Source organism: Pantherophis guttatus, chromosome 2, assembly GCF_059756535.1.
Source record: "Pantherophis guttatus breed Tessera chromosome 2, ASM5975653v1, whole genome shotgun sequence".
NCBI classification, from domain to species: Eukaryota; Metazoa; Chordata; class Lepidosauria; order Squamata; family Colubridae; genus Pantherophis; species Pantherophis guttatus.
Genome location: NC_142064.1, coordinates 176,424,125 through 176,487,161, shown reverse-complemented (window position 1 = coordinate 176,487,161; position 63,037 = coordinate 176,424,125). Strand labels below are relative to the sequence as shown.

General features: G+C 38.5%; 1 protein-coding gene across 1 annotated transcript; it reads right to left on the bottom strand.

Annotated features, from left to right (window-relative positions):
* Nucleotides 1-2,427: 2,427 nt before the first annotated feature.
* LOC148115444 (uncharacterized) lies at nt 2,428-53,131 on the bottom strand. The gene is made up of 3 exons (XM_087885164.1): nt 52,963-53,131; nt 4,942-4,987; nt 2,428-3,226 (listed from the first exon to the last, which is right to left on the bottom strand). Exons 1-3 carry the CDS (start codon nt 53,129-53,131, stop codon nt 2,428-2,430), a joined length of 1,014 nt encoding a protein of 337 aa, XP_087741290.1.
* Nucleotides 53,132-63,037: the final 9,906 nt, after the last annotated feature.

The following is a 63,037-nucleotide window of genomic DNA, read 5'->3' as shown; positions in this document are numbered from 1 at the left end:
TTATACTTTCATTTTTACTGCCAAATAATTCTAACACAAAATAAAAGAAGTGCATCTAAAGAAAAATAGGACAATAACATGTAAATCACTTGTATACATTCATTTCAGTTCACCTTATTTGCCTTGGGCATAATCTCATCAAAATTATGAATGTATGTATTCATGCATGCTAAAATTCAAAAATACAAAACATATACAAATGTATGCTGTATTTACTCATGTTAAACAAATGGTATTATAATTGTTTAATGTTGTTTGGAATCTTTTCTGAATATTCATGATTCACCATAAGAGTCAAATGCCATATTATATACAGGGTGTAAATACAGCCAGATATTGTAGAAACCACTGTTCAGAAAAAGTTTTAAAACAGGTTGAAATCCAATTTCTAGGGCTCCTGTTAGTTAAAAAAGGAATGCAACAAAGCCAGTTGCCTGCTCAAGAGGCAAAGCTAAAATTGTCTGTTTGCATGAAGGTATGGGTTATTTTGTTTAAGTTGGAGGAGTTTGCCCTTACAGTGGTCTTTTGCAAAACCCCATAAAGCCTATGCGACCAACCCTTGTCAGATACAAAGATTCAGGACCACCAATTAGCCAATTGCAGCATAGAAGTTTTATTCAAGGAGTGGTGTGGTGGCCTAGAGGTGGAGCTCTCGCCTCACAATCAGGAGGCTGTGAGCTTAATCCTAGGTAGAGGTAGATATTTCTCTCTCTGGGCACACTGAGAATATATCTGCTGAATAAAACTCTGCATTGGCAACAGGAAGGGCATCTGGCCAGTAAACACTCAGCTCCATTCAGTTGCCCAGACTCCATCCTGAAAGAGATTATGGGGTCATTAAAAGATGATGATGATGATGATGATGATGATGATGATAGAAGTTTTATTCAAACTTATACCCAAGAATCTGCTCAACTAAAATTTAACATTAAATTGGTGTCACCAAAGGAATTCAGGAAGTGTTGGGCTTGGATCCCAATGACTCTAAGTTGATAATGTATTTAACCCCACCCACCCCCAGCTCTGCCTACTCTTCTCCTATATCCTGTTATTTAGGAAGACTGGGTCACCTTAATTCAGTATAGCTCCCAGCATGAATAATCTAAAATTATTCATTGAAACGGGGATGGGTCTTTCCATTTCTTCAAAATGAAATAGAGTATGGAATCCAGTTGAATCCCCAATGCATTTTGTGCATTAGGTCTGCAAAGTTTTTGAAGCAGCCTTTAATTTCATAAACTCATGGAACAGAATAACTGAACTGGAAGGAATTCAAAGGCTCCATAGTTCACTTCTCCAATCCAGGAAGCAGGCTGTTCCATCACCCATGAAATACTTTTAATAAATGAGAATTTAGGACTTTCAGAAGCAGCCAGTTCAGCCGGGAAATAACCCATTCTGTTAAGAAGAGCTTTTTGTTGGCCTAAAAATCTCCTGTGTTGTAATATAAACTTTTTGGTGCACGTCCCACAAACTTGCTTTACTGCTTAAGTTATCATACTTCAACTACTTGAAAATGGCTATAATTGCAAGTCTTAAACATTTTCTCTTAGGGCTAAACATACTTTCTATGTATCCTCGTATGACTTGACACCTACAGTTTTTTATTATTTTTACATCTTTCCTCTGGATATGTTGTACCTTGTCAATATTCTTAAATAATAGATAAGTTATGATAGAGAACCTCTGACCAGAACAAAGTGTTACAATTAATCCTTATACCTGTGTATTAAAATTCTACTGACACAGCACCAACAGTACTGACTGATGTTTAGCTTGCAGTACACTAAAGCCCTTGGATTGTTTTTATATCTGTTGGAAATCATTTTGTTAGTTCAAAGGCAGTTCTAAGTCACGTCAAGATCTTCTTGAATACCATTTTTGTCTTTTAAGGTATTTGCTGTCCCTCCTCATTCCTGAAAGAGATTCATTTTCATTTTTTAAAAAATCAGGCTATTTGAAGTTTGTAGCTACTTCTACGTCTGTCCTCTTTGAAAGTTGATCAAACAAATCTTAGCACCTATACTTTGGGTGGTTTATCAGGTTATAGCAAACTCTCACACTATTTCATCCTTTCTCCTTGCCTTTCAAAATTCTCTTAATGATTGAATTTTCATGCTTAGTTAGATGCATTTCCATATAAAATTCATTTGCACAGGATGCTATTTATGCTTTATTTCTATTTGGACTTTCCTCCCCTCTTTTCCATAGGGTTTATTTCTAAGGCAAATTTTTTACAGTCATGAATCTTTGTCCATCAAGTTTCATTAGCACTTATTTATTTATTTTACTTTATTAGTTTGTCAACATGTACAAGATAGCAGGTATAAATATGATGATGGACATGAAGGAAGGAAATGAATACAAATAAATGAGGACAATAGGACAGGGTTGGTAGGCACGCTGGTGCGCTTATGCACGCTCCCTTTACAGACCTCTTAGGAATGGGGTGAGGTCCACGGTAGACAGTTTAAGGTTAAAGCTGCGAGGGTTTGAGGATGAAACAATGGAGTCGGGTAGAGCATTCCAGGTGTTGACCATTTTGTTGCTGAAGCAGTTTACCTTGAGTTTGTATCGATTGTTTGCCTGTGTATTATTGAGGTTGAAGCTGAAGAAGTCATTGACAGGTAAGACATTGTAGCAGACAATTTTGTGTACTATGCTTAGATCAGACTGCAGGCGGCGCAGTTCCAGATTGTCCAAGCCCAAAATTTCAAGTCTGTTGGCATAAGGGATTCTATTGTGAGTAGAGGAGTGGAGTACTCTTCTTGTGAAATATCTCTGGACCCGCTCAATCGTATTAATGTCCGATATACAGTGTGGATTCCAGGCAGACAAGCTGTATTCGAGAATTGGTCTGACAAAGATTTTGTATGCCCTAGTTAGCAATACAGTGTTACCGGAGAAGAAGTTTTGCAAAATTAGGTTAATAATTCTTAATGCCTTTTTGGCAATGCTGTTACATTGAGCTCTGGGGCTTAGATCATTTGAGATGAGTACTCCTAGGTCCTTGATAGAGTGAGGGTCATCTATGAGGTTGTTTCCACCCAACTTGTATTTGGTGTTCTGATTTTTATTGCCAATGTGTAGGACAGAGCATTTATTAGTTGAGATTTGGAGTTGCCAAATGCACAACCATTCTGATACATGGTCAAGGTTGCTTTGAAGGGCAGTAGCATTTTTAGCGGTGTTAAATAATTTTACATCATCAGCGAAGAGGATGCAGCTGCTTTTAATATGATCGCATAGGTCATTGATGTAAAGCAGAAAGAGTGTTGGTCCTAGAACACTGCCTTGGGGGGATATCGCTGTTAACTGGTGCCGGATTTGAAAGGGCCCTCCCTATTTTGACTACTTGTTGCCTGTTTGACAGGAATGCAGCTATCCATTTGTTGAATACTTAGCTAAATCCCACTGTTCATTTTATATATAGAAACATTAAGAGATGGATGATATTTTGAATATCATCTGCTACAATCGCCCACTCAATACAGGGATCTAATGATATAGCATGCATATAAAGAACAATCCACCTAGCGGAAATGGCAAAAATTTCAGCGTACTTGAAGGATCATTCAAATGAAAGATATTTAAGAGACTGGAGAAGATGGATAGATTATATTCAAAATAAATACCGGAATAAGAAATTGCAGATAGGTTATGAATGATTATATAGATATTTGGTGTGTCTTTAAGTAATAAAGCTAGGCGGGTAATTAGGGAATTGAAGGAACAAGAGATGTGGAATGTCATAATTATTTAGACTAGGATTGATTATGATTGTTGAAGGTTATACCCTGTAATTTGTTCTGGGAAGAGGAGGGGGGAGGGGGGAGGTTGAGGTAGGGAAGGGGGGGGGAAATATGTAAACTTTTTGTAAAACTTTTCAATAAAATAAAAAAAAAAGAACAATCCAGCTTCTGCTTCATCACTTCCAGAGAAGAATAGGCCAACATCATGCAAGGTGGTTTGATCCACTATTGAGCAACTCTTACAATGAAAGAATTTTCCTGATATCCAATCTAAATTTGCTTCCTTGTAATTTAAATCTACTCTTTCTTTTCCTGCATCCTGAAACAACCCAACAGTTGCATATTGTCTGGATTTGGGATATTTTTTATTGTTTGTATGCTATCCAGATTTTGAGTGATTTATAATAAGGACACCCATATGACCTTTATACATATAAATAAGCAATTCTGCCCCTTATTCTAAATGACAGCTTTTAGATACTTGAATAGTTTTTCTTCATAGCTTTTTCTTCTCCAGAAAAATACCTCAAATCAGTATTGCCTGAACACTATGGGGTGGGAGAAGGTTTGTTCAAGGGCGATGAGGGTGAGCAAGCAGCACTGCAACCCCATCCTTTTTCTAGAGTGCTGTGGCATCATATGCATGATCCAAAGGGGTGACGTTTATGGTGCAATGCTGTCATGATGCTATTATCATTCAGTGAAAGCAGCAGCAACCTGTGGATGCTGCTGACTGCAACTATTCCTTATCTGTTTTTCCTTTCAGGCCTCTTATTATCTTGGATGCTTTCCCCCGAACATGCTCTGTGTGTCAATGTGTTTTCTAAAATGTGATGCTCAGACCTGGATGCATTATTTTAAAGGTAGTCTGACAATGACTCACATTAACAAGGAATGATTACTTCTGTGAATATTGATGGTTGATCCATCCTAGATTGCTTCTGCTTTTTTTGCTGTGTCACACTACTGAATTATTATAAGTTTATGATTTTTTTCAAAAGACCCATATGCTTTTTTCCAATATTGCTGACCATTATGGTCCTCTCTATTCTGTGTCTACTGTACACCTTTGATTTTGCCTATCCAAAAGACAGAATCTGTTTGAAATTGAGCTGGCTGTTTTCTGCCCATTGCTCTCCTGACTCTTAATGCAGCCATCTAAGGCAATAAAGCTGTCAAAAAGCCATACCTGCTTTTTGTGTCATCTGCAAATATAATTATTGCATTTTTGAAACCTGCAACCAAGTTATTTATAAAGATATTGAACAGCACAGGGCCTGGAGTGGAACTCTTTAGTATATCACTTGACACTTTGCTCCAACATGATGCGAAGGCATTGATGACTACTTTTTGGATATTGTTATTCACCCAGCTCTATATAAACTTGATGCTACCATAGATGGGTAAGATAGCCCAGTCCACATTATCTATTTTCTTCACTAGTCTCTCAGAAGAGACTTCATCTAATGCTTTGGCATGATTTATTCTTGATAACCCTATGCTAGCATCTGCCAAGCAATGAATTCTTTGTTTACAACCAGCTGCTCAATAATCTGTTTAATTTTCCTGGTGAAAATGTCATGCTGACCTATGTATAGTTGCCTTGGATCTCTCTCTCTCTCTCTCTCTCTCTCTCTCTCTCTTTCTCTCTCTCTCTCTCTCTCTCTCTCTCTCTCTCTCTCTCTCTCTTTCTCCAGTAAATCTCTTGTCCTGCATGATTTCTCGAAGTTCATGAAAGGAGCTCTGAGATTAACCCTGGCTAGGTGGCTCAGTGGCTAAGACATTGAAGCTTGTCGATCAGAAAGGTCGGCGGTTTGAATCCCTAGTATAGGTCTCCTGTGTGAGCAAGGGGTTGAACTAGATGACCTCCAAGATCCCTTCCAACTCTGTTACTGTTAAATGATATCCACAAGTTTCTTCCAGATTCCTGGATGCAACTGAGTTGGTCTTGGAAAGCTAAACCGATTCATTATAGCCAGGTGCTCCTTAACCAGGAGTGAAATCCAGCAGGTTCTGACAGGTTCTGGAGTACCGGTAGTGGAAACTTTGAGCAGTTCAGAGAACCGGTAGCAGAAATTTTGAGTAGTTCAGAGAACCGGCAAATACCACCTCTGGCTGGCCCCAGAGTGGGATGGGAATGGAGATTTTGCAATATCCTTTCCCCAGGACTGTGAAGGGAATGGGAATTTTGCAGTAGCCTTCCCCTGCCACACCCACCAAGCCACGCCCACCAAGCCACACCGCACCCACCAAGCCACGCCCACAGAACCGGTAGTAAAAAAAATGGATTTCACTACTGTCCTTAACTATGCTTTTACATACAGATAATCTGATTACCAGGCATTGGTCCATTGTTCTGCTTATGTTTTTTTTTTTATGCAGTTTTCTTTTTGAAGAATAGGTCTTGAGGAATTCTATGTTCTCCCTTTCATATCTTGCCTAATGGTCAGGCACTCCCTTTCTGTTCTTCTCTTATTGCTTACATAGTGAGAAAAACACTTCTCATTGCTCTTATTTTCCTTGTGAACCTAAGTTGTTATTATTATTATTATTCTCAATCTTTCTGGCTTTCTTTCTAGAAATAATAGTGACATGCTGGTATATCTCCTTGTTGAATTCAACAAGACTTATTTTCTTGTGTATCTGTGAGCTGTGTTTCCTTTGAATCAACCTGTAACTGCTCTGGATGAAAATTGTATGTGCATGGAAGTCTCATGCTTTTTCACTCCTGCTGTTCTTTTAGATCTTCTTTCAAATCTTGCCATGCTTTGTAAGTTTACTCCCTGTCTGACTCTCAGTTCAGTTAAATGAAGCTTGGCTTGGCTGTTAAGCTTTTGTGAGTTCACTTTAATGCTAATATATTTCTTCTTTCTCTCTAATGGTGTCTGTGTCCCTAATTTATTTTTAGAATAACTGTTCCTATCTTTATAGTTTGGAGAAATACGTATCTGTTTTAACATTTTTAAAGCGTGAGATTCTATGCTTGGAAGTCTATCATTAAGAAAGCTTTTGAGGCTCTGTTTAATTCAGAGGCTAGCCATTCAAAGTTAGTCATTAGTTTATATTCTGCAAAATATATATATATATACTAATTAACTAGCTTTGTTAAGATAATAAAATTAGTCTTTTTTTCCCTTTTTTTAAAAATTTGATTTATATGCCGCCCTTCTCTGGAGACTCAGGGCGGCTTACAGTGCGTTAAGCAATAGCCTTCATACTTTTGTATATTTTATACAAAGTCAGCTTATTGCCCCCACAAACTGGGTCCTCAATTTACCTACCTTAGAAAGGATGGAAGGCTGAGTCAACCTTGAGCCTGGCAAGATTCAAACTTACTTTAATTGCAGACAGCTGGTGTTAAATTACAGTGCCTTGTCTGCAGAGCTATCCAGGCTCCTTGCAAGTTTTAAATTATTTATGAAAACCGTTTGCAATCCAGCAGGACTATGTTGTTTTTGCTACCATCCACAAATCTTCATTTGTAATTAAAAAATAGATAAGTGAAAAAGACAAGGCTTTTGCTATCTGGATTTTTAAAGCATTTCTAGATACGTATAACACCTGAAATCTAAAGCTTTTAAAGATTGTTGAGATGTCCAATCAAATTTTGTTTCATTGTAAATTAAATCCATTGGTTTAATTAAATCCATGGAAGAAGATTACCTAGATGATAGGCCTTCAGATACTTGAAAATAGCTCACATTTTTCTCTGCAGTCTTCTCTAAGTTAAACAAACCCAATACCTTTAACTTTTAGAGTTTTCTTCATAAATTGTTGTTCCCCTTCAGGCTCATTATCAGGTTAATTGCTCTAGATTGACAATGTCCTTCCTAAAATATCATACTGAGAACTGAAGGCAATATTGAAATGCAGAATAGTGAGGAAAGATAATGTATTTCCATAATGAAATTTGCTTAGTGATTGCTTATTATCTTTTATGAATGACGGCTATTAAGTTATGTTTAATGGTAGGTTTTTGATGGCCAAGGGCTAGATTTATCCAGTCTTGGATATGAAGGCTGTAGTGAGTGGTGCAACTATGCAATGCATGTTAAGGGTTTTCTTTTCTTTTCTTTTCTTTTGGCATTTTCTTGTAATGCTATATCATTTTATTAGTACTTTGTTCATTTTTTGCAACTGTTATTTTCCACATGAGCTGCCTAATGAGCTTTTATTTGATATCTTGTTCATCAAGCAATCCAAGTTATTCTGCTGAAGCCCATCTAATGAATGGGGCTTATCCTAGTGCTTTGAAGTACAGACCCCAGTGTATTTTGGTTCATCACAATAACTGAAGGGTAATCTTGATTGTTATGGAAAATAAAATTCCAGCTTCTGCTAGGTTTCCTCACTTTGGAGGGAACTGGAGGGAACTGCAGTGACTTGAAACAGAGCCAGTAGCAACAGGACAAGGATCACCAATAAGGGCGGAAGTTGGTGGAAAACACTTAAGCTCAGTAACGGTAAAAGATCTATAGCTTAAGGCATGCTTTTCAATTATGAATAGTGCAAACCTGCAGACCCCCACCGCCCCAGCGTCCAAGAAAAAAAAATCAGATTCTGCCTTAATGTACTCAGAAATATATTGATTCTAATCTAAAAAAAATTCACTTGCAGAAATGCTTGAATCACTGTTCTTTCCTCTTAATGAATCTTGCTAAAGACTCTGTAGGAATCATGCTGGAGAAAACTCATTTTCAGTTTAGGCAGCTATGAAAAGCTTGATAACAGTTCTGCTTGGATGTGTATTCAAGTAAGATATGAATAAATGACTAGTGAAGAAATCCAGCATAGAACCTGTTGGCAGAGACTCTGTACACAGCATGAGCCTCATGTTTTTAAATGACTAAAGTGCTTATATGACCATTATTATAAGTTATGACTTGGTTGCATATAAGGGACAGCAATGAATTGTACATACTGTGTCAAGCCATTTTGTAGGTCTTTAATTTGTGGCTCAGCTTAGCCAGTAATGGCTTATTGAACATGACTTCCTCCTAAATATGAAATCCCTTTTCATGATAGACAAAGCCCTAACCTATGTGTAGGAGATAACCAGGCTGAGCCTGAGGAAGGAGTCAAACGTGAGTCCCTTCATACCCACAAGAGATCTAAGTCCAGGCCAGGTAGAATTCCTTCTACCCTTATCTACCGCCAATTTCTCTTGGCCATTAGTAGTTCAGATTCTTGTAGAGAGCTTAAGCTTGCAATAAATCTTTATACCAGTGGTGGAATTCAAATTTTTTTTACTACCGGTTCTGTGGACGTGACTTGGTGCACATGGCAGGGGCAGGATACTGCAAAATCTCCATTCCTTCCCCACTCCTGGGGGAAGGATATTACAAAATCTCCATTCCCACCCCACTCTGGGGCCAGCCAGAGGTCGTATATACCGGTTCTCCGAACTACTCAAAATTTCTGCTACTGGTTCTCCAGAACCTGTCAGAATTTGCTATATACCCATTTGAAATGGGTATAAAGCAGAACCTGCTTTATACCCATTTGAAATGCCTGGATCTCCTGATTTCTCTGGAGCTTGATGCCATGTTCACAAACATCTGGGAAAGCAAAGGAAAGTCACAGGGATTTGGGATCTAATCTGTTGATGGCCACAGAGCAATCTGGTGCCTGTGCCAATCCACTGCAATCCAGAGTAGAATTTCTAAAGCTGCTTTAAAAAAAAAGATGGAATCATTTGAGAAGTTTAGGCTGCAATTTAGATTTGTCCTAGGGATAAGCAAGCCTTTTTGAGAAGAATGTTGTATGGCTTGTACATTAACATTAGTAGAAACCTATCTGGCAGTAATCTAAATCTTTCTGATACCTAACCTAATATTCCTGATGAGTGGCAAAGTAGGGAATCTATGGAACAATCTGATCTCACCTTTCATAACACAGGTGAATTATATTTCCAGATTAGGAAAGTATTAAAGGGGGTGCTAACTTGGGCTGCACATGCTGCATCTTGAGAACTACAGAGCATAGGAAATCCAAGCTTGGATCACACTCTATGCAATAGGTACAAATATTTTTTTACTACAAGGGATGGATATATTATTCCTTTTTTAAACCTAGAAGTTTAATTTAGTCTCTTTCCATAATATTTTTTAAAAAATCTATGGAAATAGACACATTTTTTGTTTTTATTTATCTCAGTATTTATAGGCAAGATTCCTACCGTAGAAAGAGCGCAGGTTTTTTTTAAAGCTGTGTCTTAGAAATAGATGTGCTTCCATAATATATAAATCTTATGTATTCCAGAGATTGCACCATATTATAGTATGGACTTGTATAATATGTATTGAACATGGATCAGGAGCAGTGGTGGGTTTCAAAAATTTTAATACCGGTTCTGTGGGCGTGGCTTGGTGGGCATGGCATGTCTTGATTGGTGTGGCTTGGCAGGGGAAGGATACTGTAAAATCTCCATTCCCTCCCAATCAGCTGGGACTTGGGAAGCAGAGAATAGATGGTGGAGGTGCCAGTCAGAATTTTTACTACCGGTTCTCCAAACTAGTCAAAATTTCCATTACCGGTTCTCTAGAACTGGTCAGAACCTGCTGAAACCCACCTCTGATCAGGAGTGAAATCTACTTACCTTCCCTACCGGTTCGGAAGTGCATGCGCCGCGAACCTCTGCGCATGCGCAGAGGGTAAAAAACAGGTTACAACGATGTAACGATGACTGGGCAGGTGGGCGGAGCATCGTGCTACTGTCGCTACCAGTTCTTCGAACCTCCCATTGCCATCAATACTGATTTGGCCAAACCAGTCCAAACCAGTAGCATTTCACCCCTGTCCTGGATGGTGCAACAGATGCCAAAACAGTAAACCACACTTTACATTCAAGTAGATTTAAAAAAAAAAAAAAACCCTCTTAAACAGTATGTATTTTGCATTTTTTGGGCATAGGAATATACAGTTTTGAAACCAGCAGCCTCATTAACCACAAAGAAGCTGCATTCTGTGGTGAATCCTTTGGCAGTCAAAAATTTAATCACAGTGAATTGCCTAAAGTGCACCACAGGCTTTCATTTGATGAACAATAATGACACAACCTTTTCTCAAAGCAAATTGCCATCAACTGAAGTGAAAGAAGAGATGCCAAAGAATACATCAGAGCTTTTATCATGTCAATATTGTCATCTGTTGGAGACTTATAATGTGGTAGGCACTGCTTTTGATTCAACCCTTGCAGTAAAAAACAAAAAGGCTTCAAGATAGTGGATCATGGAAGAAATTAGTCAGTATATCTTGCTTTAAGAGTATATTTTGATCTTTGCTTTGGTTGTTACTCCTGGTCTGCAGGAAATAATTTTTGGCTAGAGCATTCCATCTAATAGTGAAATCGATCAGAATTCATCATGCATGTACGTACCTTAAACTTTTATTAAAGTTTAATATTTATTAAAGTTTCACTGCATCTTGGAATCTATAATGTTTAAGTGGTGTATGTATGTGTTTATAAAAGGAAATCCACATATTAATGATGAAGTTATGTAGTGTTCATGTGGAAGATTGTCGAGTGGTATAACCAACTTTTCTCTGGTATTTTGTCATATATCACCTAATATTGCATTATTTGCTTGATCTTGTACTCCATATTACTTCTATATAGTTTCTAATACCTTATCTTGTACTGACATTGATGCATGTGCAAACGTCTTCCTAAACCAATGTTATTTATCTCAAACTTATATATAAGTTATATAACCACATTGCAGTGTTCACTGCAATGAACCACTTGTCACGAACACTTCTGACCATGATCAAATTGGGTTCCGACCAAAAAATTCATATTCCCCCCACTCTCTCATGGCCGATTTCCTGTATACAGTACTCCTTTTTGAGCAACCATCTTGGTTAGTAACTATTTGCAAATACAACCATAACAAAAATAATTTTACAGCCAACATGTGCATTTATGACCACATTTTGCAAGTCTAACAATAATGCACACCAAGAGAAAGTAATGTTGGTATAGCTGTACCAAAGAATTTTATCTGAAAGAGACAGCAGTAACCATTGTTCTTCATAGCATATCTCTCTCTCTCTCTCTCTCTCTCTCTCTCTCTCTCTCTCTCTCTCTCTCTCTCTCTCTCTCTCCCTCCCTCCCTCCCTCTCTCCCTCCCCCTCTCTTTTCACTTAATGACCTTATTGTTGGAATGGAACGTGGTCACTAAATCAGAACGGGTGTATAACTCTTCAAAAGAGCATATGACTTGATAGCTGTTAAGAAAAGATGGCTTTGCCAGAAAGTTCTGAGCAATACCTCCAGGTGCCACTTTAGATCACCCTTCCTCACCTATGAAAAAAACTATTTAGCCAAGAGAAGGTTGTGTGAGATTAGTAACTTCAATGTAGACCATATCAAGAATCTGCCATTTTGCAGTTGTCACAAGGAAGAGGTCCATTTGGAGTCTCTCTTGAAGTTTCTATCTGCATAAAGGATATTTAGATATACATTATCTTGTTATTATTTTAATAAACTTTTGAGCTTAGCATGTTTATTGTCAGGAACCCTAAAAGAACCTCCTGGTACCCAATAGGCCATTTAGGGGGTGGTAGTACAATTTACAAAGAAATGATATGAACAAGGTTTTAAAAAACAATAAATTACAAAACAGATACTTCTGAACTGAAAGAAAAAAACAGCTCACTGAAACAAAATGCAGAGATTGTTTGATAAAAGTATTTCAGATTTCGATACTTTGCACTGACAAAGCATTTTCAGAATTAGAGAAGAATCAATGTTTGTTCTAAGAGCTGGTGAAGGTTACATCTTCTACAGCATCTTTGTCACTGATTATTTCTATCTAATACACAGTGTAAAATCTTTGCCATAGTAATTATGGATGGGGTTTTTGCTACCTCTTTGCATTCTCCAACTTTTTTTTTTTAACTTGTCATTGAGGACACGAGGAGAAAGCAAAGGAATGAGGTAAATAAAATTCTGCAGTTACCTGAAGTGACACATGCTTGCAAGGTAAATGTTTCTGTTTCAAAGTTGTTCTGACCCATCTTGAAATTCTAGATTAATTTGAATTGGAAAGAGTTATTTAGTCCATTGAATCCAACCCTTATTAAATTCAGACATCCATATTAAACATAGTGGGGTCCTTGGTGTTCCCTGAATTTGGTTGTTTTCTTGCAGATGTTTCATTACCAAACTAGATTACATCATCAGTCAATTAAACTTTTTCACTGATGGGAGCCCACCACTTCTCTGGTATTTGGTTTCATTATTTAAACCTCTTAGGTTAAAAAAAAACAACAACTATCAGTCAGGATTTGTTTTTCTGTAATTTAAAACCATTGTTCTCTGTTATGCACTCAAATAAAAAGGAGGCCTTCATCTCCTTCAACACAATTTCCTTTTAGATATTGGAATATTGTTATCATATCACCCTGAATAATCATTTTTCAAAATGGCCAGGTCCTTCAATCTCTGTTCAGAAGGACTTTGTGCCTGGTTCCCTGATCATTTTCCCCCTTCTGCCATTATATGAACATATTCCAAATTTGGAGTGTGACTAAAGCAGAGAGGAATGGTTGCTTCTTGTGAAATTATGGAAATTATGCTATGTTGATGCACCCTATAATTCCATTTGCATACTTTGCAACCATATCGTATCTGATTCATATTCAGTTTGTAATCAGCTATTCAGTTTGGAATCAACTACTATTCCAAGATACTTTTCATGATACTATTTTATCAAACCAAGTGTTTTGTTTGTTTGCAATTTTATGCCATCTACTCAATTAATGCTACAAAATCCTAGACACTGTAAGAGAAAAGCCATTATTTGTCATGTGGCAAAAAAATTAGGAATCCAGTAGCAGATTTTCCAACTAACAAATGTTATTGAAAACCATACAGTAGCCCCCTGTATCTGTATATTCTTAAAAAGGAATATAAGACAGCCTGCTTCTAGAAAGTGACTCACTGAGAGATCCAACATAGAACACTAACAGGAGTTGGCTGGGGCAATTTAAGGAGAATTTCTAAATAATTTTTCTCTTTAGTTAAAGGTTTATCGTTGGTTAATACAACCACTGAAGAAAAGAACAACAAGAAGGGGAGGAAAAACATTTTCTAGAGAAAACTCTACTCCACAAAGAAATGAGATTAATGGACAAGTGTCTGCAACTGTGACCTACAATGTTTATGGTATATTTGTCTGCCTGCTGAAAAACAACCTGGGATATAAAGCTCATAATAGTTCTAAAAGGAAAAGATAAAGGGATGAGCACACTAAGTGGCCACACTTTAGCTGTTCAGAAAGGATGTGAATTTATCAGTTCCAAGAAAACTGTTCAACAGAAATAAACAGGCCCCATTTAAAAAAAAATAACTAACTTTTCTTAAATGATGGCCAGTTTAGTGAAAAAAGTAGCAGGCAAGAGTTCTAGTCCTACCTTAAACTTGAAGCCAAGTGGATGACTTTGGGCCAGTCCCTCTCTTTAAGCCCTAAGAAGTGGACAATGGCAAATCATTTCCAAAATCTTGCCAAGAATACTGCAAGGACTTGTCCAGACAGTTGCCAGAAGTCAACACTAACTCAAAAGGTATCCCAACAAAACACTTTCCTTAATAGATTTTAGAAATGTGGTAGACATAATAAATGGTAACCTCAAAAAATTATTCCCAAATATCTTAAGACATACTATCAAGCTACTTAAGTGTAGCACAATAATTTATGGATGACTACCTCAAAACTGTACTCAACAAGTGTTCATGAATGCAATCTAGCAAACTGGGGAGAGTTATCTAGCAGAGTATTGTAAGATTTATCAATGTCATTAATGATTTGGATAAAAAAAATTGGGAATGCAGATTTCAGCAAGACATATAGGCAAGATACAGAGTGAAGATAGAAATTCAGATGATGATAGTTCTTCATAGAGAAATGAGCCAAAAGTAATAGAATGAAATTTAACAAGAGACAAATGCAAAGTCTTTACCTAGGAAACAAAAATAAAATATGTATAAAATGGATCTATATAGCTTGATTCCAGAACTTGGGAGGAGGAGGAGGAGGAGGAGGAAGAGGAGAAAAAGGGTAGGGGGGGAGAGAAGAACTTGCAACTTCAGTGTACCAGCAGAAGCTGCAATAGCACTTGGGCCATCACTGACAATGATGACTCTGAGAATATCCCAAAATTGCATTCATCAAATCCAAGATGATAAAAGTCTGGAGGCTAAATCATACGATGAATGGCTAAGGGAACTAGGTATTCCCTTAGGGCCTTCTCTGTGGGGGCACCTACCCTCTGGAATCAATTGCCTCCAGAGATAAGGAGAATCCAAGACCTCAGTGCCTTCCGCCGTGCCCTTAAAACCTTCCTTTTCCAGCAAGCCGGGCTGGCCTAATTTTTTAAGTGTTTTTAAGTGTTTTGTTTATTGTTTTTAATTAATGGGGCCAAATTTATATATGTATATTTTAACTGTATTTTAATATTTGTACTTGATGTTTTTACTTGGCTGTTCACCGCCCTGAGTCCTCAGGGAGAAGGGCGTTATACAAATTCAAAATAAAAAAAAAAGGTATGTTTAACCTAACAAAGAGAAAGCTTAGGGGGGACACAATACAAGTTTTCCAATACTTAAAGGGCTGTCAAAGGGAAGAGTGTGTCAATTTATTCTCTATAGCACTTGAGGGCACGATAAGAAGCAATGGGTGGAAAATCATCAAAGGGAGATCCAACCTTGAAATGAGAAGGAATTTCCTGACAGGGAGACTGATTAATCAATGGAACCGATTGCCTCCCAGAGTTGTAGGCACACCATTGCTGGAAGTTTTAAAGAAAAGATTGGATAACCATTTGTTTGGGGTGATATAAGGACTCCTGCTTTAGGAAGGGGATTGACCTAGAAGACCTTCAAGGTCCCCTCCAGCCCTATGGTTCTCTGATTCTTCCTAAGGAAATGCTACCTCCTTTAAAACACCTAAGCTCTCCAGGTCCTGAACCCAAGAATCACCCACCCTCAGTCCCACCACCTTGTCATGATTCCATTTCTGTTTATGCATGCAGCACTGCAATACGATTTCAGAGCATTCACACACTCTCCTGATCCGGTAACTGTAGTGAAATAAATCTGAGTGTCATTGATGAAGCTTTTCTTCAAATCCCTCGATTATCGCCTCCACCAGTTTCCTATAGATGTTGAATAGAATAGACAAGTTCTAGGAGCAATAGATAATTCTCACCATAACTGTCCAGTCAGTGCACAGGCATGAGAAAACCAAAAGGCAAGATCACTGAAATCTTCCAAGAAGCTCTGCAGTAGCACAACCACTACACTTTCAAGCACTATGTCCAGAGTGAGTATTTATATCTGAACAATAATTAACAATATCCTGGATCTAAGGAGAATTTCTTCAGAAATGAAGACATGATCCATTGCCTCTTTCAATGCTACTAGCATGAATACTTTCCTCAAAGTTATATTTATTATGCCTTGAATCTTAGCTCTTTCACTTTCATATTGAGTGATAGTCCAGTTATTTCGGTAGGAACGTTATCAACAATTCTAAACTTCCACAAAATCCCCTGAAATAGAAGTTGATTGAATACATTTGGATAATTCCTATATATCGCTCTAAAGATTACATAGCTTTTTTGTTATTCTTTTGGAAATAAATATAGCCTTTTTTCAGGCTATATTTGGAAATGTTCTCAATAGCATTAGTCAGACAGTATCCAAACTCCCCTTTTAAGAAACAGAATTGGATGCTCACTTTTTGACAGTTCATTAACTTAAAATGTGAAACTACAAAAAAAAAATACTCATCAGGGACTTGTTTCAAAGTCATCGATTGAAATGCCAAACATTGGTTGGTTAAAAAAAAAGCAACCCAACAAATTGCAGGACAATTAGAGCTTTTTAAAAAAGTAGTATCAAGTTTGACAAGTACAGGAAGCAACAGAAAGGACGATTTTATAAACACTTGCTGCTCATGTATTATAAAACATCTGCATTATCATCTCTTATCAGATTTTTTTATATCGTCATGAAAGATATAAATGTGACTTCAAAACTAATCTGGGAAACAGAATTTCAAAGTAAGTGAGTATATTTGAATATCATTCTCATCTTCTGGTGTTTGAAGTTCACACGTTTAGGAGGAGGGCAAGTTAGAACAAGATGATCTAATCCTATCTAATGCTTTCAGTTTCAGAACATTATTCAGGTAATCTCTACATACTAGCCATGATATAAAACACTGGACACCTGCTTCCCATATTGAAATGCTTGATTAAAACAATTTTGATGATGGATGAGGAAATGCAACCTCTGATAAGGGAAGTTGGACTGACTTAATTTCATACAGTAGTCGGAGAAGAGCAAGTGTTTCCACTTACCTGACTGAGTTACTCAGATGGTAAAGGTATATAAGTGACATTAATTTATTTGATCTTTTACTGGAGCTCTAGGGAAGGCAAAACAGATGGTTTCTAGTAGATTGGAAAGTAAAGTCAGAACTTCTGTAAAATAGAGCACCAAATAGAATGAATAGAGATGAAATACTATTTCCACACATTGTTTTCCTATAAAAAGTAAATGGTCAGGATTCAGGCTCTCTCTCTTAAATTTTCTTCTTTTCTAGTATGTGCACTAATATCTGACTAACATTTCTTTTTCATTTGAAAATAATTGTATATATTTGCATAAATTACTCTTGCTGATCTCCTTATAGCACAACAGAAAAATATGAGGATACTTGTGCTAATTTCTGATTAAACCATAATGTGATCTTTGTAGGTATTTAGAATTATATATACTTATAGTGGATTCAGTGAAAGTGTTGGATTTTGGTAGGTCTTACCTAAATAAGTTTATAGCTGGATAAAAGCTCTAGAATTTTCTATTCATATCTGCTCTATTAAGTGGCCCCTTCCAAGTCATAATTCATGATTATATTTTAGCTAATTTTATTGTCAAACATGTCCTTCACACATAGGCTTAAAAATATCCAAGATATGTGTGCATGTTGTTGTCATGTAAATAAGTATATAGTACACCAGAAGAAGATAAACTCTTGCTTTTTTCCTGGTGATCACAAAGGTGATTTCTAAATCACTCTCATATTATGAGAGACAATATGAAATATTGAAATGCAACTTTGATTCTCTCCACTACAAAAAACCACAAGAACATATTTTGTTTATTTGGAAATATGTTAATCTTTTAGGTGTTTTGATAACCTAACCATTTTAAGCTATCCATGACTAGCTATTAAAATATTGGGATTCCGTTACTTTGCTTTGCTTTAATATTTTGGTACTAAGATGAGAAAAAAGGTGATTCACAATGAAGCTGAATTGAAGTCTTCCAGGAAAGCCTTGTTTGCCATTTATCCAGTCTGATCCATAAAAAGTTTGTGCTACAAGTATATAATGCTTTTCAAAGTATTCACACTGACGTCTGATCAGGGCTAAAAAGCCTGATTCATTGTGAAAAGAAACAAATCTTCAGCAGAAGCTACAAAAGAATGGAGGGAGGAAGATTGTTTATTTTCCCATCTTTATGCTCTGGGGTATAATTATGGAGGCAGAGAATACTTGCAGGGCTGTATAATTCTGCTATTCCTTGGTAATTGGCATTCAATACATGCATCCACAGGTAGCAGAATATCATAGAAAGAGTAACTACTGATGGCTCAATTCTCTACAAATGTGTTCTTTTAGAATCGTCTGAACTAGTGACCATTACTACATCTGATGACATTAAATTCTTGCCTGAGTTGTTATGACTGTCACATCTGAGCAGCAAAAAGCTTGTTGACTGCTAAATCTATCTATTAGATTATTAGACTACTACCATCTAGAGACCATCCAGGATTTTGCATTCCTGATCCAGTTCCTCAATAGCTCTGCATTGAAATATTATATGAACGTTTATCTATTTCATAAGAACATAAGCAGTGCCCTTCTGGATTGGACCCCAGGTCCATTCAGTCCAACAATCTCTTCTTCCAAGGGCCAACCAACTATACCAGGAAGTTCACTAATCTCCCTACACATGCCATCGCATTGCCATCAAGGCTAATAGGCATTAATCCCCACACTTCTCAATAAAACAGCAACTTGTAATAGGTAGTAGTTACTACCATTTTCATAGTATTTCTCTAAATATTTGCTACTGTCTGGCTGAATCAATATCCCTGTCTTTTTCTGTGGAAAATTTTGTTCTTACTCTGTTTGCAAGTCATCCAAAAATGGAAAAAGATGTTAGAATGTTAATGCAATTGTATTTGCCAACTTTCCTAGAACAAAACTAGTCATTTGGTGGTGGATTAATTTGTCAAGTTGTCTGAAGAAGCCAAGATGCTACTATAACAGTGTAATTATGATCTGGGATAGCCATAACAACAAGTCAGCCAATGGGAACTGCTTGGTGACTGAAAGCCATGTCAGACGTTTGGAGCCTGGGCATGGCTTAGCTTGACTGATATGTGTGTGTGTGTGTGTGTGTGTGTGTGTGTGTGTGTGTGTGTGTGTGTGTGAATATCAGTGGTGAAATCTAAAATTTGTTACTACTGGTTCTGTGGGCGTCGCTTGGTGGGGGGGTATTGTGACTGGGTGGGCGTGGCCAATTTTTTAAAACTTTTAAAACCATTTTTTCTACAACCTCTTCCGTGAAGAGGTTGTTTAAAAATGCTTTCAAAAGGCTCTGACGATCCCAGCTGAGTTGCCTGATCGGCAGAGACTTTTTAAAAGCCTCTGCCGATCAGGCAACTCAGCTTGGATCGTCAGAGGCATTTAAAAGAAAAAAACCCTTTTTTTCTTTTAAATGCCTCTGACGATCCAAGCTGAGTTTTTTTAAAAGCCTCTGCCGATCAGGCAACTCAGCTTAGATCGTCAGAGGCATTTAAAAGAATATATATGCCCATTGGGAGACTAAGGAGCAGCAGGGAGCTTGCTGGCTGCTGGAAAAAAAGCCTAGAAACTAGTGGATTGGGATTTCACTGAACTAGGGCTGCATAAAAATCTTGGTTTACGTAGGAAGAACCTGGCTAAAGAGAAATACACATAAAGGCCTATGAAAAGAAAAGAAAACATATATAAAGTTATATATATACAGTATATAAAGTGCTTCTGTGATTACAGTATATTGATTCTGTACATATGTGATTCTTTGCTTCTGGGTTTCTGAGTTCTGGTTCTGGCTTCTTTTGCATGGGCATTGTATACATGCATCATGCTTTATATTGCTGTATATAAAGAAGTTTCTTTTATACATGAATCCTGCTGAATTATTAACTACAATATGAATATATCATGTTTTATCAACTATAATTTTGGAAAACCCAAATAGCAAGGTCAAATAATTCTGAAAACATTTTGAAATTTCTCATCTAATACAAATATAGACTCCAAAGTATTGGAGAGATTCAAGAATGCATTTTCTTGGCAGAAAACGCAGAATGCTCATAGCTTCCACATTGATTGAAGGAAGTAATGCCACATCCTCTTAATGCCACATTCAATTTCATTCATTTATTAAAATGAAGAGAAATGCCACTCTATACACATATCCAACTACTAAGAAATTTCATTTGAAGTATGAACTATAACAATCAATGTGGCTCTTATGTAGTATACTTTTTAATATGTTTTTACAAAATTGTTTATAAACTATTTTCTGGTTTATCTTTTCCTTTCTTTGTTAGGAAAACAATGATTTTTTTGTCTGTATAACAACATAAAAATGATTTACTAGTTACACAAAACAATGTCCTGAAGCACCTTTTAGGAAATTTGACCAAACTGAAACATCCAACTTTCCCATCAATTGTGTATAAAACATTTCAACAAAAAGGAAGAAAGGAAGCTGTTACTTTCCAGAGATAACAATAACCTTTTAAAAGAAATTTCATTTTGAAGAGAATAACACCTGCTATTTTTTTTTAACTCAATAGGATAGCCAACTTAAAAGACTGTAGTGGCTATTAGGTACTAAAACTTAGAGAGAAACAGGATATGACATTGTTATCTTGCCTTGCTTATAAAGTTCCAGAATTAGCTAGTCATCTCTGAAAATGTAGCACTAAATTGGTTTAGGAGGGCTTGAGAATGCCTACTCTGAATAATAGAGATAAAATTGAGGCTTAAAGCAATCTATCCTAGAAATAAAGCTGACTTATACCCCATAATATTAATTTATCTACCTTTGTAACAGCATGTTAAGATGCAAGACCAAAATCTTTCCTAGCATTGTGGTCTTACATTCTTCTACTTTCCAGATGATGATGATGATGATGATGATGATGATGATGATGATGATGATGATGATGATGCCTTGACATGGACTTGTTATGTGCAAGGCAAGCTCTCTATAGCTGATACTATAAACTAACCTTTGGGATTTCTGTTTTGGCTTGCATATTATGGTCCAAATAATAGAATGTAAAATGTTTCCTATGCCATAAGGATTTAATTTGCAAGCATGATCTGCTTTGCAATTAGTCGTTTTTGTATTATACAATAGCTGACCTTAACAGGGATGTTACAAGAAAATTTTTCACAGAATATATCAACATGTCACTAAAACCATATGCAGAACATTTCAAGCAATAGAAAAAGGAGTGCAATAAATAAATTGTCTTTGATATATAATAAGGCTAGTTTATTCCATGCCGTATTAGTGGATAAAATTGAGGCAAGTGATAGATGGATTGATTTTTTCTTTCTGAGCAGGTTCCAACTTTTCTGACGCTAAAATAAGAGTTAGCTCCATTCCCAATGGTTGTTGCCATGGCGATGCTCAGCTCCGGTTTTAAAAAAGAGAGAGAGAGAGAGAGAGAAACCACCAGGCTTTACTTTATAAAGATGGGGGTAAAGGTGATGAACAGAGGAGAAGGTTTGGATTTTAAAGCAATAAAAAAATCACTATACGTTATTTATCTGAAAACAAGGATTGTTTAGAACAAGGTCACCCTTACAGTACAAAAACTTGATGAATAATTCCAGCAGAAAATAATGACATGTTGGATCATTTTTTCCATAGTGCTTGAGATGTTTATTCAAAGAACAGTGAAATGTATAAGGTGACCTTTGATTCAAAATCATTTTTAAAATGTCTGTCAGGGTTCCAAGTAACACCCCCCATGAAAGAAGACTCCGAGGCTTGAAGTTCCTCAAAGTTCCATTTTATTAGAGATGTCATATTGGCACATCTGGGAAAACCCGAATCTGAAAGCTTCCAGGTTTTCTCCATCCAAAAGAAAGTCCAAATCCCTTCCCCTGCACCCACATGTCCATCACATGGTCCACTCAAAGCACTGTCCCAACTGGAGTTGCCTCCCAGTCACACCCCTCCAGGTGCAGGGCAAGATGTCCTTGACTCTTTGAGAAAGGAATGTTATTATGATTATATATCACCCCTGCTCCATACAATTCCCCCTCCCAATTTCCCACAGCAGTAAATATGGCAGGCCTGAAGGCCCAATGCAAAAGATGGCTTCCAGTCCTGACAATGTCAAGAGTTGGTTTTGGTTTTGTTAATATTTTAGAATATCAGCATAAATGGAATGAAGTGGAAAATTTTCCTGCAGAAGACCAATGTAACTGAATATAAACGTGGAAAGAAGATTCCTAGTCAGGCCCAATTATGAATTCAGGAATTTTTCATGGCTGCGAACTTGGGAAAACTTCTGTATGAAATTCTACAATCTCCCTAAAAGTGAGGTTGGTCCTTATTCTGATTCCAGAACACATTATAGTCAAACACTAAAATAAAGTTTTATTTCCAACTTCAGATGGATAGCAGAAATTAAATAATAATGGTACTTCTCACTGAATTCCAAGTAATTGGATGACATCATTCACTATGGGAATTAACTCTGATTTCAATAACTTTATCTGTAAAAAAAAACTTGTTGGATATGGAAAGACCTATGGCTGAAGAGTCATTATTTGCATTATATGTAGGAGGAATTAAATTCTTAAAACAAGAGACTCACATTCAAATTTGTTTCCCCATCCATTTTCCCAATGCTCAACAAACACACAGAGACACTATGATGCATTATACTATGATGTGTATGTACACACACACACAAACACACCAATGGTGGGTTGCCCCCGGTTAGCACCAGTAGTAAAACCAGCGAGAGGCCCCGCCCACCAATCCCAACATCCTCAAATCGCTTCTGTGCATGCGCGCGAGCGGAGCAAGCGCACGCACACGTCCCTATTGCAAACCGGTAGTAAAGGTAAATAGAACCCACCCCTGAAACACCCACAAACACACACATCCTCAAATATTGGTTGCTCAAAATAGACAGCAATGCAAAGACAATTTTTCTCTTCAGTAAAATCTATTTCAAGTTAATAAATGAATACATGATTCTGAATCTACATAAATATCAGAAATCCTATCTGCTACTTTTTGAATAGCAATTCTGATTCTACAGGAATTGCTTCAGCATGACTCTGTGTTGAGAATTCAAATCTGAATTTATGTGAATAAGAATGGCCCATTGTCCCAGGACAAAGTTGTCTCTGAATTCATTCCTTCAAACCCAAGTCTTGCTTTGCTTTGTTTAATCATAGCTTCAGGCCTTAATTATCTATGTCTTTTTTCAGCTCTTCTGAAGCAAATAAGCTTTGATGATATATAGCCCTTAATAATAAGATATAGTGAAAAAGTAATGTATGTTCTTCAGCAAGAATATCTTTCTCTTAAATTCTCCCACACAATCCCTCAGACCCAAAACTCATATGCACCAATATTTCAATGATACAAACTGCACTCCACTCCCTCTCTGCATTCCATTTATAGTGTTAATTTATTTTTAATTGAAAATGTTTTATTATGTTACAGTGTAAATGAATGGAGAGTCCCTGGTTTATTTGTCATCAGCATGGAAACACCATGAAAATTGCTGGTGTCCTCACTCTGCTATCGATCCATTGGGTATGGCAGCATTAAAACATGTCCCTGAGCCAGGCAGCAGTAATCTGGATAATTTAGTGACATTGCTTGAGAAAAGGAAGAGGATGACTTGAAGTTCTCCAAGGAGTGAACTATGCTTTGAAACATGCAGCATTTTACCTTAATTTGTATTCTGTGACCTTGTTACTCTCTCTACTCTCAGTTTAATATTTCTAGATAATCTTGTAAACCAAATGCTTTGTTGACTCTTTGCTAATGAAATGTTTCATATATTTCCGTCATTTTTACCTTTGCAGAATTCTCTTACATTGATACAAATGCATTTTTTAAATCCTTCATATCCTTTACTGATCATAATATGGTTTTGTTAAGATTTTAGAATATCAGCATAAATGGAACAAAGTGGAAAATTTTCCTGCAGAAGACCAATGTAACTGAATATAAACGAGGAAAGAAGATTCCTACTCAGGTCCAATGATGAATTCAGGAATTTTTCATGGCTGTGAACTTGGGAAAACTTCTATATGAAATTCTACAACCTCCCCAAAAGTGACACTGGTCATTTTTTCCTTTGGTTAATCCTCCCTCTGCACATTGGCAGCATCATGGTTCTTTGAAACTAAGCAAATCGATGTGTTTCCTAGGGATTTTAATAGCCAACATGGAGCACGCAAAACATAAAAAAATGCAACAAGCTGAATTAGATACAGATTAACATGTATGTTTAACAGAGTTGGAAGGGACATAGGTCATCTAGTCCAACCCCCTGCCCAAGCAGGAAACCCTACAACATTTTTGACAGATGGCAGTCCAGTCTCTTCTTGAAAACTTCCAGAAATTTCTGAAGGCAAGTTGTTCCATTGGTTGATTACTCTCACTGTCAGAAAATTTATCCTTATTTCCAGGTTGAATCTCTCCTTGTTCAGTTCCCATCCATTATTCCTTGTCTGGCCTTCAGGTGCTTTTCAACCATAAGAGTGGGATAAACATATTTCAACTAAGGTAGGTAGGTAGGTAATGATAGATAAATAAATAGATGATAGATAGATGATAGATACAGATAGAAAGATGATAGAGAGAGTGAAAGAGAAGATTTAAGGTAGCATTCTCTTTATAAAATAAGCCAATGATAAGCTACCTCAACCAATTATAGATATTTAGGATTCATCAACCCAAATGGGCTTTTCTGCTCCCTTGAAAGGGGGAAATAGCATGCCCATAGAAAAAAGGCTGCCCCCATACCAGGCTCTGCCAACACCCACAGGAAGTACCATAACTTACTTTCAGAAGTGTGATTGAGTTTCCTCTTGAACTGATATTCACTATCATAAGGCCCTAGCCCAGTGATGGCGAACCTTTTTTCCCCCGCACTTGTGTGCACAACCCCTCACACTCCCCCCACATATGCTCATGCTACCCTCCTGTGCTACCTCCACGCATGTGTGAGCGACCCCTGTTTTGGTGCTAGCAGGCCTCCCTGAAGCCTCCTGGGACAAGAAATGGAGCATGGGGGGGTTGCCGCACTCCCCACCCACCTCCGTGCATGCATGCGCACCTCCCGGCAGAGACCCGAAAATCAGCTGGCCAGTGGGAGGTGCGTGTACATGTGCGGTGGAGTTGACCTGGGCATCGGTTCGCATGCCCGCAGAGATGTGTGCCATAGGTTCGTCATCACGGCTCTAGCCTTTCTTTTTTTCCAGAGCTGGAATTCATATCATTATTACCTTAAGGGTTCTAGGAATGAAAATGGGAACAGCCTTGCATTCTTCTGGCTGTCAACAGTGTAGAATGTATTTTTTTAAAAAAAAATTACGAAGTTGATATTCTCATGTCCAAGCAACCACAATGACAAATAGGAAGACACAGACTATGCCAGTGAGATAGCAATTGGTCTTTGAGTTGTGGCTCTTTGAGTTGTGAGACTATTCTGGATGGCAGAATCTATAATGCAGTCCTTTTTCTATCAAGGCATCCCTTGTCTACCATAATTGTCACTGTGTAAACCTACATTAATGAATGCTACTTACTGTACTTCACTTTTTAATGTTATTGTGTACAACTCATGTATAAATAGTTTTGCAAAAGTGATTTGTATCTGGAAAGGAGGCCATTTCTTGATTTTTATCCCCTGTTCTTAAAACAAAATAAACCCATAGGTAAATATTTGTTTGCATAGACAGATACTTAACTTTAATGAATTCAGTGGAGTAAGGTATACAATTTGCAAATAAAGCATGGACATTTTTCTGCATTTGCTTTCCACTCTTCGAGCCTCCTTTCATACCTGCTTTTCTTCAGTTCTCTGTTGAGTTTTGGGAGCAATGGAAATAAAATTTTGGCTATAAATCTTTAGAAGATTTCCAACACTGGTAAGGAGTAGTAGGTGTTTTTCCTTATGTTGCTTCATCCGTCTGGAGGGACCTGTACATCAATGTGACAGACAAGACAAATTTTAATTGATTTAATTTCATTGATTTAATTTATAATTTAATCTTTAAAGGAATCCCTTGGCTTTAAAAAAAAACAACTCATTCACATTTTTTTAATCCAAGAGTAAATTGCAGCCAGATATTGAGACTTTTTTGTTCTTCAAGAAGCAAGGTCAACTCCTTAGTTTCCTTCCTTGGCAGGAACTGGGCTGGACTGAGCTCGTGCCCCATGCCCATTTCAGGTGCTGTAGCAATGATGCTATTTTTACCCCAAATTTTCCTGTTATATTCCTGGGACAAGAATAGAAAATCAGTCTGAACTGGCAGGTTTTGACTAACCAAGAAAGTGGAAAAGTTAGAATAAGTTGACATTGCCAACAATTACCATTATAGAGCTCAGAGAATCTAGAAATGCTTCAAAAGGAAAGATATACAATAATTCAGCATTTAACAGAAGTGCAAAAATCCTTGTAAGACAATGTTAAGATCTTTCTGACAAATAACTGGTTATGGAATTTGGTTTTTATGGCAACTGGGGAGAAAATATCAAAGTGTCTTGATCTGAACAAAGTTGTATATAAACGTTCCTCTCATACAACAGACAAATTTTTCTTAGCAGATAAGGAAAATAAAACAATAGCACCTTACAGCTGCACATTTAATTAGTTAGATGAATCAAATCAAATACTAATTCTCAGATAAATGCTCCCCATCTTAACTTCTCTTTAGCAAACAGTTGCAATAGCAATAGCACTTAGACTTGTATATGACTTCATAGTGCTTTATAGCAGGGGTCCCCAACCTGTGGTGCACAGACCACTGGGGGCCATGAGAGGATTGAAACTGGGCCATGGAAAAGGCCAGTGAGCACACGGACACTCATCCTCACTTGCACAAGCAGAGAGTGAGCTCATGCATGCCCCATTTGCATGAGCGGCAGGTGCATGTGCATGCCACTCACGCAAATGGAGCCGTGTGCATGCACATGTGTTTGCTGGTTGCTCATGCAGAACCATCCCATGTTCTGCCCCCTAGTCCGCAAAGCCATAAATGTTGGGGAACTCTGCTTTGTAGCATTCTCTAGGTGGTTTACAGAGACAGCATATTGCACCCAACAATCTGGGTCCTCATTTTACCAACCTTGGAAGGATGGAAGGCTGAGTCAATCTTGAGCCAATGACGATTGAACCCCTGGCAGTGAGCTGAACTAGACTGCAATACTGCATTCTAACCATCAGGCTACCACAGCTCCTGAAAGTCATTCATTGCTCAGCCAAAGATATTCCAGTAATCTCTTTGATCTCATCCATCTACCTTATCTGTTATCATCTTCTTCTCTTTTCTTTAGCCTTGCCACATAATCATCATCCACTCCCAACACCTACTCCAAAAAATGCCTTAAAAATTATTGCTCACCTAATCATGTTCCAGTGCTTAGTGATCCAAAATTAATTAATTGTTGCCACCATTTCCCTCTTCTTTCAGAGTCTTTCTTTCCCTCTACTCTCTAATTCCCTCTTGGATCAAAAGACTTTCAACATTGCTTTAGCATCAGATTTATGCACAGTTTTAGGATTGTATGAATATAAAATGCTCTCTTGTTTAATTCAATCTGAAATGCTGCCAGATTACATTGGATCAGAGGTGAAATCTAATTTTTTTCCCTACCGGTTCGGTGGGGGTGGCAGGGGAAGGATACTGGAAAATCCCCATTCCCTCCCCACTTCTGGAGGAAGGATATTGCAAAATCTCCATTCCCACCCCACTCTGTGGCCAGCCAGAGGTGATATTTGCCGGTTCTCCGAACTACTCAAAATTTCTGCTACCGGTTCTGCAGAACCTGTCAGAACCTGCTGGATTTCACCCCTGCATTGAATATATTTATTTTATTTTGGTTCTGTTAAGGAAGAACAAAAATAATATGAAATGAAAAAAGAACAGCAACTATATGTATTCAAAATATGTATTTATTTGGAAATGCGGTTTAACCCTTCATTTTTTTTAATATCATTAATTTCACTGGCAGTACATCAGTTGTGCAGAATTGTCCATCTATATATTTGTGTGCATCTAACCTTATCGGCTCTAGGGCATGAAAGAAATGAATTTGCAAAATAAAGCTTGCAATCATTATTTCTGCTTGGCTCTTTCCCTAGTTTGTTTGCCAAAGAGAACATAACCTTTATGTGCAACAGGCGTAACATAACTTCACATTTTCCAATCAGTCAAGAAAAGCCTATTAGCCCTTTCTTTTTTGACAGCAACAAACATCCTTCCTTCTTCAGATGAACATGATTCTGCACTGTTTCACTGGTAGAATTTTTAAGCCAAGAAATGTCACTCCAGCAACGCCCTTAAACAAGACATTAAGGATAACAAAATACCGATTCTCCCCACGTCTACAGTGTAACATCATTCTTCCATTAAGCAGGCTGAGTGTTACATTTTTTTTTCTGTAGGAAAATTTAGACTGGAGGTATAACCTAATATACAAAAAAAGATGTTGACTCTAGAAAGAGTGAAGAGAAGAGCAAGAAAGATGATTAGGGGCCTGGAGGCTAAAACATAAGATGAACAGTTGCAGGAATTGGGTATGTCTAATCTAATGAAGAGAAGAGTAGGGGGTGACATGATAGTAGTCTTCCAATATTTAGAGGCTGTCATAAAGAAGAGGGGGATAACTTATCCCTCAAAGCACCCGACGGCATGGCAAGCAGTAATGAATGGAAATTTATCAAGGAGAGATCCAACATAAAAATAAAGAGAAATTTCCTGACAGCCAGAACAATTAACCAATGGAATGGCTTGTCTCCAGAAATTGTGGGTGCTCCATCATTGGGCATTTTAAAGAAGAGATTGGACAGCCATATGTCCACAATTGTATAGGATCTTTTGCTCGAGTAGGGTTTGGATTAGAAGACCTCCAAGGTCCCTTCTAATTCTGTTATTCAGTATTCTGTTTATATTCCTCAGATATTTACAGTTATAAATTCCTGTACTGAATGTTATAGATACATTAACCTAGCAATTAATAGTTCATTATGAATATGTATTTTATTCTTGTTTGCATTCTGTTCTCTTTCTTTGACTCAGCTTGGATATCTCTTGCTTGATTAATTTTCTCTCCCCCTTCTAGTACACTGCTTGGCATGTACTTTAAATCTTTTAAATAATTCTCTGCATCTTCAATTACTTTGAGCTTGGGCATGGATGCCTATTTTCTCTACAACTCTAATGTCATTTTCATGGTTTAATCTAAGCATGCAAACACATTATCTTTGAATATCTGCAAGCCCAAGCATATACATAAATAATCATGTTAACATTATATATATATATATATATATATATATATATATATATATATATATGTATGTATGTATGTATGTATGTATGTATGTATGTATGTATGTCTTTGGTTATTCGGGTCTTCTCCCACGTAAAATTGGAAGTGTCTTGGCGACGTTTCGACGAAGTCTCATTCGTCATCTTCAGGCTGGTGTTCTCGGCTTCGTGCTTCCAGGAGCAATGTGAGATCGCAGCTGTCTCTTCCTTTTAACTGCTAATGGGGGTGTGAGCTGATTGGGTGGGAACTTGGCTGTGTTCTGATTGGGTGGAGGTGTGTTCTGATTGGTTAGGGGCTTGGCTGTGCTCTGATTGGATGGGGGGGTTGGTTGTGCTCTGATTGGCTGGGGGGGTGTTCTGTTTGGGTGGGGGCTTGGTTGTGCTCAGCTTAGTCTGAGTTGCAGGGGGATTTGAGCTGGTGAGCTGTGTTGCTGTTGTTTGGCTTCATGTTTGTGGCCGTGCTACCTCTTCATGGTGGGTGTCAGTCTGCTTCATGTATGAATTGGAGGGGTTTAAAGTGGCTAATGATGCAGCTGTGGTCTGGCTTCTGGTCCGGGGTCATGACTCATCATCAGTGTGGATTTGAGTCTGCTTTCTGCATGGATGTGTGCTGGTTACATCCTGTGTGGCTCTTGTGAGTATGGGTCTGGTGTCATTCTTTATGCTAGGGACTCGTTTGTCAATAAGGGCGGGTTTCCAAATGGCTGGTAGGCGGGAGGTATCATCTCGTTTATTCATGCTGTGTGGACGTTTTTCTATCTCGATGGCTTCTCTGATTATTCTGTTGTTAAAGTGTTCAGTTTTGGCGATAGTTCTGGTCTTTTTAAAGTCAATATCATGTCCTGTGGCTTTGAGGTGTTGGACCAGGGAAGAAGTTGGTTCCTCTTCTCTGATTGAGTTCTTGTGTTCTTCAATGCGTGCACTTATTCTTCTGTTGGTTTGTCCGATGTATGTGGTTGGGCAGGCGGTGCATGGGATTTCATATACTCCTTGATTTTCTAACTCAATTTTGTCTTAGGATGGTGGATATTTTTCGGTTTGTGCAGAATGCTGTCTTGATGTTGTGTTTGTGGAGGATCTTGCTGATTTTGTCTGTGGTGCCTTTTATGTATGGGAGGAGAGCTTTGCCGTTTTCTTGTTCTCTGTCTTGGATTTTAGTGGGGGTTTCTTTTTTGATTAGGTTGGTAATCTTATTTCTTTGGAATCCACTGGATGTTAGTACGTTAGTGAGAGTGTGTAGTTCGGTTTTTAGGTGTTGTTCGTCAGCTAAGCGTTTTGTTCTGGAGATGAGTGTCTTGGCTACGGAGTTGATCTGTGCTGGGTGGTGGTGTGAGAGTGCATGCAGATAGCAGTTTGTGTGTGTTTTCTTCTGGTAGATGGTGTGTCCTAGGGAGCCATTGGATTTTTTGTAGACTAAGACATCCAGGAAGGGAAGTTGGTTGTTCACTTCTGTTTCCATGGTGAAATATATTTTGGGGTGTAGGCTGTTGAGGTGTGTGAGGAAGTTGTCCAGTTTTTCTTTCCCATGTGGCCAGATTATGAAGGTGTTGTCTACGTATCTGAGCCAGAGTTTGGGTTTGTGATCAGATTTTTCTAGAGCTTGGGTTTCAAAGTGTTCCATGTAGAGGTTAGCAATGACAGGTGAGAGGGGTGATCCCATGGGTGCTCCTTCTATTTGTTTGTATTTTTGTCCATTATAGATGAAGTATGTGTTGGATAGGCAGTGGTTGGTCAGATCTAGGATGTGCTTGGGGGGGGGGTTATATTTGTTTTGGATAGCTGTCAAGGCTTCTTTGATTGGCACTTGGGTGAAGAGGGATATGACATCGAAACTCACGAGTAGGTCGCTGGGCTGTAAATTTTGTTTCTTTATGATCTCTATGAACTGGAATGAGTTTTTTACATGTGAGTTGATGGATTCTGCATAGGGCTATAGTTGTTTGGCGAGAAAATTGGCTAGGTTTTGTAGAGGTGAGAGATGTGTGTGTTTGTGTGTGTGTGTGTGTGTGTGTGTGTATAGTTAATATGAGATGAGATTCTGTCGAAACGTCGCTTCTACCCTTTTAGGGATATATCCACAATTACACGGGAAGAAACCCGAAATATTAACTATACACACATATATACCCGTGAAAACTTACATAGACATATATATATATATATATACACATGTATATGTATATGTATATGTATATGTATATGTATATGTATATGTATATAATCATGTATACATAATTCATTAATGATATCAGGAATTTGCCAGTTTTGTGTTTTGCTCTAAGTAAAATATCAAGACATACTGGCTTGTTCCACAGGTAGCTTGCAAACATTCAAAACCAGAAAGTTTTGTTTTTATTGGTGGAATCTTCTGGCCCTCCTTCAGATTTAAGGATTTGGTAACACATACATTGAAAAATGAGCACAAAGTGAAGATTCTCAATGATTTGAGACTATAAGTATCTCCAGCTATTGGTCTCATTCCCAGTCTGCAACGTATCTAAGATAATTATGAATGTCACAGTTTTGTTTATTACTCCCCTTCTGCAATTGTATCCAGACATTCTGCTCTATCCAGTCAGTATTGCAAAGATTTACTTCTGCTGATCTTGTACTCTACAATCTTTTATTCCATCCTAGGCAGATGATTAAAAGTGAAGAGCCTAATTTCCATGCTCAGATTCTATTCTTGCAAACCTTTGAGGATTTTAAGCAAATACAATGAACCTATTTGTATAAAGCAAGTTCTCTTCCTCAGTCCTTCTCCCGGTAGATGCATAGAGGAGAGGAGGTGCAGGGCCCACAGATCCCTAGCACAGTATTTCAGAATGTGCATTAATTCACTATGATACAGCAATTGTCCCACACTGGTTCACTTGCCCTCATTTTCTTTTTTTTAACATTAAAGTTTATTTTAAAACAGCCCTGGTGGCTCAATAGTTAGAATGCCGTATTGCAAGCTAACAGTCTAGAGTTTGATCCTCTCAGGATTCAAGGTTGACTCAGCCTTCCATCCTTCCGAGGTCGGTAAAATGAGGATTCAGATTATTGGGGGCAATATGCTGACTCTGTAAACCGCTTAGAGAGTGTTATATAAGTCTAACTGCTATTGCTAAAAACCTTTTGAAATATTTCTGAGTTTCAATTATCTTTGCCTTTCAGAATTGTCTCCTTCTGCCTTTATTTAATAATAACTTTTCTTCCATAATAATTTAATTTTGTGATCATATCCATTATCTCCAGGAGCAGACATTACGTAAAATGGGTGCCTCATGCCTAAAACAGAATAGGGAACTAATGTAATTTCAGCTACAGTTCTGTCATATTTGTCAGAGAGTTGATATAGAGTTTTTTCAGTATTAGTTGCAACACATGAAGATGTCTTTGTATCTACATTTGCACAATAGAGAATGCAAATGGTAAAAATAGCCATAAATCTGGTTTTGCACCATAAAAACAAACATTGTATAAGGCTTAGCAGAGAAATATATTAAAGCTTATTTTAGATGACAGAATTTCACATAGTGAATTTCATCTAGGTAACCCATCAGCCTCCTTCATATTTTCCTGAATTTCACATAGAGACATACTCAATATGTGACCCCCCACTTTTTTGCCATGAATACAACTTAAACTGACAGGTAGGTCTTCCATGTAAAACTTGATGGAGTACATTCTTTCCCCTCAAAAAGGTAAAGAAAACAAAACTTCAGAATTGGATGAGGCTCTTTAAGTCTTAGAATCCAATCCCTGACAGCCTGAAATATAATTAAATTTAATTAAACATTCTGTAATGATGGATAGTTAACCTGGGCTTGAATATGTCTAGTAACAAAAAATGTAGTATCTGCCTAAGCCCTAAACCAACAGCTTGTCTGTCCTTTATACGTTTTCCTGATATTTCAGTAGAGACCACTGTAGGTACCTTATTTGGCCCCTCCCCAGTACATTAATGCAACAAAAACAGGCTGATATTATCTTTTATCTATTGCCATTTCAGATACATGAAGAATATTTATCAGACTCCTCTGAGTCAGTTCCAATTTATCTCAGGGCTTCCTAAAAGGTGATAATGAGAGCTGGCCACAGTACTCAAGGTGGCATCTGATCTATGCCGAGTTCAATATAAACATTACTTTCAGCTCCCGTAACTCTGCAGCAGAACTACAGATGTATTGCTCTAACCTAAAATTGCATTGGCCTCTTTTTCAGTTACATTATGTTGCTGATTCGTGATCAGCTTTTGCTCAAAGCCACTTTTCTAACGTCTTTTTCTCCCTCCAGATATGAACTAATGTGTCCCCTTGTCAACCAAACTGGCTTGTTAATTTTGTAAGCTAGTCATTTAGCAATGTTTTCCAAGACCTTATGGAGAGAGAGAGAGAGAGAGAGAGAGAGAGAGAGAGAGAGAGAGAGAGAGAGAGAGAGAGAGAGAGAGAGAGAGAGAGAGAGAAAAGAAAGAAAAAACAAAGAAAAGAAAAAAAGAAAAAAAGAAGAAGCAAGAATGCTGATGTTCCCAAATTGACTAGATTGCAGCACCAAAACTGGGACATTTTTGCCCTGCTACAGAGGAAAAGAAAGCTCGGTCCCACTTTGTTGTGACCTTGAAACCTGAGTAGTAGATTTAAATAATTTAGCTATTCATAGCCCCCAAATTGCTGCATTACCGTGTTACAGTTTTGAAATGCTGAAGTCATGTAAATGCTGATGAGATTTCAAACTAAGCAAATCCTATCTCCTGTACTTCTAGATGCTAATCTGTTGACAGAAGTTGCTCAGACCTCTACATTTATAGCTACCATGTTAGCGCTGCTAAAAAATTCAAATATATGCAGAAAGGATGAATATATTTTGCACACAAGGTGTCATGCCAAATATGTCCCTTTTATATAAGCTGGAGATTTTAAACATTTGTGGCGGAAACCAATTACATTGCCAAATGATAACAGTGCAGTCTCTTATTGCATTGCTTACAAAATGTTTAATAGAGAAGAAAGGATGTGCAGACTGTGAAACTTTAGCCACAACAACAGTGGCTGCAACTTAAGAAGCTTCTAACTCCTTTAACTCCAGACCTCTTCTTTGCCCTGATGTTAACAGTGTACCAAAATCCATCTGCTAATTTCTCAAAAGCTTTCTTTCTCTGAGATTTTTTCTCTTCTACACCATGGTAGCACTTAGCTTAATTTATTGATGTGAGGTGGTAGTGACCTTTCCTCTTTTTCAATCCATCCGTCCTTCCCTCTACAGCCTGGTCTAAAAAAAGGAATTATTTGGGAATAATCCCATGTTTGGCTCTGGGAAACAGAATGGGAGAAAGTCAAGGATACGGTAGACTTTCCAGAGAAACAAAAATGAAAGTTTGGTTGCTCATATACATAGTGTGTAATCACTTTGCAGCTAGGGACACTGTACCTGATTCTATGGTTTTCTTCTCTTTGGGAATATAAATAAATTAAGGTCCTTTATTTTCCTTAAAATTGAGTGAGAATGATTAAGAAGTGTTTTTGGGAGGCCACAGATTAACTTAAAGGTTCTCAGGGAGCAACTTAAAGAATAAATCTGACGCTAGATTTATTAAAAATGTTTTAATAAAGCTTCTGGTGATTTATCATATTGGTTTGTTTGTTTGCTCTTATTGATGGCATCTTTTTTCTTTATTAAAGTTTGCACCCACATTCAGAATAAAGTCCTGGATATCGCAAAAAAGAAACTTACCATGCAACGTAATTATTAAATTCATATACCTGAAGGCAAAGGATGTAAAATTGGAACCAAAACAGCATGATACTCCCTTAAAACCTGTCAAAAAAGTACTTGAGGTTCTATCAGCTATTCCTTTGGTAGAAAAAGAAGAGATTTGAGGATTTTGATGCAAAACTGAACAGGCTAAAAAAGATTTACAATAGGCAGAAGGCCAAAAAAAAAAGAAAGAAAGAAAGAAAGAAAGAAAGAAAAAGAAAAAGAAAAGAAAAAAAAGAAAAAAGGGGGAAAAGGATCAAGCAGCTGCTATTTCTTCATAAACTAACCAAATCACTTTAATTTGTGGGCCAAATCAAAATCTTTAATATTATTAAATGCCAAGCATTCAGACATCTTTGACAGCACTTTTGCTATATAGGACTGTGATGTAAATTAAAGAAAAATATAACAAAAATTAAAAAGGAGGAACACATTACTTAAATCAACTTAGTCCTCTGTTCTAACAATTCTGGGAGGTATTGTGAAATGTGATTTATCTTCTAAATTAATCTGAAAATAATCTTCTGCATAATAATCTGTCTGCACATTTGTTTTAAATATATAAGTATATTCATGGCTTTCCAAAATAAATTTCTGGTATGGTTTTATATATGTATATACTCCCCCCCCCCCCTCTCTCTCTCTCTCTCTATATATATATATATGTATGTATGTATGTATGTATGTATGTATGTATGTATGTATATGTATATGTATATGTATATGTATATGTATATGTATATGTATATGTATATGTATATGTATATGTATATGTATATGTATATACATATAAAAGTCTCTCTAAGTATCACCTAAAAATCTACATGTTTCCAGGAGTTGTTATCTTGACCCTTATCACATCCTTCTGAGCACATAGAACCAACTAACAAACCTGACTAAAATATCCTCATGCAACTAAAATTATTTCTTCAATGTGGAAATAAAATGCCTGTAGTGATGTAAATAGCAAATAAGCTGCCTACAAGAAACCATATTTCACCATTTTAAAAGTATTTGCATTTTTTTTGCAAGAGAGAAATATTATAGTTTGCAACTTTTCTATTAAATTCCAAGCAATCTAAGTAACTCATTCAAAATCAGATTAGTTCTTAAGTGCCCTACTGTCAAAGTGATCTTGCAAGAGCAAAGTTGGTGTAGCTATAGAGGTTATGTTACATGCAATTTAAATAGCATTATTCTGGCTATTCATTTACAAAGTAAAGTAGACATAGAGCATACAGAACCTCAGATCAATCACAAAGCTGCATACTGTGTGATGTAGAACCATCTATACCTTCAGCATTATAATTTTCTGCCATTTGGCTTTAATAATCCTAGAGTAATTTTTGAGGAGAAACATAATCAATGTACTGCAGCATGAGCATCCTACATCAAACCAGAATACACTGACTCTCATTTAGTTGAGAAGCAGTTAAGAACTCTTCCTGTTATTTAGGACATATACATGTCAATTGAATTCACATTTGGTCCCTTGTTAGTTTAGATAACATAGATGTTAGGTCTTTCTTTCTTTCTTTCTTTCTTTCTTTCTTTCTTTCTTTCTTTCTTTCTTTCTTTCTTTCTTTCTGTCTGTCTGTCTGTCTTTCTTTCTTTCTTTCCTTCCTTCCTTCCTTCCTTCCTTCCTTCCTTCCTTCCTTTCTTTTTTCGACTATCATTTCTATTTACCTTCTCAATTTCTTTGAAAATGAATCTGAAAGGAAAAAAAAAGAAGAATTGGTCAGACATAGCAGTAACTGAAGTGGAACACTCTTCATCTAGAAATGTGGCTGAGTCCAATAAGTGCACTCATGAGTTTATAGCGGGAACTTATCATTTATGGCTAAAAATTGGGTACATAACAATTCACACACTCACTCTCTCTCACTCACACACACAAATAAGTGTGATATAATATATTATGGCCAGTAGGAATCCTTTTCTATCAAGTGTCTGTTTATGTCTGGTACAAAGTTTCATCTCATCAAAATTAGCACCACTTGCCTGAACAGGAAAAGATCTAGACAAAGTCACAAGTCCAAATCTTGAAATCTCAGCTGCATGCTTCTTAACTGAGATTTGTATAATATGGAAAAATATTGTTTTTCCTTTTCCCCTTTGTTTGTATTGATTTGGTAATGATATTGTGTTTTATCCTTGAGAAAAAAAATGCTTAGAGAGAAAAGAAGAAGAGATAGCCTGCATTATATTAAGAATCAATAGAGTTGCCCTCAAACCAGAATGGATCATTTTCTTTTTCATGTAAAGCATATATTTTTTCAGTTGATCTAGCTTTTATCGGTACTTACTTTCCCCTCTTTATTAATTTAATAAATTTAATAAAGTAATCATTAGTCCTTTTTCCAGTATAAATTTTGGAGTAATATATTGTGACTTTCTTCTTGTATTTCAGTCTTGTAGGCCATCATTCTCCCCCATCCCATTAACGTTTCACTGAGAGGTATATGTTTGTATGAAGAAGTATCACAAGGGAGATCAGTATGAAGAAGGTGGGGGGAGAGAATTCATCCCACATGCATAAACTTTGGGTTACTGGAAAGTTTGAGAACACAAATGATGTAAACTGAAAAACCCTCTATAAAAAAAACTTCAGAAAATTGATAAACTACATTAGCTCTTAATGCTCATCCTATCGGTATGTCATTTTCCAATATTAGATAATGAGAAGACACAATTTTTTTTCCTCTATGAATATACCGGAATTGTGAATGTGTTAGCAAGGCTACTTCTAGAATGATGCAAGATGGAGACATCTTATTTTCAAAGCTGAGATACTCTCTACAAACCAAGGCAGATAGGTGGTCTTTTGGAATTACCAAGTTAGAATGTGATCTCTCACTGGAGTTAGACCCTTACCTGCTTACTGATTGGGCTTTTCTATCATGATTGTCTGGAAAGTTGTGTGAGAAAACAGCAAGCAGGGAGGGACGGAGGGAGGAGGGAGGGAGGGAGGAAGAGAGAGAGAGAGAGAGAGAGAGAGAGAGAGATAACCCAAATGCCTATTATATACTTCAGAATGCTTCCCTATTAAGTAATACCCAGAAGTCTGGAGCATCATATGAGATCTTTGGGTGCTAGAACTGGAAATTTTGAAACAGAAATTCACAAGGGCACATTGGTGTAGCTTCTACAGCCTGGCTTCTATGGCATATTTGAACTATCATTCATTTCATGCCTAATTTTAAGAATCTGAGAAAGCCAGTTTAAGATCAATGGAGCTAATCACACACTATAATTAAAGCAGAAAGTGGTGGGGCAGAATCAGCATTCTGTGCATTTAAGCCTTTAATGATTAATAGATTAGTTCTGTTTCTAAGATTCTATTGCATGGTTGTTCAATTTAAGAAAAATATAGTTGCTTAAGTCTTGCTATTAAAACCAAAGCACCTTCATTTCCTCCAATATAAAACCTATTTATCCCACTGAGGTGGAATTACAGCTTAGTTCATTGCCAGTACTTTCTATCTGTAAACCAAGTGCTATCCAGGAAAAAAAGTGTATATGCCTGGATCCAGTTCTTAGCAAACAGTCTTTAACATTCCACAATACTCCCTGACTTCATTTGGTTGGATTACAAATTGCATTGCACTACATTCTGTTTTATCCATGTTCTCCCTCTCCCTCTCCCTCTCCCTCTCCCCCCCCACCCTTAGGCTACTTTCTTTAATCACAATGCATCTGATGAAAGCTGATACTGAAATACATTACAAAGCAATCTTCTGTCACCTTGATAACCATGCTAAGAGGATTAGAATGAGAAGAAGGAACTTTCAGAAACATCCTAGAAACTTTCAATATGGCTGCATATATCACCCCATGATAGATTTCAAAGCAGAGTTTTCTGGAGACCAGGCAGGCTCCCTCTTTTCCTTGACAAACGCCCAAACTTTTCCATTTCTAGATCTCTCAAAATCTGAGAAGTCCAAATACAACCTCCACTGAAATGCTTCCCTCTCAATAAGGAAACCAGGAAAACATGGAAAATAATAGGATTTCCACTTCTATATCCCACTTGGTCTATGTCAGTTGGCAGACCTTTGTTGTTGTTAGTTGCGAAGTCATGTCCCACCCATCACGACCCCATGGACAATGTTCTGCCAGGCCTTCCTGTCCTCTACCATCCTCTGGAGTCCATTTAAGCTCATGCCTACTGCTTCAGTGACTCCATCCAGCCATCTCGTTCTCTGTCATCCCATTCTTCTTTTGCCCTCAATCTTTCCCAGCATTAGGCTCTTCTCCAGTGAGTCCTTCCTTCTCCTTAGGTGGCCAAAGTATTTGAGTTTCATCTTCAGGATCTGGCCTTCTAAAGAGCAGTCGGGGTTGATCTCCTCTAGGACTGACCGCTTTGTTCACCTTGCAGTCCAAGGGACTTGCAGGAGTCTTCTCCAGCATGGCAGAGCTTAGGAAATCTCAATTATGTTTTTAATGTTTTACTTGTACACCACCCAGAGTTTCTCTGGGAAGGAGATGGGTGGTTCCTAATTTGGTAAGCAGATAGCTAGCTAGCTGGATGGGTAGATGGATGGATGGATGGATGGATGGATGGATGGATGATAGACCATCTTCAAGTGAATGTAATTATGGTTTTTCTTCTGATTTATCAGTTGAATTCATGAAAGAATCAGAGTGGTCAAGTGTTTAAGTCATTGGTCTAGGATTAGGGACAATCAGATTTATATCTACTTGTGATTTTGGACCAGTACCTTTGATGTCAGCTCAAACTATGCCACCAAGGTGTTGTTCTGTGCATAAAATTAAAGGATATTCCCATTTAAGCCACTTTGAGTTCTTGGATGAAAGGCAAGATACAAATCTTCTAAATCAGGGGTGTCAAACTCAATTTCATTGAGGGCTGCATCAGGGTTGTGCTTGACCTTGGTGGGCTGGCATGGCTAGGGTGGGCATGGACAGCTCAAAGTCACTCGTGTCGGGGTCACCTGTGGTGGCCCGAGTGCTCTGCCACCAAAAACGGAGCTCGGGACCTGGCAGAGGCACCATGGGCTGGTCCTTCGCTGTTCCCAGGGCAGATCTAAGCACCCTGTGGGCCGAATCCGGACCTTGTGTTTGACATCCCTGTTCTAAATAATTAATAGATTCAAAAGGGTTAGTATAAACATGTTACAAAACTTAGGGTCTGTGAAAGCATGTATATAGTCTCATCTTCTACCTGGGTTTCAAGCTTTGACTTGTTTACTCAAATGCCTGAACAGAACTGGCTTATTTTTCAGATCCATGGAATACGAATGCTTGGGAAACTAATGGAGCTAAACCCTCATCGTGTTCTGTCCAGGATCTTTGATTCTCATAAAAGTAGGACTCAAAGGCACCACCTTTAACTTTAACCTTTCTTTCTTTCATTCAGTTCAGCAAAAATGTAAAATGAGTTGAACTAGGATATTTTCAACTGGGAGGTCACATTTTTTTTTAAAAAATATATTACTAGAAAATGAGAAGTAGAAAATATTAACAGCTTCTTTTAAATAATTTTTGTATCAATTAAGCAGCAGACACATCTTTTACATGAGGTGAAGGGTTTAACTTCAGTTTCGAAAAGGCCAATATCTTCCTCATTTAATTCCTATTTTCAGGGACTCATTCTTCAGGTGAGTTCTTCCCATTACCTTCAGATGATTAGTAGCCACTTCCGTTGTTATAGCTTAAGTATCAAATGATGACACTAAGGTTATACACAATCCTGCCTCGGATGTGCCTGGAATGACAAATTCTCTCTCTCCTTTAATTAAAGTATAGGAGGAGAAGACAACGTGTCTGAAAGAAATTTTAACAGAAAAGCTTTTTTTTTTCTTTTCTTTTTTAGCAGCATGCCAATTATCGAGCAGGCATAGCTACGCTAAAAAAGACTTGAGGTGATAAGATCATTTCTCAGCTAAGCAAAATTGATGTCTACAAAAAAGGAATGTGCTAGAAAATGCAATTTCCCCTTTAGGGTGCAAAAACAATGCGTTCTTAAATTAATGCTAGGTTTAATTAAAAGCACTTGTTACTGCCCTGCTCATTTCAATGTAAAGGTTTAAGGTTATGCAGGACTTTGGGTTCAAGGGCAAAAAAATGCGTTGACATGTTGCTGTGACATTCGTCGGCAACTCCTTAACTCAAACAGGCTCAGGTAGCAGTTATGCAATCCCCAGCAATACTGTTGTACCTCTACTGAAGCTACAAACTGCCACATTCTGCACCAACCACGGGAGATGAACGCCCACATTTTGTACCAACTACGATTTCCAGATAGTAGTTAATTCAAAGGCAAGCCACAAGCAGTGCACTGAAAAATCTAATATAAAAAGATGATGGGGCATGAGTTACTGTGGCTAGGGCTCTCAGTTCCAGAAAGGAACACATCTGATGGTTCTAAAGACCCTGAGCCAAGATGCTTCCTGATCATGTCCTCCATTTGCTGCTTAGGGAACAGCTATGAACTCCTAAGTCGCAGACCTGATTCTTTTGGGGGAAAAGTGACCTCATTCAGAGCCAACCTCAGAACTAATAAAATACCAGATTATTTCTAAATAAACACCATTTTCATTTTACTGGCATTTCATCTTGTGGGCTGTCAGTGGGGTCAGTACTCTCCTTCTGTGCTGTTTAAATATATATTAAAACACTGGAGGAGGGGCTCTATTGGTTTGTCTTCAGTTATAACCGGTGTAATATATACTGTATATACTTAACTATATATTTCTGTCTCAGGTCAAGCAGACTGTGAAGGATTGGATGGGATGAAACCTATCTTCCTCTCATATTCCTTGTTATGCTTTTCAGATAAAATCTAAACACACCCATTCAGTTTTTCATATAGTCTGATTGAAAGTTAAATACATAAGATCCGAACGACAGTATTTTCTTTATCCAAAATATTTAGGTGTTTGTTTGTTTGTTTATTGGTTTGTTTATTTAGAAAATTTATTGGTCACCCATCTTACCTCAGGGTAACTCTGGGCAACTTACAAATCATAAAAAAAATAAAAATTGTATATAAACATAAAAGCATGAATAAAACACTACACACAACCAAATACAGTGCCCCAACTAAAAGATGGGCAGGGCGGGAGCAGGATGGGAGGGGGAGGGAGGATCTGTTGTTAATCAAACAACCACCTCCACTGGGATGATCCCACAGTGGAGCCCCAATCCAACTGGCAGAGCCAGGTCTCTAGGCTCTTATAGAAAATTGGGAGGGTTGCAGCCAACCTCACTCCAGGTGACAAGGTGCAATGGCAGAGAAGACCCTTTTCCTGGACTCTGCCAGACAGAATACTCGGGCAAAAGGTTTAGGTTTTAGGTTTTATTTGATTTATATACCGCCCTACTCCTGAAGGACTCAGGGCGGTGAACAGCCACAAGATAAAATACATAAATACAAAATTTAAAAGCAAAGTAAAACTGAATTAAACAATTTTACCCAAGACAAATTTAAAACACCCCAATAATTAAGAACAGATTAAAATTTATATTTTAAAAGGGAAAAGGGAAAAAGGGAAAGTTAGGCCAGGCCAGTCTGATGGAATAAAAAGGTCTTGAGAGCGTGGCGGAAGGTGCGCAGATCCGGGATCCTCCGTATCTCCGGGGGGAGCTCATTCCAGATAGTAGGTGCCCCCACAGAGAAGGCTCTCCCCCTGGGGGCTGCCAGTCAACATTGTTTGGCCAATGGCACCCGGAGGAGCCCCTCTCTATGAGAGCGTACCGGCCAGTGGGAGGCTACTGGTGGCAGCAGGCGGTCCCGTAAATAACCAGGTCCTAAGCCATGGAGCGCTCTAAAGGTGGTAACCAAAACCTTGAAGTGCACATTGAAGACCACCGGGAGCCAGTGCAGCTCGCGCAGGAGAGAAATTACATGGAAACACCATGTCGCTCCCATAACCACCCGCGCGGCCGCACTCTGCGCCAGTTGGAGCCTCCGGGTGCTCCTCAAGGGGAGCCCCATTTAGAGAGCGTTACAGTAGTCCAGGCGGGAAGTGATGAGGGCACGAGTGACCGTGCGTAAGGAGTCCCGATCCAGAAAGGGACCCAACTGGCGAATCAGGCGAACCTGATGAAAAATCCTCCCGGTCACGGCCGTCAAATGCTCTTCTAAAGACAGCCGTGAATCCAGGACGATGCCCAAGTTGTGATTTGCCAGTGATTTGCCCCCAATAGTCAGTGATGGCACCAACTGATTATATCGGGACGTCGGAAACCACAGCCACTCGGTCTTGGATGGGTTGAGCCTGAGCCTATTCCTCCCCATCCAGATCCGCACGGCCTCCAGGCACCGGGACATCACTTCAAGGGCATCGTTGGGGTGGTCCAGGGTGGAGATGTACAGCTGAGTGTCGTCAGCGTACTGATGGTACTCCACCCCAAAACCACAGATGATCTCGCCCAGCAGCTTTACATAAATGTTGAACAGAAGGGACGAGAGGACCGACCCTTGTGGCACCCCGAGGCACCTTGAGGTTGACCTCTGCCCCCCTGCCAACACAGACTGCAACCGGTCGGAGAGAAAGGAGGAGAACCACCACAAATAGTGGCCCCCACCCCTAACTCTTCCAACCGGGGCAGCATGATACCATGGTCGATGGTATCAAAAGCTGCTGAGAGATCTAGTAGGACCAGGACAGAGGAGCAACCCCTGTCCCGAGCCCTCCAGAGATCATCGACCAACGCGACCAATGCCATTTCCGTGCTGTACCCAGGCCTGAAGCCCGACTGGAACGGATCCAGATACATCGTTTCATCCAGGTGCTGGGGGAGCTGTTGCACAACCACACTCTCAACAACCTTCACCACAAAGCGAAGGTTGGAGACCAGGCGATAATTTGACAACACTGCCAGGTCCAGGGAAGGCTTCTTGAGGAGAGGCCTCACCACCGCCTCTTTCAAGGTGGCGGGGAAGTCACCCTCAACCAATGAAGCATTTATAATCCCCTGGAGCCAGCCTCGCATCACCTCCTGAGAAGCCAACACTAACCAGGAGGGACACGGGTCCAACAAACATGTGGTCGCGTTCAGTCTACCCAGAATCCTGTCCACATCATCAGGAGTCACAGGATCAAACTCATCCCAGATAACATTCTCAAGACCTGCCTCAGTCATCCCCCCTGAAACTACCCAGTCGGAGTCCAGGTCTTCCCAAATCTGAGTGATTTTGTCATGCAGATACTGTACAAAGTCCTTGGCTCTACCCTCCAAGGGTCCTCCCGCACTCCCTGGTGGAGCAAGGAGTGGGTCACCCTAAACAGGGCAGCCGGGCGGTTATCTGATGATGCAATAAGAGCAGCAAAATAATTACACTTTGCTGCTTTTATCACTACTAGGTAATTCTTAATATGAGATCTTACCAGTGTCCGGTCAGATTCAGAAAGGCTGGCCTTTCTGACGTTCTTTAGGCGTCTTTTCTGGCGCTTCATCTCCCTTAGCTCCTCACTAAACCAAGGAGCCAGATGAGATCAGTGCCGGGTCAGAGGCCGCAAAGGCACGACCCGATCCAGAGCTCCAGCGGCCACCCTATCCCTGCAGCATGCCTCCTCTGCTGGCATGGATGGGATAGGTCAGTCCCAGTGGAATAAGACGATCCCTCAAATAGCCTGGACCCATGCTATGAAGGACTTTAAAGATGATTACCAACACCTTGAATTGCACCTGGAAGCAAACTGGCAGCCAATGCAGCTTGCAGAGAAAGAGTGTTACAAGGGCCATTCTTGGTAAGCATATTTCATTTCATTTTATTGGTAAAACTTCATGCTACATTTTGAACTAAGTATTTTAAAAGGTATGAGGATAATTTTTTGAGATATTTCCTCTTTGTCAAAATTTCCTATTTGTAGTTGTGTTGCACTATATTGGGAGAGAGCTCAGTAGCAAAAAAAAAAAAAAGGCAATGTATATAAAATAAAATAGCAATAGCAATAGCACTTAGACTTATATACTGCCCCATATACAGCACTTTCTAAGCAGTTTACAATTTCAGGGTCCTCATTTTATTGACCTTGGAAGGATGGAAGCATAAAAAGTGCTCTGCATACAAAAAGGTTATTTGGCGAAAAGAATTTAATTATGTGAGTAGTCTTATGGTTTCAGAAGCCTCCCTGTTTTTGTGCTGCTTCTTTTTTTTTTAATGCAAAAACCTGGCTTCTCATCAAAACCATAACCCCCAAAGAAAGAAGCTTTGTTGCTGCTATTTTAATGTGTCCTCTATTATAAAATCCTTACTAGGTGTAATAATAACATAAGATTAATTAACTGACAGTTGCTTTTTGTGAGTTTGCTATAGCAGATGTTGCAAACAAACAAATGAAAAAGAGGATTTTCCTAAACGAGAAGACATAATTGGCAGCTCTGCTTGGCAACTATCAGTAACATCTTCTCTTCTTTAGCAAAGCAATGGCCCTGTAGCGAAGAGTGAAAGATAAAGCTTCTGAAAGTAGTTAACCTGATGGGAACATGTGTAATGATGTGGATTTAAAAGTATATATTTTCATGATTTCCTAAGCTTGAATTCAAGGCACTTAACACTCTATACAGCTTAGGGCCTGGATAACTCTGAAACTGCCTTCTCCAATTTAATCTGCTCATCAGACTGTTTTGAGTAGACAGCACGCTTATAGTATCATAGAGCTGGAAGGCACCTTGGATGTATTCTAGTCCAAGCCCTGTCCAACCTAGAAGACCTTATTGCATCCCAGACATGGCTATTGAATACCTCCAGCCATGGAGCACCTAGGAGCAACACCAGGAGGCAAGCTGTTCCATTAATTAATTGTTCTTATGGGAAGGAAAGTTCCCCTTAGTTCCAGATTGGATCTTTGTTTAACAATTTTCCACCCATTGCTTTTTGTCCTGCTCTCAGGTGCTTTGGAAAATAAGTTAACCCCCTCCTTCCTGTGATAGCTACTCAAGTACTAGAAGCCAGCTATTATGTCACTCCAATCCTTCCCTTCCCTTCCCTTCCCTTCCCTTCCCTTCCCTTCCCTTCCCTTCCCCTCTTCTCTTCTCTTCTCTTCTCTTCTCTTCTCTTCTCTTCTCTTCTCTTCTCTTCTCTTCTCTTGTCTTGTCTTGTCTTGTCTTGTCTTCATACCTAATTCCCTTTACTGTTCATCAAACTATTTAGCCTCTAGACCCTTATCATCTCTGTAGTTTTTCTGGGGCCTCATCATCTTTTTTACACTGAGGTGACTAGAACTGGGCACGTTATTCCAAATGTGGCTTCACATAGAATGGTACTTTTACTTTTTGTGATCTTGAAGCTATCCCTCTGTTGATGCAGCCTAGGACTGTGTTGGCCTTTTTTGGAGCTGCAGCACGCTGCTGGCTCATATTTAAGTGATGGTCTACTGTGACACCTAAATCCCTATCACAGATACTACTGCTGAGCCAAGTACCATTTGATTATTTTTCTTGCCTAAATGCAGGACCACTGAACTGCATCTTGTTGGACAGGAACCAACACTCAAGTCTGTCAGGGTCCTTCTGAATCTTGAATCTATCTTTCAAAGTGTTGACAATTTTCTCCAGGTTGGTATCATCTGCTATTTTGATGGGTTCTGCCTCTGTCCCCTCATCTAGACCATTTATGAAGACGTTGAAGAGCACAGGGCTCAAGGCAAAACCTTGAGGTACCCCACTGCATGTATGTGCAAAAGGCTCCAAATCTAAAGGAATGTCTTTTGCTGGGACTCCATGCTTAAACCTTCCTAGTGATAGTTCTGTCTTTAGACAGTCTCTCTCTAGATATTTAGACTGCACCATCCCTCTTACATTTTCAAAAAGCCATAAAAACCTGGCTCCCCAGAGACCAGGACTGAAATCCAGCAGGTTCAAACAGGTTCTGGAGAACCGGTAGTGGAAATTTTAAGTAGTTCAGAGAACCGGCAAATACCACCTCTGGCTGGCCCCAGAGTGGGGTGGGAATGGAGATTTTGCAATATCCTTCCCCTTCCACGCCCACCAAGCCACGCCCACAGAACCGGTAGGGAAAATTTTCGGATTTCACCCCTGCCAGAGACCATGATGTGCTTCTTAATGATTAGGTAGAAGGATAAACAAATGGAGCTATCAGGGTACACATACAAATGTACACCCATATTCACATATCTCATTCTTTGAGACTGTTAGACAACATATCTTAGAGAGGTAGTTGTGTTTCTATATTGCAGCAAGCAAAGAATCCTGTTTCAAATTTAAGACTTAAGAAGTATATGAACCTATAAACTTCTGTAAGCTTCAATTCGCTTTGTGATATTTACATAGAAAACAGCAGTTTAGAAAACAATTTTCCCAGTTCAGACAGTAATTGTTAGATTTGCTCAATAGCATGTGTTATGTAACTCATTTTGAAAACTATATAGATAAAGCAGTAATATAAAGGAAACAAGTTTTCAGATGTTTTCTTATTCAGGAAAGTAAATTATTCAGGCAGAAGAAGGATCAATGTACATGAAGAAGAAGGCGAAGAAAAGAACTGAGCTTTTGACAAAGACAATCACCTTCATGTTTAAGGATGTAAATTCAAAAGCTTCATGCTGAGGTTGTGCGGTGCTTTTGATTAAATCTCTGAAAGGTGTTTCAGATTATGTAAAACCACAAATGTAGTGCCTGCCTCCAGTGGTGGGCTGCAAATTTTTAAACAACTGGTTCTCTGCCTTAATGACTGGATGGGTGGGCGTAGCTGGGTGGGCGTGGCTGGGTGAGTGTGGCTAACTTGATGTCACGTCGAAGGGTGCTTCGCCTCACCCACTGTCTCATGACCATGGGGATGCTGCAATGGTCGTAAGTGTGAAAAACGGTCATAAGTCCCTTTTTTCAGTGCCCTTGTAACTTTGAATGGACACTAAATGAACTGTTGTAAATCAAGGATTACCTGTACAAAAATACAAAAAGCTTCTTTGCTTGCAAAAAACTGCCCTAAATACCAGTCATTAGATTAGAAATGGGGGAATATACACTGAAGATCAATGAGTCACAGCTGTCATGGAAAGCTAAACCATTCTGTCTGAATACCTTCCTTTTCCTCAGCAATACCTGCAACCCGAGTTACAAATCAGGCAGGTTGCCAGAGGAATTAAAATAGTTAAAATACAAGGATAACTATCAGCAGCCAAGTTACTCTTGCTCATAAAGTGAAACCCTTTAGTAGAGAGGTCATTTAAACTCTCCAGAAAGTGGGTGGGCATATTTGGGCTACAAAGTGCCAAGCTAAAGAAACAAATTAACATCTTGAGTGAGGGCTAATCCCATTCTGCCTTTGTTCAGATCTTGCTGCAGGAAATTTTTGCCTATGAATAGAGCTATCTATCTCTTTATCTCTTAAGTGCTGACATCTTCTGTGGGCTATTAAGGAAGGTGGGGGCTGCTTTCTCCCTCTAAGAAAACATGTTTCTCTATTTCTAATCCAGGGAAATATATTCTTCCTTTTTAATATTTCTCAAAATATTTCATTCTTCTAGGAGAGGGGTGGGTGCTAACTTTCTACAATTGGTGCCATGTTACTATGCCATATTATCATGAGAGCGAACTATAACAAATTGGAAGGAGGATCCACTTATTATCAGTGAGCAATCATGTGCCTTGCCCACTCTGAAGCAATCCAAGAGACTCCTGTCCCAAAGTTGCTTTTTCAAGAGGCAACTGGACTTTCTGGAAACCAAGAAAGTCCAGTTGCGTCTTGAAAAAAGTACCTTTGGGACAACCATGACCTGAGGGAATCACCATAGACAAGAGACTCCTGTGCTCAGTGAACTGACAAAGCATAGTTTCCCACCCAGGAGAAGCAATCATTAGATCCATTTGCACCACTTAAAGATACCAGCTGGTCTCACGCATCTCACAAGATATCCTTAGGTAATCATCCAGATTTAAGGAAAGATCACATGCCCCCAGAAATGCAGTAAAAAAATCAGACAGAATGCCAAGCTTGCATCCTGCCTCTCAGACATTTCTTCTATGGCTATGCCAACCCTTCTGTAAATAGCTGTTCCAGCCATGTTGGAAGTATACTCCAAAAAGCTTAAAACAACCCATTAACAACCTTTAAGAAAGTCAAGCCCCAGGAATAAAAGTACCACAAAAAACTCCGGGGTGGGGGACGACTCCTGAGAAGCTCAGTCTACAGACAGAAAGTCTGAGCATAAGGCTTGCAATGTAACAAGCTTAACCCAGAGGCAGTTTCTGAAAACACTTAAAGCAGCAGGGCAATTAAGATCAGGATTAGGCTAGAAATACCGGCATACCAGAATGTTTCCCTCCTGCCTCCCCTTGCAGGATTAGCCCTGTAAAGTGGGAAAAGTTTTCTCCAACAATCAGTTCTCCGAACTGCTCAGAAAATTAACATCCAGTTTGGGAGAACCAGTGCGAACCGGTAGTAGTCCACCTCCGCCTGCCTCCAACATTTTAAGACAGTGTGTGATCCCTGAGAAATGTGTAAATGTTGTAAAGGGTTACAGACAATTATAGTTGTCCTCTTGCACACTCCAAAGCAACTATCAGAGGCTGAATTTAAAGTATTGCATAGCCCTCCTTCTTATTGATAGCACATACATTAATCCATGTACAGATACTAATCCATGTTGTATTTCCTGTCCCCATTCAAGAAAGGTTTTTTTGAATTTCCTCCTTCCAAATAAGTATGGTGTATTTTTAATCTTTGGTTAAACCTAAGGATGTTCTATCACAGGGGTGTCAAACTCAAGGCCCGGAGGCCAGATCTGGTCCATGGGGTGCTTAGATCTGGCCCACGGGGCTGCTCTGGGAACAGCAAAGGACTGGCCCATGGTGCTCTGCCAGGGAAAATGGAGCTCAGGAGCCCATTTTCACTGGCAGAGTACTCGGGCAACCACAGGCACCCCCGACACTAATGACGTTGAACTGGCCACGCCCACCCTGGCCATGCCCACCCTGGCCCCCCAAGGTCAAACACAATGAAATTGAGTTTGACACCCCTATTCTATCAGTTTGGGATTAACTTGGATGACTTCATCATGCTTATAGCCGCTAATGTCTCTGATATGGACATTAAGTTTGACCTAGATCATATTTTAATGACTTTGTATTTAATTTAACTTAATACTTTTAGCTAGTTTTTCCTTTAGGTTTTTACTCACCAGATATTTTTTTCAAACTTGTTGCTTAGGAGACCTATTTTAGTTTGAAATTAACTATTAACTATAAATCCAAAAATATTTAGAAAGTAAGGTTAGATGAACCTGATGTTCTTAAGGGCCCCATTGTTGTTGAGAGCTTGAGGGCTTCCAACGTCTCCTGGACCTCAGACCTGCTGGTCAATTGCTCTCCTACAGTCTCTTCATTAGAAGCAGCCATCTGCTTCATTATAACATTCCTGCTTTTTTGTTTTTAAAGTATACAAATCTTTACCTGAGGATTTTCATTTTAAACCTTCATATTGTTAAGTTTAAAACTCTTCTGATCATAGTCACCATGCTTCAGCTTAATATATTGTCCAGTGCTTAGGAGGTACATGTTAGTAATTCACAAACTAGATAATTGAGCTAAAATGTCTTCTAGCAATAGATTTCTTTTGAAATATTTAATATTCCCTTTCTGTAGAAGGAAGGATAAGAGGATCATCTGAGCAGTAGGTTTTTGAATTTCCTTCATAGCAATCTAGGCATAAGAAAAATCTCTATATTCAAAGATAAATATTTTTGCATGCAAGTTGCTAGAAATAATCCATGGATTCGCTATAGCATGTTCAACCTGAAAAAATTCTGTAGTCATTTGTATGACCTTGCTACGGCCTAAAAGATAAAAAAAGTTATTTTGTTATTTATAGTGTATGATAGCCTTCAATGTTTTTACCTAGTATGATAATTCTTGTTTATAAAGTATACAAGAGCCACATGCCCAGATTAATATATCTACTATGATCTTTGCCAAGAAAAAAAATAGGACAAGTGTAATCATCATGTCATTCTAAGAATCTTTTAGTAATCTCAGTCATTATATGCTGATTGTCTGGATTATGCATAAAACACTTCGTGTGTGTGTGTGCATTTAAGTTACAACAGACTCTGGAAACTGCCAAGATAAGACTGCAGTTTTCTTGAGAAGATTTCAAAAATAGTTTGCTTCCTAGGGATGAGAGAGACTGAGTGTCCCAAAGTCACACAGCTGTGCATAAACTGGGACTAGAATTCATTATCTGCCAGTTTTAGCCTGGCACCTTAACCACTATACCAAACTGGCGGTTAAGACACTGTGGTTGGGGTTAATTCTATTTTTCTTTCAATGACTGCTACCAAAAATTGTGGTGGGAGCTGCTTGCTTGAATATAGAACCCATTGTTTGCAATGAGGGTTTTTTTTTCCCCCTGGAAAGTAAGCAACTGGAATTAAGCACTGGTTTCTGGCAAAAAACATCTATCAACTCATGATAGATTGCTTAGCAAATTTCCAATGAACCTACTGGACAACCTAGATTCAAAGTTCCAATGGTTGCTCCTCCCCCCTCCATCTGCCTGCCCCCCCCCCCGCAGTCAACATGAGTGCACTTTGGATCGGGGTGGGTTCCAATTTTTTTTACTACCGGTTCTGTGGGCGTGGCTTATTTGGTGGGTGTGACTTGGTGGTCATGTGACTGAGTGGGCGTGGCCAACTCAAAGTCACTCACGGCAAGATGGGGCGGCACCTTGCTGTGAGTGACATCAAGTTGGCCACGCCCACTCAGTCACATGACTGATGCTGTAGAGACAGAACGATTTCCTGTGTACCTTCCCCTGACCCTTGGGCTGATAAAATAAAAGCCTGCCTGCCTAGCAGCCCAAACTGAAAAATGAGGGCGGGGGGGGAAACGCTTCATGTCTAGAAAAACAGCCTTTCTTTTAATTGCCTCATCAAACCACAAACTCCTCCGATCAGGGCTTCGGTCTCTGAGTAACGGGTCGGACGAAGAGTGGGGAAGTGACTAAAGGGGGATAGAGGGACAAAGCCCCTTTAACGTGGATGCACATAAAAAAAGGGTGGAATTTTGACAAACTTCTCCCCCAAGACCAAGAAGAGATTCATTTCCCACTCGCCCTCCCCCCACACAACATTTCCAAGAGCCTCCAAAATTGCAGCAGCTGCTGCTCCTTGCCTCTCCTGTCCCGGAAGTGGAACCAGGCGCCGTTTCCTTCCCCAAGTCATTGTTGGAGCATCATAGATCTAAGGAAAAGTCTTCCAGCTCTTCACAATCAACTTTAAGAGAGGTGAGAAGCCAATGCAAAAGAAGCGGCAGCAGAGCCGACAGGGGTGTGTGTGTGTGTGTTTGTGTGTGTGTGTTTGTCCTTCTGTGGTCCTCTCCCGGGGGACAGCCAGGGCTTCACTGCCTCCTCTTTCGTTCAGAGGGGCTGCCTCCAAGTCCTTGCAAAGGGATAAACACACACCCACACACCCACACCCACACCCACACACCCTGCCCTGTCACCTCCACTGCTGCTTCTTTTGCATTGGCTTCTCACCTTTCTTAAAGTTGATCGTGAAGAGCTGGAAGACATTTCCTTAGATCTCTGACGTTGCACAATGACTTGGATGTCCACCCTCCCCCAGCACCGCCGCTGCTCCTGCCCCTCTCACCTCCAGCACAGCGGCTCCATCTCCCTGAAGGGCCGCCTGCCCACCCACTGGCCGGGCTGCAAGGCAGGCAAGCATGGTAGGGTCATCGGGACGGGAGCTAGCTAGCTGAGTGGCCCCAACATGCTTGCCTGCCTTCCCGATGGTCCCCATGGCCAGGCCCTCTTGCTTACCTTCCTCCCCCATCACCGCTTCTTTTTTCGGCTGCTTACCTTCCACGGCGGCTGATCCAGAGTCGGGAAGGCAAGCTAACCCGAGTTTTTGGCAGCCCCTAGCCAGCTGCCACTGCTGGAAAGTGGCTGGCCAGAAAGCCTCTGAAAAGGCTTTTTTGCCAGGGACTTTCTCCACAGGCTGCCAAAAAGCATCTGCTGTTGTCGCCATGTTCTTTGAGCATGCACATTCCATTGGACTTGCAAGGATGTGCATGTGCAAAGAACATGGCAGTGATGAACATGGCAGCCGCGGAACTGGTTCGGGGGCGTGGCCAGGCAGGAATTACTACCGGTTCTCCGAACGATGAGAGATTTTTACTACCGGTTCTCGAGAACCAGTGCGAACTGGGAGCAACCCACCACTGCTTTGGATGTTCAGAAACTTGGTCACATGACTACATTTTACAATAGTTTTGCTGACAATCCGCATTTACTTCCAGTTTTCAGCAAAACTGTGATCATAGCGAATCATTGGTTTGTTTAATAATCATGACATTTGCTTAACAACTGCAGTGTTTGCTGAATGCCCATGGATTTGCTTAACAAGCATAGTTTATTTGCTCACCGACTGACACAATAAAGGACTTAAAATTGGGTTGGTCACTTAACCAATCTGCTTTATGATAGCAATAGGACTTAAACTTATATACTGCTTCATAATGCTTTACAGCCCTCTCTAAGCGGTTTACAGTCAACATATTGCTTCCAACAATCTGGCTCCTTATTTTACCAATCTTGGAAGGATGGAAGGCTGAGTCAATCTTGAGCTGTTGAGAATCAAACTGCTGGCAGTTAGGCAGAATTAGGGCAGACTCCATCATAGTCATAATTCAAGAACTATCCGTAAAGTATCAGTAAATGCAGGCTGGTTGTCAAGCAACAAAATGATCATGTGACCACAGAGGTTGGGTTTGGATGTTGGAACTTTGAATTTGGATTGTTAGTACCATTTTTGGGGGTATAACTTCAAATGGTCACTAGGCAACCAGTTGTTAAGCAAGGGCTACCTGTATGTGTATGCAAAACTGGTAATCTAGAAATTTTATTTGCGGCATAACAAGTACATGATAGGCCCTGACATGACTAGGACATGATTATAAATGACACACAAGTTGTTACCTAAAAATTGTCTTGTTGATACTTAACCTGTCCTCCCAGATTAAATATAGGGCCACTGGATGCGGCATCAATAAATGAGAAAATAACGGCCATCCACACCTTGATTGTGAATCATTCTGTGGTATGCATCAAAGAGAACTAACTGGTTGTGTTGAAGAGAAGTGAGACAAATTAAATGGATCCTTTGTTCCTGTGAAGAAAAAATAGAACTTGTATTAGCAATGTGTGCTTTAATTCTGTATAGCCTATATATTTCTCATCAAATATACGATGTGATTTTCTTGATATGTGTTGCTTCACTTCTTTTAACATTGTATACTACATTATTTTGACATCTTGCCAAATTGCTTCTCACAGAATTGCAACATGCTCAAGAATACTGATTAACAATATTCTTCTCACCACTTCTACTGTAATCAAATTCAAAATTAATTTATTCAAACAACGAGTAAAGATTTGGGATCTTTCCCTTCTAAGGAATAATTCTTCATTTCAAATAATGAGTCTAAAATGTTTTTCCCTAAGGATTATCCCACTATCTCTTTATTTTTTATCTCCTACAAGTTCTAAAACCATTATGCTAGTACAGTTGAGTATGTTAACTGTGTTCACATTTGATTTGTCTTTGATTTATGTTCTATATAAGAATTATGTGACTTTGCTTTTGTCCCTTCTGGGTTCAAGAAATCAGTAACTTCCTGTAACCTCTAGATTGGAAATAGGAAACCAATTATTGGAATTTCTTGGGTGAGTTTTCTACTACTAGGCCTGAATGTTGTCCTTTTTGGCTCATAAAAATAGAGTCTATCAAGGCATTACCACTTCTGATCATAAATATATTTAGATCATTCATGATAAAGTGTCTTCATATATCTTCTGCTGCTTGTAGAGAAAAAGATTATTCTAACACAGTTCAATTTGTCCGCAGTTCTCCCACATTATAAATGGATTTCTGATTCTGGGAAGGACAAAAAAAGTAACAAGAGTGAGGTGTGACCTCAATTTTATGTATTGATGCTTCCTTTTATAATTAAGAATATTTTTAAAAGAACCTTTTTGGCATCCCATTGTTGTGGAAGTTTGGAGATTATCTTTAATTTTCTTTAAAATTCAAAATATTAGTCAATTGTATAACTTTCATCAAAATGTAAGTGCTCAAAGAGTAAAGGATTTTTTAAAGCCTGTCTTTCACAATACAATTCTCTATGTTTTTTAAAAAATGTCTATTATTTGTTAAATTTAATTTAAGTCCAGTTAACAGACTTCATGCTGGAATTCTATAAATAGGGGAATCAGTATCTCACAATAGGACACCAGTTAATATTCGTTTGCCGTTCAAATAACAAATAGAATTGTCCTTTACTAAGCTTTAAAGCAGAAAAGAAAATCTTCACATTATCCTATTGATAAGTCCAATGCTCACTGAGATAGCTTCTCCTATATAACTCCTTTGTTGTATTTCAAACTCTAATAAATGGGTATGATGCCAGGAATACAAAGTGAGTGGTTATCTTATTAAGTAAAACTCGCAAGCTGCTTTTTTTTTTTTTTTTGCCAGAATTAAAAAAACAAATGTGAGCATCCAATGCTTGGCAATAAAGCAGCTCTCTGTCACGCTTAATATTTTAATGAAGGTGAAGGAAGGTGGACAATAATGAAAGAGTCAAGTAGCAGTTAAAATATTAAGAATTGTAGCAAATAGGAGCCTACAAAATTACATATTGCAGATAATGGTATAGACTAATCATACAAGTTATATATGACTTCAGAGGGGAAGTAGAGTCTGGAAGCCTCTGAATAGCAATAGCAAAAATTACACAGAGATTTCCATGATCTACCAATGACAAACAGGATGCTGAATTCAATCAGGGGTGACGAACAACCCAAAAATAAGGGAGGGGGTATATTGAGGTAGTGGTAGTGATACCATCTTATTGATTTATATTTTTTCTTGGAGTTCAACATAAAAGTCTCTCTTCATTTCAATTCCATGCTAACTTTGTACACTATATTGACCAAGCATGAAAACATAGTAATGTAACTACACTTCATGTTTCAACTAAATGTCATAATATCATTTTCTGGTTAAATATTAACTAAACTGGACCAGAATACATCACCAAGGTCAGTGATGGTCATGCCTTGGCATGATTATGTGCTGTCTTTGCTTTATGAACCCAAATTTGTTTCTGGATAAAATTCAAGGTGTCTAGCTTCTGGGTGGCTGGCAAATTTGATCCAACAGGGTTGGTACACTATGGGTTCTTTTGATTTAGCAATTCCATCTACCAGGACAATGGATCCATGCTTTCTGAAATCCAGGTGGCTCCCACCTTAACGGCATTCTGGAGGGTCTTAAAGATCTGGATCATCTTCCAAGCTATATGCTAGGCTAGTTACCCTTATGGTAAAGAGGTAAAGAAGTTTACTTTGCTAGTCATTGCCAACTCTAGGGGCAGTGCTCATATCCCTTTCAAGGCTAGCATTGTCTGAAAATATTTCTGCAGCTGTATGGCCAGTGTGACATCACTGAGTACTGTTACCTTCTCACCAAAGTAAATACCTATTTATCTATTCAGATTTGCATGCTTTTGAACTGCTAAATTGGCAGGACCTTAGATGAGGATGGGAGCTCACCAGGGGTGAAATCTACTTACCTTCCCTACTTGGCAAGAGGATTTGTTTGCTAGTACCTCCACCTAACAATGAAGAAAAGAGTGCACTGTACTATCTTCATAGAGAAGACAAACTGTACAGATGTTGGTAAGCAATTACCTAGCATGATAAAAATAGCATTTTCCAGCCCTTAATATGCCATTAATTCCCATTATGTTGAAGAAGTGGAAGATAAGTTTGCTCATTCAGTTATAAAACATATATTCACAGTGTTCCTCAATTATGCCATAAAATATAAGAGGCTTTAAAATTAATGCATGTTAAGTTCCAGCTTCTTTGCTATTATCTGTTGAGATTTTCAGATTTTCGTAAAGTCATTCTCAATCACTGAGTTCTATAGATTTTAATGATAGCCTACACAGCTCAGATGCCATTTAGATTTCATATGGAAATAAGCCTTTCAATATTTTTGATGACAATGTTGTGCTAGAAATATAAATGAGATCATTATAAATAGCTCCTTTAGTTTGTAGATAAAGCTGAAGCCTGGTGATGGGCAACAAGTAAAGATTTTGGGAATTATTACCATAAAGAGGGTAATTCATGTTACATGTAATAGTGATAACTAAACAATGATAATATAAGTAAGTGCAAAATAATACATAATCACAGTGTGTGTAATGAGTTTATGGAGAAAATCAACCAATCTCTCCAGGCAGTATATGTATATCAATTATTCAAAGGGAAAAAGTGACAGAGCAATAATGCACACAAATGCTCAGAAGACCTAATGAATAGAACGTGGTTTGTCTCTCATCAGTAAATATTGAATTGCAGCCTCACTTGGTGAGTATCAGAGCAACCCAAGTCCCTTGATCCCATGTGGTCCACTGACTGATGTATGCATATGGCCTTGTAGTGCCCCTCAACCACAATTACCAGTCATCAGTGACATTGTGTCTTGCCACTGTGAGGGAAAGAGATACTTGAACTTTTTCCTAGAAGTAATATTTTCCTAAGAGTAATATGGAAGTGATTTGTCATTGCTGTCATCCAGAGTTTTACTGGTTTCCCAGTCAAGTATATAAGATACTCTGTTGATTTCCTACCCAAGTAATAACCAGCTTCCATTCTTAGTAGCTTTGGGGGTTTATCCACAGCTGGAAGAAAGCTGGTAAATAAATAGACTTGTTCAAATGAACTTTCCCCAAGCTTTTTCACCTACAAACTCATGCCAAAAACAAAAACAGAAACCCCTTGTGGAAGATATGGATCTCATTCCTTCCTAATGCAGCCTTTAACCTTCCCAAAATACTAGTGTGGTTTCAGGAAGATTGTCCATCTTTGATATTATCTATGGCTGGGATGATTTCTCAACTGACATGTTAAATTGGCATCTCAGGGATCAACTTAAGTTTAATATGCTTAAGGAGAAAATATGATTTATATGTATTGACAAACTACTCACTGAGTGAGTAAACAGGGAGATCTAACAGGAGTTTGGCATGGAAGATTATCTGAGGAAAGGAGAGAGAGAGAGGAAGGGAGGAAGGGAAATAGAAGAACTAGAATGCAGAAAGGATAGTGAACCTTCTGTTGGGAATATTATACTATAGATCCATTCATTGGATTAAGATTGGACTAGATATAGTTCCTTCCATCCCCCACATCATAATATCCTATAAATTGAGATGATGCCAGAAGTCAACATACAGTATCTACATGCCATTTACTTATTTTCAATAAAAACAAATACCGTATTTTTTGGGCTATAAGACGCACCGGAGTATAAGATGTACCTACCTTTTGGGGGCAGGAAAACAAGAAAAAAAATCTGCCTTTGCCCATTCGCCGCCACCCATTCACTGTGGCCAGTTCGCTGCCGCCATGGCCTGTTCATTGCGGCCCATTTGGCATGGCCCATTCACTATGGCCCGTTCACTGTGGCTCATTTACCACCAGCATGGCCCGATTGGCATGGCCTATTCGCTGCTGCCTGTTCGCCGCCGCCCATTCGCCGCCACTGATCCCCAATGTCTGGAACTGGCTGAAAATGCAACATATGAAGGCCAGAAATGCGACACATGGAGGCTGAAAAAAGCCGAAGGGTGGGGGCTGGTGGGTGGGCGGAGCTTCGGCAGCATTCAGTGTATAAGACGCATCACAATTTTCACCCCCTTTTAGGGGGAGAAAAAGTATGTCTTGTACTCCGAAAAGTACGGTAGTTATCCAAATTGTATTCTTCAACTAAGTATATTCATCACAGATTTTAGATTATTTACAAAATAGTAATAATTTTTATGTCCAAATAAGATCTGAGATCAAACTAACAAACTAGGAAAACTCTTTGGAATTGTTTTAAATCCTTAATAATACCTTCGTTTTTGGCTGCATGTCCAAGACAGAGGAGGACTTAGAATGGAGGACTTGGCAACATTTCAAGTCCTTGCCCAACTGTGATATATTGGAAATAATTCTTAAAAGTACCCTTACTTTTAGATGTCAATGAATAAGTGTGTTCATCAGTATCATCATTTTAAAACTATTTGTTTCCGAGCTTCGCCCACTCCTAGCACCAAATATGGTCCAGTTCTGTTCTGTTTTCAGAAATGGACATACAGCAGAGTCCCCAAATCCTTTACATAATTTCTTTTTCTCTTTTGTTAATTAGGCCATAAAAAAATAAACTGTTTGTTTGTTGTTTGTTCTATGTCCCAACTTTCCATTCTGGTGATCACTGAAGGCAGATAACAAAACAGAAAATTAAAAATTAAAAATGCAAATTATAATTAACTATAAACCGAGTGCTGGAATCATCTGCAGTTAAACGCCTGATGCAAGATCTTCATTTTACCATTTTGCTAAGGTTTTAAAAAGAGTGGGGGTTGGGAGACAAATGCAACTTTCAAGGGAACGCCCTTCACAGCTAAAGTGCCATATAGAAGATCATCTCCTCTAATTCTGGGAACTTCTTAAGAGGGTCTCTCTTGCCAATCTTAACAATCCAATAGGTTCACAATATGAAATGCAATCCTTTAGTTTGTCTTAACTCACTTAGGTCAATTCCAAAACCTTTTACCTAGTAAGTAGGGGGGAACTGATACTGATCTTCCAAAATATATGAACTGTAAAGCAGACAGCAGTCTGGCTCTATGCTTTTCACAAATTAAAACTTCTGAACACCCTTTCTGTGTAAAGATGTAAAGAGGTTACCCAGTAAGAGGCTCAGTAAAGTATGCATATGAATATAGGACTCTGTATTTCAGAAATAACTTTCCTGTGGATTGCAGTCTTTCATCTAACACTTAATTATTAAATTATGTTGAAAGATAAGACATAATTATTTCATTTTTGGCAGGATATAACCTAGCATTCTCTTAGCATAGAACCCAACTGTGTTTTGGTTGTCTAATTCACAAGATGTTTTAAAACGTATCACTGGTGGAATGGGCACCCTTTTTATAGACCTTCCTCCTGCAGAAAATCCAGTGTTATGATTCAGAACTCCTTTTCTAGCAACCAACTAACTAATTCTAAAATAATGTCTACCACCAAGTTTGGCTAGCAGCATGCTTTGGATCAAAATTTGCTAATGTTTTATATTGTTGGGTATATAATCCTGGTTTTACACCTTTGTTCAGTTCTTTCTATCGTGCAATGCAAGGAAGCCTCAGTGTGTTATGGCTTTGTAGAAAAGCTGGAGAGAATTCACCGTTCTTCTCGAGGGATAAATGGCCTGTCCCAGCTTACAAAATGACTGCAATGCAATGACAGAAGCTATACCCAGTTGTGATCCTGGTAAATTGTTTTACCCTTCTCTGCAGCCATAATTTTAAAAGACATCCTATGCAGAACTATATATTCTTCTCTAAGAAGTCTAGACAATGTATCATAAATAACATATGGAATGGGAAAGGTAAGTTATATGCCTATCATTTCCAAGTCATTTTAAAAACTGCCTTCAAAAATAATATGTCCTACATTAAATTTCAAGGACAAACTAAAGTTTCTATTTCCTTGGCCAAGAGCAGAATGTTATACTTGACCAATACCAGCCAATTTGCCATGTAAAGCAGAGTTACTCCTAAATTGAAAAGCTATGTTGTTCTTGAATCTTTACTCTAGTTAGATAATTGTTATATGTGTGCACTTCAATTTTACTTACATGGAAATTTAACTTTTAAATGAAACCACCTGAGCATCTTGTTTGGACTCCAATTATAAATAGCATACTCATAGGAGAAAAGAGCCTTTGAATATTCATGGAACCAAATACCAAAAATGCATATCATATTCATTCCTGAATATAAATCAGCACAGAGCAAATATAAATCTTGATGGTATGCTTCCATTTCTTCATTCACTGTTTGGGAATAACAGGAATTAATATCGTGTTGAAAGTATTTTGCCAGTTAAATATCTAGCACTGGTTTAATATGGTTATTAATTAAATACCTCAACAGTTTATCAGTATACAGTGATAACACAAATAGGGAATGCTATTGGTATTTGCAATAATATTGTCAAGCCTCTTAACAAATTTGCTACAATATAATTTTACATCCATTGAACCCAATATCATTTGTAATTAAAAACAATAACCAAAAAAAGGGTTAGCTGAGAAATACTTTGAAAAACTCTCATAGGAAGACAGCACCATGGATCTATGAAAGCTCAAAGTCTTAAAAGACTCGAGAAGCAGTTTTAAGTTTAAAAATTTTATTACCAGGCATAAGATTTTCTGAGCTGTCGCTCACTGCATCAAATGTATGGAATACCTTCACTGATATTAACACTTTCTGACTTTTACAGGCGATGATTGCAAGGATAAGCTATAAGCATCAAAAAAGTAGATTATGGAAACCAAAGGATTCAAAGAAATATGCACATGAAAACAGGCAGAAAATAGTCTTGATGGGCTGATTTGTATATTAATTTTATCCCTATGTTTGGACATGAATTATATTCCTTATATAGCCTTATATACTTATTTGTGAAATTTATAAACTAAGAGACTCTAGGGAGCATATAAAAACAACAGAGACATTCTCAGTGCAGCATTAATATTGGCTGAGTGGGATAAGTTGAATGGTAGTATTATTATTTTTGGTTGCACAGTCAACCAGATGTTTAGATTTGATTTGGCATTTTTATCCACCAATCAAGTCCTTGGGTCTCATTGCCATTATTATTATTTTAAATTTATTATAGCCACCCAATTCCATAGACTCTACTAGAACTCTTAAGTCAGTTAACAGGAACTTTTAAAAGGCAGTTCAGATGTTCCCAGTTGTATAGTTGACTCAACTATCAAGAAACAGAAATATCACTGAAATATAAAATTCCAATGTGTTCCTTCTTCGTTCTCTCTGAACCAATTGTCATTGAGGAAATAGAGCAAGGCCAATTGGAATAATTCAATTACAAAATTCGGTTTTGGTTGAAGAGGCTCCACCTCTTCCCTCTTATCTGTGTGGCCTTATGGACAGTTTGAGTGGAAAGTTTATCCATTTGGGCAAACAAAATAATGATCCTCCTGTGGGATCATTATAGATCTGAAACTTCAAAGCCAGAATGTTTTAGTTCAAACTAACAAGAGAGGAAGGATTGCACTCTGTGCTAAAAATATCCATTTTTGTTCATAAAGTCAAATGAATGAATATAGAAGTGTTTCGGAAAGGAAACATTTCTAAATTAAAATATGTAGAGGAAGAAATAAAAAATGATGCAAATGCTTTTGTCCACTATTGTCTACCAAATGAAGAAGATATAATTTCTTCCAAAAGTGAATTGCAAATCTTTTAAAACAGGCACAAAGTCATAATAATGAGACACTTCAATTACCCCAATATTTATCGGAAGACAACCTCTGCTAAATCAGCTTACAGAGAAAATGGGTGGCATAAACATTTAATACATACCTGCATCCATGCATACATACACACACACATACATACATGGTTCTTCCAAAAATTCTTCGCTTTTATGAAAGGCACAAAATGTTAGCTGTCCTTCACTTAATATCATTAATAGACAAAACTTAGGTTAAGAAGTGGAATATTAGGGATAATGGAGCAAAGTAATGATTAACTAAGTGCAAAATGATTTGATATAGAAATGGATATTCAGAAAAATGAATAGTTTCTGGAAGTAAAACCTTGGAGGCACACATGGAAAATGCTAGCTGATAACAAAGAAAAGACAAGATTATTCAACTTTTATTTTGTTTCAGTCTTACATAACAAGAATAACAAAATGTATTTCACCATAAAATTGTCAAGAATAGAATAAAGAAACTGCATTGAAGATTGGGACTGATACAAAGGTCATCAGGGAAGGG

What these genes read in the sequence shown, in the direction of transcription:
- LOC148115444 (XM_087885164.1), bottom strand. Translation starts at nt 53,131, where the DNA reads ATGGCGACAACAGCAGATGCTTTTTGGCAGCCTGTGGAGAAAGTCCCT. An exon ending in TGGATCAGCCGCCGTGGAAG is followed by an intron (nt 4,988 to 52,962) that starts GTAAGCAGCCGA and finishes ACTTGGTTGCAG; the next exon opens with GTTTCAAAAATGCAATAATT. An exon ending in GCAGATGACACAAAAAGCAG is followed by an intron (nt 3,227 to 4,941) that starts GTATGGCTTTTT and finishes TATTAAAAGCAG; the next exon opens with CTGCATCCTCTTCGCTGATG.